The sequence below is a fragment of the Simochromis diagramma genome, unplaced genomic scaffold, assembly GCF_900408965.1.
Source record: "Simochromis diagramma unplaced genomic scaffold, fSimDia1.1 OVJJ01000810.1, whole genome shotgun sequence".
In the NCBI taxonomy this organism is placed as follows: domain Eukaryota; kingdom Metazoa; phylum Chordata; class Actinopteri; order Cichliformes; family Cichlidae; genus Simochromis; species Simochromis diagramma.
In genome coordinates this window covers 1-62,008 of record NW_024387141.1, presented here as the reverse complement: position 1 = coordinate 62,008, position 62,008 = coordinate 1, and the positions used below count along the sequence as shown (strand labels likewise).

At 40.7% G+C, this 62,008-nt stretch overlaps 3 protein-coding genes across 3 annotated transcripts; 1 reads left to right on the top strand and 2 right to left on the bottom strand.

Moving 5' to 3' along the window:
* The first annotated feature begins 9,046 nt into the window (after window positions 1-9,046).
* On the top strand, window positions 9,047-11,372 carry LOC120743511. The gene is made up of 2 exons (XM_040047139.1): window positions 9,047-10,690; window positions 10,777-11,372. The coding sequence occupies exon 1, from the start codon at window positions 9,163-9,165 to the stop codon at window positions 10,246-10,248; it is 1,086 nt and encodes a 361-aa protein (XP_039903073.1). The 5' UTR covers window positions 9,047-9,162; the 3' UTR covers window positions 10,249-10,690; window positions 10,777-11,372.
* A 14,646-nt stretch (window positions 11,373-26,018) lies between these two features.
* LOC120743509 (immunoglobulin superfamily member 1-like) lies at window positions 26,019-41,561 on the bottom strand. The gene is made up of 14 exons (XM_040047136.1): window positions 41,409-41,561; window positions 40,962-40,994; window positions 40,252-40,491; window positions 38,907-39,179; window positions 32,353-32,619; window positions 29,820-30,098; window positions 29,429-29,710; window positions 28,927-29,226; window positions 28,440-28,700; window positions 27,948-28,196; window positions 27,681-27,800; window positions 27,508-27,573; window positions 27,298-27,348; window positions 26,019-26,160 (listed from the first exon to the last, which is right to left on the bottom strand). The coding sequence occupies exons 1-14, from the start codon at window positions 41,443-41,445 to the stop codon at window positions 26,078-26,080; spliced, it is 2,541 nt and encodes an 846-aa protein (XP_039903070.1). The 5' UTR covers window positions 41,446-41,561; the 3' UTR covers window positions 26,019-26,077.
* A 5,427-nt stretch (window positions 41,562-46,988) lies between these two features.
* On the bottom strand, window positions 46,989-58,341 carry LOC120743510. The gene is made up of 12 exons (XM_040047137.1): window positions 58,338-58,341; window positions 58,176-58,241; window positions 56,422-56,688; window positions 49,739-50,017; window positions 49,472-49,582; window positions 49,355-49,370; window positions 49,174-49,265; window positions 48,996-49,046; window positions 48,855-48,911; window positions 48,678-48,740; window positions 48,359-48,391; window positions 46,989-47,926 (listed from the first exon to the last, which is right to left on the bottom strand). The coding sequence occupies exons 1-11, from the start codon at window positions 58,339-58,341 to the stop codon at window positions 48,384-48,386; spliced, it is 1,014 nt and encodes a 337-aa protein (XP_039903071.1). The 3' UTR covers window positions 46,989-47,926; window positions 48,359-48,383.
* Between the last annotated feature and the right edge of the window lie 3,667 nt (window positions 58,342-62,008).

The following is a 62,008-nucleotide window of genomic DNA, read 5'->3' as shown; positions in this document are numbered from 1 at the left end:
CCAAAATCCTATTTTCTGTAACGGTTACATATGGCAATGACAGTAACGTATTCTGAATACTTTGGATTACTTAATATATTATCATGCTTTTTACAATTACTAGGTTACTCGCCATACCAATAGCAACTAGATTTTTAAATCTTAACAGGATGGAGTGATGCCTTCACACTGACAGTTTCATGTAAGCTGGTCTACGATTCAAACTGAAGTTTCCTGTTTTCATTTCTACTTCAGTTTAAAACTCAACATCAAGAAACAATCCAGACCCTCCAAAAATCAGACACATAGCTGAGTGCACTATGACTCTGCAATGATTCATTTAAAGAGGAATATAAAGAGATAACTGTCTTAATATAAAATGAGTAACAGTAGGGTGGACATTAGGTAAGGCAGCACTTTTAGCAGCGATCTCATATATAAAACTATTCCGCACGTATATAAAACAGCTCTGCGGCTCCGAACCATGTAAAGGGACCTCTGGCTAATACGTTGGGTTCTGTGTCGGGCTTGTAGCCGAAAAATAGCTTTACTTTGTTGTCTGGGTCAACTTTGCTAGCGAGAGACAGAGAGAGGCGTTGAAACGCTGCTCCAACGGAACTTATTGTTACAGAGGAAAACACGAATACGGTGTACAGTATGAGTCTTAATAGCTTACTTACAACTGGGCTTGTCAGGCACTCTTCTTGGCTGTAGTGGTTATTATGATATTTACATGCTTCCAGCTCCCATTTCTGGTCTGTGACAACTTGTACTTTTCGACTCTCCCTTTCCTCCCTCCTCGTGCTCACAGACACTTAATGGGTGTGGACGTCCATTCTCCCTGCAGCACGGACTACACTGCCCATGAGGCTATATTATTTAGGACTATGCCTGTAACACTCTTGCCTTCATATTAGATCATTTTTTGAATAATAATTTTTTTAAATATTTCTTCACGTCACTATGCAGGCCGCAGTAGAGGTGACATCGGGCGCGAGATTGAGACACAGACATTAGAGCCAACACTGCTCATACGAAGGTGCCAGTGTTCACATTTTGAACAGACAAGAATGATGGTTTAAAAGAGGAGTGAAAGAGGCCATCTATGTCTACTGTGAATGACCATCACTGACCACAGGTGGTGGATAATGGCATCAGCTGTCAGTCACCTACAATGCAGTTTTGAGATCTCTTCCCAGGTACATCAACCCCAACTAGTATCTTTCCTCAGGTGACCTCAGTAGGTCACATGATGGGGTAAGGCAAGCTCTCACAGTGATCTCACCCCAAATCTCAGGTGAAAATTTCTGAATAAGCCAGAAATGGGAAATTCTGAGTTACCAGTCAAAATGTTTTTCTTTTTTGTGGAACTCAACTCACATTTACTGCTTGGAAAGTCTGAGCAGACACACGTACTGTGAGTTAGTAATACAAGATGGCAGCACTGAACTTTGAACAACAGTAAAACTGAAACTTTCTTCTGTGCTGCCACTCTTTTGTATTTTTGACTCACTAAATAAGCCAAACACAGAGCAGGTTTGATTAGGTTTGATTCATGAATGTGTTTTTTGAAGTACAAAAAGCTCCATAATGACCCACACCTTTTTTTACAGCTTGGCTCATGTGATGACTCACGTGATTAATTGTAGGTCTGTGACCCACTTAAAGTAAAACCCTCACTGAGGTTAAAATACCTGAGACTCTTTACTGTTTGCTTTTAGAAGTCAAAGAGCCTCTTAGATGAGAGGTGACACGTCTTCCAGAAATGTAAAGAAGTTTAGTCACTTTCCTTCCAAACCTCTTAGACCACCATGAGCTGGATGACTGAAAACCTACACAGACATTAAACCAGAAATAGAAAGGTGGCACATAGATACAGTAGTTCATACTGTTGCCTCACAGCAAGAAAGTTTCCTGTTAGAATCCACCAGCTGGGCTGTTTGTGTGAAGTTTGCATCTTCTCCCTCCACCTGTCTGGGTTCTCTCCAAAGTCATATATTATTATGTTAACTGGTGATTCAGGTGATTGCCTGCAGGTGTGAATGTGAACATGAATGGTTGTCTGTCTCTCCATAACCTGTCTAGTTGGACCTCATCTTTCACACTATGAAAGCTACTATAGGCTCCGCCCACATTAGAGTCCAAAAGGACAACACAGCAGTGAATGCTTTAAGGTGTGGTAACTTTGTGATTGGCTAATCCCCTCCATATGAGAATAAGGTGTACCTCAGTTTCTCACTTCTCATTCTCAATATACAGTCTATAATATTAGTAATAGTTAAAGCCTGCAAACACAGCATCTATCCTTATTCTGTCAAACACTTTCTTACAAAAGTTAGGATTACAGTTTGTTGCAGTATCATCTACACACACTCACAAACATGTTGATATCAAAGTGTTTTAGATTGTTTAACAGCAGGTGTGTTTCTCTTTCCCTCCACTTTTCTGTGGGAAAGGTAAAATACATTAAGATGTTACTTCATGTTTTATGTTATTTGCAGTTTATATGTTAACATAAGTGCAAAAGTTTCAGTACTTATCAATATGTTATGAGGCTTGAAGACATGAAATCTGAAAAGGTCTAAAAACTTGTGGACTCTGTGATACTTCAGAGTCCAGCAGACAGTTTGGAGTCAAACACTGACGTCATCATCACAGGTGTAGGAACCATTTCTGTAACACCAGCCAAACAGACTGTAACAGTTGGTGAAATGTTAGTATTTGACCACTAGGCGGAGCTCTTGTAATGATAATAAACTAACGCATTTTATTTTGTATGTTTTATTTTTGTGTTGAGCATGTTAACATTTTCCTTTTTTGCCTACTGGATTGGTGTAAAGTTAATTTGATACATGGAAAGTAACCAGTTAATTTTGTGAGTATAAGGTAAGGGCAGAGGTCACTTCCTGTTTTGGGAAGTAAGGTCAGAGAAGCTGCGCATGGTGACGGTCTAGCTGTGTAAAAGTCAAGCTAAGAAAGAAGAAATAAGCCCTAAGTTCCAATTACACCGGTTTGTCTACTTGCAGGCCAAAGTGGTATGTTTGTTTATATTTTGTGAATTTTATATTGTAATATGTTTTAATGCTGAAATATAATTTTCTTGTACATTTGTATTCACCAGTTCTACGGTGTACCTGTACGTTAAGAGAAGCACAGTAAACATCAGTGAAGAAGAACTCTCGTGTCTCTCGTGTATGTGTACAAGCCGGCATAGTAGAACACTCCACTGCTCCGGAGAAGGCAACGAGATGGTTGGACCGAAGCTACTAGCAAGAGACGCTACTAGCAAGAGAAGCTACTAGCAAGAGAAGTATCACATGCTCCAGCAAATGCATTGAATACGTAAAGAAGCAAGCTAACAAGTGAAAGATAGTCAAGCAAGCACAAAAGTCCGTGTCTTGGAAGTAACAAAGCACTTGTAAATTGTTATCAAGCCTCAGTTCCATTTGAAATTCAAAGTGACCTTTCATATTAAGGAGCAGCTAAAATCAAGATTTATCAAGTAAATGTTAAAGTCAAGTGAAAATACTATTAAGACAACATGGCAGATGAAAATGAAGATGCAATACAGCCCACTGAAGAAGAAAGTGCTGATGATAATTTTCAAAATGATGAAAGTAAAGTGCAGACAAATGGAGAAGAAACTCCACAGTGCTCAGTATTTACTGAAGGCACACAGTCAGAAAGCTTACGCAGAAGCCAGCGCACACGCACTCTTACTGAAAAGGGACAATCCTTACAAGAAGCCAAGTTAAATGACTTGACAAACAATTTTGAGCGAGTTTACAAGAAGTGGAAATACCACATAAACTTATTTAAAAGAATGGTGAAGAGTAAAGACATTGAGTTAATACCTGAAGCTGTAAGTGTTATAGACACTAGTATGACCGACATCTGTAACATTCATGATGAGATCAGAAAAATACAAAGTCCTGATATTGAAATGCGCAGAAGATGTGATGTGTGCATGGCTATCAGTGAAACTGCCAGAGCAAAGGCTCGGTGCCTTTTAGAAGAAGATGGTGATCCAAATAGTATACCCTGGCCTGATTCAGAGTCCGTGTATGACAGCAGTTCATCCAGCGCTTCTTCAAGGATCACATATAAGTCAAGGTCTATCTCTGGAATGTCAAAGCAATCATCTCTGGTCACACTACAACAAAGACAAGAAGCTGCAGCTGATGTAGCAGCTACAGAAGAAGTCATTAAAATAATGAAAACACAGCATCAGTGTGAGTCAAAGTCAAAGTCAAAGTCAACTTTATTGTCAATTCTGCCACATGTACAGGACATACAGAGAATAGAAACTTCGTTACTCTCAATCCCTAGATAAAATAGAAAATGAACATTTAAATATAAGAGTGATTAAAAATGCAAGTAAAATATTTTAAAGTAAAAAAAATTAAATAAAATTAAATAATATAATACAATTTTACATATAACAAGAAAGCTATACAATATACAATATAAGGGTAAATGACATTGAGTGCAAACCAGGCAGAGTAGTGCAAATAGGCAAATAGTGCAAATGGAGATTTAGTAATGTACGGTAAGAGATAGTGTAACAACAAAGTCTTATGAGGTAATGGCAGTCCAATGCTCCACAAAGTGACTGGTAACTGGTGCAGGCCAGTGAGTGAGTCAGAGAGTGTATGTGTGTGAGTGTGTGTGACAGAGTTCAGTGAGACCGTGGAGGAGAGAGGGGAGAGGGGGCAGAATCGGGAGGGAGTTAAGCTTCCTGACAGCCTGATGGATGAAGCTGTCCTTCAGCCTGCTGGTCCTGGCCTGGAGACTCCGCAGTCTCCTCCCCGACGGCAGCAGCTTGAAGAAGCTTTGCATTGGGTGCGTGGGATCAGCCGCTATGCAAAGGGCTTTTTTAGTGAGACGGGTGCTGTAAATGTCCTGGAGGGAGGGGAGAGAGACACCAATGATCCTAGGAAGAAATCAGTGAACTTGAAGTTGAGGATGCAAGGAAAAGAGCTCAATTTCTAACTGAGAGCACCTCAATAAAGACAAGGTTAGATGAAAAGAGAAAGGAAGTGGAACTTTTGAGAGAATTGCAAAAGCGTAATGCAGCACAAGCAAGATTGAAAGTGTATGCTGAAAGTGTGAATAGTGAGGATGAAGACAAATCTCCTGTTCATTCCCAAGTAAGACAAGATAGTTCCGTCCCGCAACCAAGCTTTCCAAATGTGAACTCGAAACCATTCATCCCCTCTCAAGTTAGAGCTCCGCAACAAACTGCACCTCTCCAAGCCTCTGTCCCTCAAACAGCAATTCGTAGTGCAAATGAAACGCCCTCCACTGATCTTGTAAGGATGCTCGCTGAAGCTATCACTGCAAACAGAATCCCAATCCCAGAGCCTCCAGTCTTCACAGGTGATCCACTGCAGTATAATGACTGGAAGTTGTCTTTTCAAACATTAGTTGACCGCAAGAATCTGCCAATTCAAGAAAAGCTATTCTTCCTGAGAAAGTATGTTGGAGGTTCAGCGAAGAAGGCTATTGAAGGACACTTTCTGGTTGGAACAGACACCGCTTATCATGCTGCCTGGGAGATACCTTTGTGATAGGCAAATCATATCGTGACAAGATTCAGTCATGGCCAAAAATTAACAACAAAGACACTAAAGATCTACGTGAGTTTGCAGATTTTCTAAGCAGTGTTGAGTCAGCCATACCTTATGTTCAAGGTTTACAAGTTTTGCATGACTGCGTGGAAAATCAGAGGATAGCTGCAAAGCTGCCTGATTGGGTAAGTGCACGGTGGAACAGAATGGTGACAGAGTTTCAAGATGAACACAGAATTGTTGTGATATTTTGATACCATGATAGCATTTACAGGATATTGTTTTATAGTGATATCATACATGAAACTGTTACTCAATAAGGCCCATTTACTAGTTGTTTTTCTCTTTCTCTGTGACCCAAGAATTAATGTGTAAGACTCACAGGCTGGTACCCCAAGGTCGAAAACACCACAGAGACGAGACCACTTCCTTACTCCCATCCTCCCTTCCTTATTCTTTAGAAAAGGCTCGTTAAAGGCCAGGTGGTTTGTTTCAGAATTCACTAATGAAAGAACTGTGTATTTTGCTGGGATGATCATAATTTGTAGCTGAACTGATAAACTACACAAAGGATACTTCTCTGCTCACAAGGCAGGAAGACGTTTCCTTATTTGGTCTGTACCGGTTTGAACTGGGAAAACTGACACACGAACCTTTTTCTCTCTATATAAACTGTTGTGTATCAAATAAACCTTTGAGTCGATTGGGAAGGCAACCTAAAGCAGTCTCTGTTTTCTTGTTCTCCCAAGCTGCTCCCGAGCTCGTACTAACACGCTGAATGGCATACCTGAGTGTTACTTTAAATAATTAGGAATCTTAGAAGGAAAGGACAGAACTCTGCTTATCGGTGCTCGTGCCTTGGAGGGAAAACCGGGATGGACATTTTTTTTCCTTCAAGAATGTTCCCAGATTTTAGTCATTTTGTCAAATTCCTGAATAAAGAAGCAAGAATTGCATGTAATCCTATCACTTCTCTGCCTGCAATAAAGCCAACTGAACAAGACAAGCATGCATTCAAAGACAAGCCCAAAAGAAACTACATGCTGAATGCTAAGTCACTTAGTACAAGCTCTAGTGAAAGGACAAATGTCACATGTCTCTTTTGTAAGAAACCTGGTTACACGCTTCAGAAATGTCGCAAGATAATGGACAAGTCAGTTGAAGAGAGAGTAAAGTTTGTGCAGTCTGAAAAACTGTGCTTTGGTTGCCTCAAGACTGGTCATAACTCTAAGAACTGCACTTCCAGAAGTGTGTGTGACAAATGCCAAAAGCCTCACCCAACTTGTCTACATCAAGACAGAGAGAAAAGAGACAAGGAACAAAGAAAGAATAGCCAACAACAATTTAAGGCTAACCAGGAAACAGAGGTTTCTGAAGTACAAGAGCAAGTATCTAACCAAGTTACATCCAACAGAGTTGTGCAACAAAAGTCAAAGGGTTGTACTTCCTCAGTTATCCCAGTTTATGTATCCACTGTGGATGAACCAGAAAATGAAAAGTTGGTGTATGCTTTGCTCGATACTCAAAGTGACACCACTTTCATCTTGAAAGACACAGCTCAGTCACTCAACGCCATGTTAGAGCCAGTTAAACTCAAGATTTCCACTATAACGTCCAAAACAAAAGTTGTTTCAAGCAGCAAGTTAAAGGACTTACAAGTAAGAGGCATTTACTCTGAAACGAGAATCAAACTACCAACAAGCTATACCAGAGACTACATTCCTGCTAACAGATCACATATTCCCACAAACAAAACAGCAGAGAACTGGTCACATTTGAAACATTTATCAAAGGAGATGGCTCCCAAGCTTGATTGTGAAGTTGGACTACTGATCGGATATAACTGTCCTCAAGCATGCTCCCTCTAGCGGTGGTCAGTGGTGATCGAGACCAGCCATTTGCACAGAAATCTTTGCTTGGCTGGAGCATCATTGGCTACAGTGACTCTGAAGGTGATTGTGAAGATGAAATAGGAGTAAGCCATCGTGTTATTGTTAGACAAGTCTTGCCAGCTGTAGGACCAGCGCACAAGCTCAAAACGGAAGTTCACTTTGTAAGCAGAAACAAAGTCAAAGAAATACTTACTCCAGCCGAGATACTTAATGTGCTAGAGATGGACTTTGTTGAAAAAAGTGTTGAAGAAGAGTCAATGTCACAAGAAGATCTACTGTTTCTAGCCAAAGTAAAAGAAGGCATAAAACAAAGGTAAGATGGCCACTTTGAAATGCCACTACCCTTCAGACAAGAAAGACCTGACTTGCCAAACAACAAACTTTGTGCAGAACACAGACTGAAGTGTTTAGAAAGGCGTCTCAGAAAAGACGAGCGCTACTACAAGGACTACGTGACTTTCATGCAAGACATCATAAAGAGAGGTGACGCAGAGAAAGTGCCAGAGGCTGAGCTAAATAATCAACCAGCATGGTACATTCCTCACCATGGCGTCTACCATCCGCAGAAGCCAAATAAGATCCGTGTCGTCTTTGATTGCTCTGCAAGGTTCCAGAATACATCGCTCAACGAGCATCTCCTGTCAGGACCTGACCTCACAAATACTCTTGTTGGAGTTCTGTGTCATTTCAGGAAAGGACGTGTAGCTGTCATGTGTGACGTGGAGCGCATGTTTCACCAGTTTCATGTTGCCCCAAAGGATCAAGATTACCTCCGATTCCTATGGTGGGAGGATGGTAACATGGAAAGGTCCACATCAGTGTTTCGCATGAGAGTCCACTTGTTTGGTGCAGCATCTTCACCAGGATGTGCAAACTTTGGATTCAAGCATGTCGCTGCGCAAGGTGAAAATAAGTTCAGTGAAGCCACGGTGAAGTTCATGCAACGCAACTTCTACGTGGACGACGGTTTGGTGAGTGTGGATTCAGTGCAAGAAGCTATTCAACTTGTAAAGGAAGCTAGAGAACTGTGTGCCACGGGTAAGCTGCACCTGCACAAGTTCATTAGCAACAGCAAGGAAGTGATTGCTGCTATCCCAAAGGAAGAATGTGTAGCAGGAGCAACTGATCTGGATCTGGCACTAGGAGAGCCAAAGATAGAAAGAGCCTTAGGGGTCCAATGGTGTGTAAGCTCAGACACCTTTCAATTCAGAGTGATTGTAAAGAATAACCCCTTCACTAGAAGAGGAGTGCTCTCGACAGTGGCCTCAATATTCGACCCACTTGGATTCGTCGCTCCGTTCATTTTAGTTGGTAAGAAACTCCTCCAAAGAATGTGTCAGGAAAAGCTGGACTGGGACGAGCCGCTTCCAGAAGATCTCAAGCCTCAATGGGAAGCTTGGCTCAGAGACCTCCAGAACCTGTCCTCCATAAAGATATCACGTTGTTACGTCCCATCAACATCTGACCAAGTGAAGCAGTATGAGTTACACAGCTTTTCTGATGCCAGTGTAACCGGTTATGGTGTGTGCTCATACTTGAGAACAGTGACCAAGTTTGGAGAAGTACAGTGCACTCTTGTGATGGGTAAAGCAAGAGTCGCTCTTACAAAAGCATCAATCCATCCCAACATCAAACACCCAGCCATTCTGCCAAAGAAACATCATGTGTCGCACCTGCTCATCAAACATTTTCATGAGAAGACGCATCATCAAGGCCGAGGGATGACAGTAAATGAGATACGGTCCAATGGCATATGGATAATTGGCTGCAGTACTGAAGTATCGTCATTTATATACAAATGTGTCAAATGTAGAAAGTACAGGAAAGGCAATCAAGAACAAAGGATGGGCGACCTGCCACCAGAAAGACTGGAAGCTACCCCTCCATTTACATACAGCGGTATGGACTGCTTCGGACCATTCTGTGTAAAAGAAGGGAGGAAAGACTTGAAGAGATATGGACTCTTGTTTACATGTATGTGCTCGAGAGCTATACATATAGAAGTTCTAGATGATCTCAGTGCAGACTGTTTTCTCAATGCACTCCGTTGTTTCATAGCAATACGTGGCAACGTAGGTCAGCTGCATTGTGATCAAGGCACCAATTTTATCGGTGCAAGAAACGAGCTTCTAACGCAAGCAACTCAAGAGAAAGTCAAAGAGCTGGGAATAACTTTCGTTTTCAACCCACCTGCTTCTAGCCACATGGGAGGAGTCTGGGAGAGGCAGATTCGGACAATAAGAAGTGTTCTGAAATCCATTCTTGACCAGTCAGCTTCAAGATTAGACACGTCATCATTGAGAACGTTCATGTATGAAGCTATGGCAATAGTAAACAGTCGACCACTAACTGTAGAGTCTATCAACGACCCTGTAGGACTGGAGCCGTTGACACCCAACCATATTTTGACGATGAAGTCAGCAGTGATCTCACCACCACCTGGAGAATTCGCTAAAGAAGATCTCTACCTCCAGAAAAGATGGAAACGAGTACAATATTTGGCGAATGTATTTTGGACTAGGTGGAGAAAGGAATATCTGTTAAACTTGCAACAGAGAAGCAAATGGAATAAAAACAGAAGAAATGCAAAAATAAATGACATTGTGTTATTACAAGAAGACTGTCTTCCAAGAAATCAATGGAAACTCGCCAAAGTTGTGGAAGTCACTCCAGGAGCTGACGGCAGAGTCAGAAAAGTTAAGCTTCTCATCGGTGACTCTACTAGAGACAATAAGGGGAAGCACACAACTAAGACGATTTTAGAGAGACCCATACATAAGACTATACTTTTACTTGAAGCAGAGTAAAGACTCAACATAATGTTTATTGGTTAACCTTTGCTAAGTTCATTGTTGGGTCAAATTCCTTTAGGATCACACATGCTGTTGCGATAGTGTGATGGTGGGAGTGTAACAGTTGGTGAAATGTTAGTATTTGACCACTAGGCGGAGCTCTTGTAATGATAATGTAACTAACGCATTTTATTTTGTATGTTTTATTTTTGTGTTGAGCATGTTAACATTTTCCTTTTTTGCCTACTGGATTGGTGTAAAGTTAATTTGATACATGGAAAGTAACCAGTTAATTTTGTGAGTATAAGGTAAGGGCAGAGGTCACTTCCTGTTTTGGGAAGTAAGGTCAGAGAAGCTGCGCATGGTGACGGTCTAGCTATGTAAAAGTCAAGCTAAGAAAGAAGAAATAAGCCCTAAGTTCCAATTACACCGGTTTGTCTACTTGCAGGCCAAAGTGGTATGTTTGTTTATATTTTGTGAATTTTATATTGTAATATGTTTTAATGCTGAAATATAATTTTCTTGTACATTTGTATTCACCAGTTCTACGGTGTACCTGTACGTTAAGAGAAGCACAGTAAACATCAGTGAAGAAGAACTCTCGTGTCTCTCGTGTATGTGTACAAGCCGGCATACAGACACATTAGTATCAGTAGGTATAGATGATTTACTGGCTCCTCTGCTGGTTACAAAGCAGTGATTATACTTTGGAGTTTTGTGTTATACTGTGAGGAACTGGCCTGTTTGGAAGTTGCAGTAAGAAAAACATGTCTGTATATGATTTTGTTCACAGAGCGAGTGATGGATGATTTTATTTATCTCAGAGATAAATGAACATTTACAGCACGTCCATGCAGAGACTCTTAAAGACATGAGCGTGAGAAACAAGCTTTTCACTGTTTCTCTTGATGCCCACATGCTTTATTCATTCTTTAGTCCAGCATGTGTCATCACCACAATAAAGCTACTTTTAACGTCTTTTCACACATTGTCATACCTGCACATTTCCACTGTGCTGTGTTGACTTTAAAGAAGACAAACGTTAGACTTCAGGCTGAAACCACAGGCTGCATTTCCTCTTTTCTTGGAGGCCCAGACAGAAATTTTGTGGTCTCTGATTTTCTGCAGATAAAAATAAACCAACAACAGTCTTTTCCACACATGAAGTCATCACAGTCTGCTCAGAGAAACAAAGAACAAACGGGGAGGGGGTGACGTGCACCACTAGACTCATATGTACTATCATCTACAGGTTGAGGCATCTGCCAATTAATAGTACTCTGAAACTTCCTTAATCCCACCCCAACCCAAACCCCTGAATTCATTTTAAATGAAACTCAGAATTTCAGCTTTCAGCAAATGTGAGAAACTAAAGCATATTTTAACACAGTCCCAACAGTGGTGGTCTCACAGGGGCTCCATCGAGCTCTCCATCTGTGGAGGGTACTCAACCAGCCTGGAGGAGGGCCAAGGGATGGGTCCCGTGACTGCCAGTTAGTCCTCACAAATGACTCCCCAACAGGTTGGTTTACTGTCCATGAAGGCTCTCAGCTCAACAGCTGTTAGATCACTCATTGGGTGTCTCACACATAAATGCTGGAGCTTCAAGCTGTCATCCTGGCACTCAAGCAAGTTCTGTCGTGTCTGCAAGGGCATCATGTCATTGTCAAAACAGACAGGGCAGAAATCAACCTTTTTCTTTTTATCCAGGGAGTCAACATTTTTCCATCTGTTCATCTCCCTGCAGAACAATGTCCCTCCCCTTGCATGTGACAACCTGGCAAATGCTTTTCCCTTCCCTCTATATTTCCTCCTCCAGTCATTCCTTTGCAAGGTCCAGACCGAGGAGGTGGGGTTGATCCTGGTGGCCCCACTTTGGCCCCACATGGCCTGGTTTCCAGCTGTCCAACTACTCCTGGCCAGGACTCCCTTTTCTCAAGGTCCTCCTGTCCCAGGTGAAGGGGGTCACCGTTCCATCTTTTCCCAGTAGAACCCAGTAGCGCTAGGGGTGTTTTTTGCCGGAAACCGAAAAGAACAGAAATGGGAAAATAAATGACAACTGGCCAGCTTACTTGATACAGTCTGACGTACAGATTCCAGGGAAGTTAGAAGCCAGACTTAAGAGGCACAGAGGGAGACTGAGAGGTGAGGTGCTGGGACGTGAATTGAATCTCTGTATAGACTCGGAGAAGATGATCTCCACAAGCTCCGGTAGGTGGGTGAGCAGTTACACAGACACCCCTGAAAAGGACAATACTCCGACACTAGACAACCGTCTTGCAGCTCCTTAAGAACGCTTCTGATGAAAGCGTCTGACGAGTAGCAAGTGTGCCAGGGGCTCAGTGAATTGCTGCCCCACCTACCTGCAGTGATGGGAATAACGGTGCTACAAGTAACGGTGTTACTAACAAGGTTACTTTTTTTCAGATTAATGAGTAATCTAACTAATTGCTATTTCAATCGTTACAACATAGTTACCGTTACAAACCGTTACGCAACGGCATGCGGTGCGGTTGAGGGAATCCTCTTCACCATGAAGGAGGCTTACAATGACTGTGTCATCTGCGTATTTGATGAAATGCCTATTGGCCTGTGTGCTGCGACAGTCATTAGTGTACAAAATATACAAAAGAGGAGAGAGACAACAACCTTGTGGTGAGCCAGTGGAAGAGTTCAGCTGTTTGGAAAAACAGCTGTTTATTCTCACACACTGTGATCTATCAGTTAAAAAGTCTAAGATCCAACCAACGAGATTAAAATTAAGTTTAAATTGGTTAAGAAGCTTGTCCACTAAAAGATGTGGCTGGATAGTATTAAAAGCAGAAGAAAAATCGATAAATAAAAGCCGAGCATGAGCTTTGGCACCATCAAGATGGCGATAAAGGAAGTTCAACAGAGTGACCACTGCATCATCCACACCTCTACAAGGCCTGTATGCAAATTGTAGTGGATCTATCAGCTTCTCTACTTGCTGCAGGATCTCCTTCCTGACAAGTTTTTCGAAGGACTTCATCACTAAAGATGTAAGAGCAACAGGCCTAAAATCATTTAATGATGTAGGTTTTGTGGTCTTAGCAACTGGAGAAATAATTGATTTTTTCCATACCTCTGGAACCTTCTGTTGCTGAAGAGATAAAAGAAAGATGTGATAAAAAATACCACATAATTGCTCAGCGCATGTTCTAAGCACCTGGCCACATATATTATCAGGACCTGGACTTTTATTAGTCTTACTCATTTTAAAAAGATTTCCCACCCTTCTTTCATCAAAGAACAAAACTGGGGGGCCTCTGGTGCTCTCTATTAAGGAATCAAGTGTATTCCTTGGAATATAGTTATCATTAAATCTCGAATAAAATCTGTTCAGCTCATTGGCTAACTGAAAATCTGAACTAAAACCAGGGAGACTTATCTTATTACAGTCACTGAGACAGTGACCAGTCATGTGTTTCATGCCAGCCCAAGCCACCCTTAAGTTATTGCTACCCATCTCCGCCTCTACCTTATCCTTGTATTTTATTTTAGCTTTTTTAATTTCTGATCTAATCTCCTTCCTAATTTCTCTGACTTTCAAGGTATTCCCTTCAGTAAAAGCTTTATTCCTTTCGTGAATCAGCCTCGTAAGAACTTTAGAGGACCATGGTTTGTTATTAGGGAAAGAATGCACAACCTTTGAGGGAATAATCGTGTCTCTACAAAAGGATATATATCCGCAGACAACGTCTGTGAGTTCATTAATGTCTCTACATGATTCAGTAAACACCGACCAGTCTGTACAGTCAAAGCAGCCCTGTAGGGCTAAGGAGGCATCATCACTCCAAACCTTTATGCGGTGTTTCCTCACTTTCTCTCTTCTCAATACAGTCTTATAGACTGGCAGAAGATGCACCGTGTTGTGATCCGAGGATCCGAGGGCGGGGCCAGCCACAGATGTATACGCACCTTTTATGGAGCCATAACATAAATCCAGAGTCTTATTGAAGCGAGTGGGACAGTGCACATACTGATAAAAACTGCTCAGTGTTTTCTTCAAGTCGCAGCGATTAAAGTCCCCAAGAACAATATTAGGGGCTTCAGGAGAGAGAGATTGTAGAGAGTGGATGGCATTGGAGATGGTGTCAGTCGCATTCTTAGGATTCGCTTTGGGGTGGATGTAAACGACGGTGAAGTTGATCTGTGGGAATTCCCTCAGCAGATAAGACGGCCTCAAAGACACAGAGAGGAGCTCAATGTCAGGCAGACACACTTGTCTACGAACGGTCACGTTTTTACACCATTTCTGATTTATATACAAACACACCCCTCCTCCTTGCGATTTCTGGGTAGCTCCGGGGTCTCGATCCAAACGTATGGGAACCCCGAAGCCATTTAATTCCAGAGAACAATCAGGGTCAGAATCCTTGAGCCAAGTCTCTGTGAATGCCATTAGACATGCATCCCTGTAGTCACGTAAATGTGCAACATTCAAATGCAGATCATCTAATTTACTCCTCAGAGACTGCACATTAGCCAGGATTATTGATGGTAAAGGAATACGGTTGTACCGTATTTGCTTCCGCAATCGCTGACGTAGGCGTCCCTTCTTACCCCGCTTCCTTGCTTTGACTCTGTTAAAAACAAAAGTGCCCCTGTGATTACTGGATAATCCAGAGCTGGAAAACACTGGAGGGTGAAAAGAGTCCAAAGACGGGCCTGTCCACCGAAGATCCAGAAGAAACTCCCGTGAGTATGTAATTGTGTGGGAGTAGCACTGACTCCAAACAACCGTCAGGATTGCCAATAAAAACAAGCGAAATAAAAAACCCATCTTCAACAACAGAAGTTCCACAAAGCACAAGCCGATGCTGTAGGATTTCCTCAGGCAAAAAAAAGAAAGAAAAATAAGATAAAATAAAGGAATAAAAAATAAGTTAAGACACTGACACTGACAGACAGAGACAACCTGCTGGTCGCCGCAAGAGCAGCGCCCTCCTTTCTGAATGTCCAGGGGTGTGTAAGTGTGTTCAGCTCACCACATCCTATATCAGTTGCACAGAAGTAGCTGTCTACGTAAGTCATCTGGGTGCTACGGCTTTAAGTAACTGCGCGTGCTCCTGCGGACGGCAATCACTTTCTGGAAGATGATCACTTTTTGGCACAACACCTGGAGCTAAGGGGGCAAAACAATCACATGAGTGCTGCTGTTCGACTGAGGAAGAATAAAGTAGTTGTGGTAAGCCAATCACACGACCACTTCAAGATGACAAAGCAACAGGGTGATATATACCAGTTTTTAAATTGTGTTTATAGGCCAGAGTCATGATAAACAATATGTACGTGTGTTTTTTCCTGAATAGTTTCGTCACGTTTACTGTCTAAGGACAGCGCTAGCAAACAGTTTCAGACTGACACCCAGTGACTTACAAATAGAAGGACTGGTCCCCCATTTCCTCCCATGAGTCCTGGATCTGGTTCTTCAGTGCTGTGCTTTTGAGCTGCTGGAGGTTGCTGAACTGCAATGTCTGTCCCTGAAAAACACTTTTTTTTGCTGGCCATAAAATCTGCCAGGTGGATTAATGAGCTCTGTCGGTACACAGGCAATGCTGCTGCTGGTTGCTGGACTGGAAAGTGGTGATCCTCTGGCCCAACAGTTACGAACATCTCCCACTGGGGACCTGGACAAGGTTGCAAGCCTGGTTGCCCTGTGCCATCTCTGTGCGTTGTCACAGCATGTCTTGCAAATCTGGTCGTTCAGGAAGACAGACGAGATTTTTGTGAGCTTCCACTGTGGAATTCTGGGCAGACCCCTGTCTAAGTCACAATTGTTCCACAGGGTTGTGGAGGTCATTCAGCAGGCATATGCCTCTTCAGATGCTGATCTTGGTTCTTTGGACACAGTTACACCTACATTTACAACACACAGAGATTTATTTTTCTTCTGCAACATGTTGTGATGTAAATAATAGACTCTGAAGTCAAAGTCTTTTTCCTTTATCATCACAACTCTGGGAAATATTTAACACTCAGACAAGCAGACTAATGCATTGCAATAAAAGGCAAGGCAAGGCAAGTTTATTTGTATAGCACAATTCAACAACAAGGTGATTCAAAGTGCTTTACAGAGACATTAGAAACAAGAACAAATAAAAAGCATGATTTAAAATTGATTAAAACAAGCAAATAAACTAACTAACTAATTAACAAACAAACAAACAACAGTATATAAAATCAAAACAGATAAAATCAGAACAGTAGATAAAATCAGTAGTTAAATGTAAGTTTTGAAATTTAAGCTTAAAGTGTGGATTTGGTGCTTTATTCAAATGCAGCTGAGAACAGGTGAGTCTTCAACCTGGATTTAAATAAACTGAGTGTTTCAGCTGATCTGAGGCTTTCTGGGAGTTTGTTCCAGATATTAGGAGCATAAAAGCTGAATGCAGCTTCTCCGTGTCTGGTTCTGACTCTGGGAACTGATAAAAGACCGGATCCAGATGACCTGAGGGATCTGGATGGTTCATACTGGGTCAGGAGGTCATTGATGTATTTTGGTCCTAAACCATTCAGAGCTTTATAGGCCAGCATCAGAACTTTAAAGTCTATCCTCTGACGGACAGGCAGCCAGTGTAAGGACCTCAGAGCTGGACTGATGTGGTCCACTTTTTTGGTCTTAGTGAGGACTCGAGCAGCAGAGTTCTGAATGAGCTGTAGTTGTCTGACTGATTTTTTAGGTAGACCTGTAAAGATGCTGTTACAGTAATCAAGCCTACTAAAGATGAATGCATGGACTAGTTTTTCCAGGTCCTGTTGAGACATCAGATCTTTTATCCTTGATATATTCTTGAGGTGATAGTAAGCTGACTTTGTTATTGTCTTAATGTGTTTTTCTAAGTATAGGTCTGCATCCATCACTACACCCAAATTTCTCGCCTGGTTTGTGGTTTTTAGATGTATAGATTGAAGTTCTCTGGTGACCTGTAATCGTTTTTCTTTGGCGCCAAAGACTATTACCTCAGTTTTGTTTTTGTTTAGCTGGAGAAAATTGTGGCACAACCAGTCATTGATTTCCTCAATGCATTTACCAAGAGCCTGTACAGGGCCTCGGTCTCCTGGTGACATTGTGATATATATTTGTGTGTCATCTGCATAGCTGTGATAGTTTATTTTGTTGTTGTTTATAATCTGTGCCAGTGGGAGCATGTAGATGTTAAACAGAAGGGGTCCCAAGATGGAACCTTGGGGAACTCCACATGTGATACTTGTCTGCTCAGATGTGAAGTTACCTATTGATACAAAGTATTTCCTGTTTTCTAAGTATGTTTTGAACCAGTTTAGTACAGTTCCTGAAAGACCTGTCCAGTTCTCCAGTCGTTTGAGTAATATGTTGTGGTCAACTGTATCAAATGCTGCACTGAGATCCAGTAAAACTAGGACTGACATTTTTCCACTGTCTGTATTCAGACATATGTCATTAAACACTTTGGTCAGAGCGGTTTTCAGTGCTGTGGTTCTGTCTAAAACCTGACTGGAAGGCATCGTAGCAATTATTCTGTTTTAAGAAGTAACTGAGCTGTTGAGAAACTGCTTTTTCAATGATCTTACTTAAAAACGGGAGATTTGAGATTGGCCTGTAGTTGTTCATTTGTGTCTTGTCAAGATTGTCCTTTTTCAGTATAGGTTTGATTACAGCAGTTTTTAGTGATTCTGGAAACACACCTGATAATAAAGAAAAGTTGACGATCTGTAACAGGTCTGACTCTAAAGTCTTTGAGACCTTTTTGAAAAAACTTGTTGGCAGGACATCTAAACAGCAGGAGGAGGAGTTCAGTTGACCTAAGATGTCCTCCAGGTCTTTGCTGTTAATAGGTTGAAACTGTTTCATGGTGTTTAAACAGTTTTTTGGTGGACACAGTACATATCCTGGATCTGCTGTTGATGTACCAATTGCTTGTCTAATTTTTTGGATTTTTTCAGTGAAGAATTTGGCAAAGTCATTGCAGGCCATGGTCGAATGAAGTTCAGCTGCCACTGACACAGGAGGGTTTGTTAGCCTGTCAACTGTAGAAAATAAGACCCGAGCATTATGGCTGTTTTTAGTGATGATGTCAGAGAAGTAGGACCTTCTTGCATTCCTCAGTTGTAAATTATAATTGTGAAGTTTCTCTTTATAAATGTCATAATGAACCTGGAGGTTTGTTTTTCTCCATCTGCGCTCAGCTTTCCTACACTCTTTTTTTTCATTTTTCACCAGTGTGGAGTTTCTCCATGGAGACTTTTTCCTTCCAGAGATAACCTTCACCTTAATGGGAGCAATAGTGTCCATTACATTTAACATGTTAGCATTGAAGCTATTGACGAGCTCATTGACTGACCCTCTGGGCAGGTCAGGTGTTAATGGGAAGGCCTGGTTAAAAATTGCACTACTGTGTTCAGTTATACACCGTTTTGTGATCATTGTTGTTGATATATTTGTGTGGGCTGAGATTTTACTTTCAAAGAAAACACAGTAATGATCAGACAGGCCCACATCAGACACAGTAACCTTTGAAATGCTCAGGCCTTTGGAGATCAGTAGGTCAAGAGTGTGTCCTCTATTATGTGTGGCCTCTGTTACATGCTGAGTCAGCCCAAAGTTGCCCAGAGTGTTACTCAGGTCTTTAGTCCCTTTGTCCTGAGGGTTGTCCACATGAATGTTAAAATCCCCAACAATAATTACACAGTCAAAATCAACACAGATCACAGACAGCAGTTCACTGAGGTCATTAAAAAAGTCTGTGCAGTATTTGGGAGGCCTCTAAACATTAAGAAACACAACTTTGGATGGGGCCTTCAGCTGTAAAGCCACATATTCAAAAGACTGAAAACTTCCAGGAGATAGCTGCTTACATTGAAATGATTCATTAAATAAGACAGCAACCCCTCCTCCTCTCCTGCTCGCCCTGACCTCACTGATAAAACTGTAGTTAGGAGGGGTCGTCTCGATGAGAACAGCTCCACTGTTACTTTGGTCCAACCAAGTTTCAGTTAAAAACATAAAATCAAGGCTGTGCTCAGTGATTAAATCATTAATTAAAAATGTTTTCCCAGCTAGAGATCTAATGTTTAATAAAGCCAACTTAAGTGTTTTAGAGGTATTACTTGTCCCCTCGTGTTTGAGAGCAGTCTGTGGCACACAAGGTATGTTTACTATATTTAAAGGTCTTTTAGAGTGCAGCTCTCTGTGTTTTGACCAGGCCACATGTCTCCTGTCACCTAAAAGTACAGAAATTTTAAAACCTTCTAGTAAACAGGGTCCCAGCTTCTCCTGGGAAAAGTCATCACTGCCATAATCCTCACAGCCCGGACCCTTCACACATCACGCATCAGACTGCGGAGACAGGGCATGAAGAGGAACTAAGGGGGGCGAGGCTGGGCAATGTGACTTCGATTGCTCTGTTGAGGGTGGGGCTCGATGGCGAACCTTTGGCCGCTCTGGTGGGGGGTTTATGGGGGACAAGAAGGGATTGGGACGGGGGGTAGATCTGAGCCCAGCATTGACCCGCTCCATCATCTCCTCAGTGAATTTCAGGTGTGGGGAGGAGGGAGAAAGGGAGGGGGAGGAGGGTGATGGCCTGTCAGGGGTTTGGGGGACTGGGGAAGGTCGTGGTCCCTTGTCCTGGTCGTTGGTGTTGTTGAGAGAGTTGGAGGCAAATAGGGACCCCTCTTCTTGCCTAAGATGTCTCTCCTTTCTGAGGCTCTTCCTCAGATACCATGGGTGTCTCTCCTTTCTGAGGCTCTTCCCGGGTGGGGGCAAATGGAGCTCCTCCTCAAGGTTTCTGCTGGGCTTTGTCTGTTCTTGGAGTACTGTTTGTTCCTCTTTATGAGATAACTCCTCGTTTATCTCAGCCTTGGCACCAAGCACGGATGGATGACGTATGGAATAAAACAAGTTGGAGGTGAACAGTTTCACCCCTGACTTGTTAAAATTAAATCCATTTGCTTTGAACAGATGCCTGCGTTCCCAAAAAATATTAAAGTTGTCGATAAAGTGCACTGAGTGGTCAGCACATGTTGATATAAGCCATTTATTCAGTGTAAACAACCTGCTGAATCTCTCGTCTCCTCCTCTGACCGGCGGTACAGGTCCACTGATGAATACTGCTGCATTCAGAGAGTTTACAGTATTTAATAATCCAGTAAAGTCCCGTTTCAGAACCTCCGACTGTTGTTTGGACACATCGTTTGACCCTGTATGCAGAACAATGTTTGTCACAGTTGGATATTCATCTGCAATTTGAAGAATTCTCTCCTTCAGGTTGTTGACCATATCGTTAGGAAAGCAGAGGACTTTAGTGTTCTTACCGCACATCCTTTGTACATCCTTTACGGCAGAGTCACCCACAATCAGAGTTTCAGGCCTAGCCTTTAGCTTTCCCTGTGGCCTTTCACTTTTCAACAGATTTTCAGACCTTATTTCGCTGCTTTTAGATGGATGGTTGTCCGATATAGATCCAGGGTCCTTTGATAGTGGAGCAAATCTGTTCTGCAGTTTCACATTCAGTTGTTTTGGAGGTTTGTTGTTAACCTTCCTATTCACGGTTGTCCAGTCCTGTTTCCTCCCGTATACAGGGGTAGAAGAGCTTCTCTGTCTCGTAGGAAGTGAAGGCCAGTCGGTTTCAGAGATTTCAGCTCGCTGTGCCCTGCCTGTGATACGTCCCCCCCCTTCCACGAGACATGATTTATGTCTTGGTTTTGCACCAAGACAGTCTAAGGGGGGATTATCACTTGAGGATTTATAATAATGCACAGAGTCTACTTTCTTGGTCATGTTATCTGTGCTCCTTAGCTGTGTACTAGCTTGCTCATCGCCATTGTTTTGAATCAAAGGCAAGGTTGTTTCATTTCCACACAGTCCATTTACCTCCACGTTTACTTCTAAGCGATGAATTTTTGTCTCCAGTACTGCAATCTTCTGCAGGAGGCTGTGGTAGTCATCTGTGGAGAGGGAAGGCATCTTGTTGCTAGTTAGCCTAGCGGTTAGCACCTTTCCAGGCTATTGAGGCTGCTCGGTGCCCAGACGCTGTAATCAGGCTTCAGCTGTGTCTAGGCCACAGACACACGGAGCGCTGAGGACAAGGTAACCATAAAATGTTGCTGTTTCTGTTAAGAACACTCTAGTCCTAATGATCTACAAGTGTCCAGAAGTTATCGCAGGTAAGCTCACATGGAAAAAAAGGGAAAAAATCAGCATAAAAATCAATAAAAATCAATATAAGAAGCAAAGCATTCAAGAGCAAAGAGATGAAGCGTCCACACTCACAAAGGGGAGGAGCAAGAAGAATATAACTGAAAAAATAACTGAATTGCGCCCTCTGTTGAATACCAGCTCTAAACACAACCCAGTGTTTATATTTGAGAGGTGTTTTTGTATGAGAAAGGTGGAGAATGACAAGGATCTGACTGTCTGAAGTTACACAAAGAAAAATAAATTTAGATCTGGTTTTGTGGGTAGAGAGAGTGACAGATTCTCTTGAGATTTCTTAATTCAAATATACATACACTTTTGCAGTGAAATGCTGCAAAGAGAATACATTCAGAGAATACACATATAACCAGGGACAGGGACGCTAGAAACAGTACAACAGTAAATTATTTCATTTTTCTTTTTAACAGAAATTATTAACCTATGCCCATAAATGTGAAAGAGAGATCTATATGTGCATGCAGCTAAATTTGTGCAGGTCCACCACGACAAACAGTCACGTGTTAGAGAGCACAGCTCATGGAGTGAAAACCTTGTGCGCTGTCCATGGTGCTGAAATTTTAAGGTAAATAAATTTAATATTTCACTATTTCTAGACGTGTGTAATAATGCAAGATTTAATATTAATCTGATATCAAGTAAAATACAAGACTGATACCAGTACCAATACTTTTTAATAATTAAGCTCCATCATCAGATTGCTAATTCTGACTGAATGAATTTTCATGACCTTTAAGTGTTTTCTTTTTTTCTTTGGATTATTAATTAGTTCAAACCTGGGACAGAAATAAAGACAATAATCTAGCACATCTAATAGTATTTTAACTACAGTAATCATACAGTATCGTTTTCACATTTAGCACAACAGGGTAATTATATTGAATCAAATCTGAGCCATACTATGTTTGGTATATTTGTTTCAATTCCTGTAATTGTTTTCATTTAAATGTTTCAGTGAGATAAATGTATTATATCAAGGTTTTAGCATAATTGAGACTGTAGGAGTTGGCTAAAGTAAGAATGAGCCATTTCCACTATAAATTAAAGTAATATAACTGAATTATCACTATTACCACAGTTATCTACATAGATATTCTCTGCTTACTGGGTTGCTGGATGTTCCTGGTTAGCTGAGCACGTTTGCTTACTTGTTTTACTGGCACTGCTGAGTCAGGTGACAGTAAAAAATAAAATACAAGAGAGGAGAAGCAAACTGTGGCTGCTCTGTGACACCTGAAAGCAGCAGCATTTACACAGACAGCCAGGTTGCCTCTTTGATGAAACTGCAGCAGTGCATACAGGAGAACAGCAACTGAAGTATCCAGCTCATTACACTCGTATTGATCAACATTGATACAAATGCTGGTATCAAAATTATCAATATTTGAATCAATCTGCACATGATTACTATTTATTTGAGTCCAATAAAACTTTATTAATGAAACTGTATTTTTAAAGTTTGTTAATGTAAATGCTTTGATCACTATGACATCCATCCAGGGCCTGATTATTTTCATGATAGGGTCCAAAGTCAATATCATTCCTCTGTTCTCTCTGTTTTTCAGTCATATCAACATCTTCTCACTCCTTACAATAAATTATAAATGGATTAATGTCTCCCTCTATTGGCCACCAGCTGTAAGCACAGTCCAGTAACTGGACTTGGAAGCTGTGTTCAGAGTTTGACATGGGAAATATGGGACAAGGAACTATAACTTTATATCCACACTGACACTTAAAGCCCGTCACAGGACCGACCTTGAACACTGATGTCTCTCTGATGTGGAGAATAGATGACTTCAAATGTTCGGTTAGCAAGATGTCAGGTAGCAGTGAAGTGGAAACAGAATAACTAAATGAACATATCATAAATAATGATAAGAACAGCTGTTAGGAAGCTGGAGTTCATGGAGGAAACCCACACAGATGCAAACTCCACACAGAATCACCTCCACCTGTGATTCAAGAACAGTACAGCACATATGGAGCACACACAGAAAATGATATCATTAATATGAAAATGAATTTGCCTCTAAAAAGTAAAATATGAGAACTTAAATTAAACAATAAATTTGATGGTTCTTTGATAATAAATAACATAAAATGTTCGAGTAACACATGTAGCAGTAAAGTGAACACAGAAGCACTAAATGAGCAGATCATAAATCAACAATCAGGAAAACAGCTGCTCATGAAATTCCCGCTGTGCTCTTTGTCTGAACTCCTTGTTTCCTCTCTGCTGTGTGAAGTTTGATGAGAACATGAATCAATCATAAATCTGCTGAAAGGAAGACTTGTGGCTCAAACCACAGGCTGTGTTTCCTCTTCTCTATGTGGCTCAGTCAGAAATCAGGAGCTCCTTTAATTTAAGTAGTTTAAAAGCGATTTGATTTTTACCAGCTCACTTTATTAAACAGATAATAAAGAATCTACAGTGTAATAACATAGATAAAATAGAAATAGAAAATCAAGATTTATATGTCATACACAGAGTTTTCATGGCTTTGGTGAACATGAGACTGACACTGTCAAAATAAATTAGTATTACATGAAATTACAGGCCAGACCTCCCAGAGAAAACTGGAAAAACTGCTTTACAGTAAAAAGGCTGCTGAGCATCATCAGAGCAGTTGTTACTTCCCATCATGTTGATAGCTTTAGTTCATTTTGGAGGGTTTGAAGCTGTTTTAAATGACAATGAGTGTCTTTAAATGAAAGCTCTCTTTCAGTGGATTCATGCACAACACTGAAGAGCTGTAACATGTACTCTCAGTCTGACACACAACAACAACAACACACTTTATTTATGTCACACTTTTATTAACAAAGTTGCAAAGTGCTTCACAGAAAGACATTTATAATATATTACAAATACAAGAAACAATTAAAAAGACAAAAACAGATCTGCAGTACATTAAAGTCCATTACAATTACTATCTAATGGGAGAGAAACAAGTGAAACACACTGAGCGAAGTGAGGAAATATAAACTCAGGCTATCAGGATCATTGCTTTGAATTCAAAACCTTCTCCTTGTCACTCAAAGTGACTTCAAGTATTTAAGAGACTTTAAAGAGAAACAAAACAGCTAAAGAGCTGCTTTGAAGACTTTAGAGCTGTGGCTGAATTTGGATTTTGTCACAATCTGTGGCTGCAGACTCTGTGGCTCTTTGTAAGGACCCAAATGCAGACAAAATCAAAATTTTAACATAAAAACGTTTTTCATGGCTGGAAACAAACATGAACCAAATCAGGTTAACCAAAAATAAACAAAGAACTGACTGAGAAAAAACAAACAAACTGGGAAAGCTGAAATTTAAAGTAACAGGAAACCTGGAACACTGGGAATACCTTTGAAGGATTGAGAGAACATGGAGACATAAGGATTAGCAGACGCACTGACAACAGACACTATGGCTGTATCCCAATTCAGGGTCTGCAGCCTTAAAGTACACAGCCTCAACGATCCTCAAGGGCCGCGTACTTATAGACCGCTAAGGCCGGAAGTGCGAGGCTTGTGTAATGGGACGGTCTAGCCTCCGTTGCGCTGATACTGTTGTTTGTCAATAAAGTTAGAAAAAAAAAAAGCCTCCGTTGCCCAGGTTGCCTATCAACCATGATACTAACAGCTGGAAACGTGTCACAGCTTTGTTTGACAGAAATGAAGGAGAAAATCTTTTGTTCATTTGTTTGTTTCTACATGAGCTTTGATCATTCTCTGTAAGATTAAGCTCAGCTATTGAACGGCGTATATTTTAAAGTAAAGGCTTTAAAACCGAGTTAGTACAAACGTCACTAATGTCACATAACTTTGCCGACATGTGGCCAACAGTAATGTTTTAATGTTCTTCGTTATTAAACATTTGCACATAAATAAGTGACATAATATTCAGTACTTACTTAAAGTTTACTCTTCGGCCGCCCCTCATTCGCCATTTTTTTCTGAAAATGTATCCACACCCATCACCGCGCTATGCATTTTGGGATATGTTGGGCCACGAAGTCTACACTGCCACAGCCTTAAAATTCAGGGAAATGAAGGACGCATTTCAGGGCCGCATTTCGAGCAGCCTTTGAATTGGGACAGCCTTCGGCGCGCCGCTGTGACGTAATCGGCCTTGAAATGCGGCCTTTAAGGCTGCAGACCCTGAATTGGGATACAGCCAATATATACACAAGAGGGTGATCAGTGGAAACACATTGGGAAAACAGCTCTGATGAATTAAATATAACGAGACAGGGAAGCCAAACCAAACACACTGAACACGGGATGAAATGCTGTCAAACTAAAACAGGAAGGACATGAACGCATGAGCTTGAAGCAGAAACAGGGATAAACAAACAGGGAGACAAAAGACGAAACACAAGGAGAAGACAAAACACACTGACACAACTAAGACACACGGAGGGCGAGTGAGCAGAGACATGAATGACACGACAGACTCTCACAAGCGACACAGGGATGAGACAAACACACAAGTGGAACCTCACAGACAACAAACCATAAACTGGAAATACAAGAAAACTCAGAAACATAGAAAGAACTAAACTCCTGCTTAAACTGTATAAACTTAAACTTAGACCATCTTCACACTTTCACAGAGAGACTCACAAAAGCAAAATAACCTCAGAATCTTTGGTCAACGACCCAGCACCCTGACAGATTGACATTAGTGTAGTCAGAGCTCTCCTCTGTGTCACCACGTTGCCCTGTTGAGGTGATCAAATGAAAGCATTTCAAAACAAACTCCTTCTGTTCTCTGCTTAAATGCATTTATTATCAGTGAGAATAATTACCAATGTATATTTTGCATTTAAAATCTCACATTTTGTGCTCTCACTTGTCTTGTTAATGACTTTGAGCTGAATCACATATGCAACATTGGCAGCAATGAAATAATAATCTTACTGATGTTAATGTTCCCTTCCGTGAATCTCAACATTATTATGTTGGAGGGGTTTGTGTGTCCCATGGATCCCAGGGGCTGTGTTGTTGTTGTTGGAGGAGGGGGGGGGTGCCTCCTGGTAGGGTCTCCCATGGCAAATTTTATCCGGTCCCAGGACCAGACAAAGAATAATAAAAAAAAAAACCTGAATGAAAGGAACAGTTCACTCTGCCCTTGAAAGGGTTAATGGGGTCCCGCCATGAAGCAAGGCCTGGGGAGGGTGCCTAAGAGCAAGCACCTGGTGGCCGGGCATTGGTCCATGGGGCCCGGCTGGGCATAGCCCAAAAAAAAAAGGACATGGGTCCACCCTCCTATAGGCCCACCACTCGCAGGAGGAGAGGGGAGTAGATTGGTGCTACGTCCACTGTACCGGTACGTCAAGATGAAGAGAGAACTGACCGTAAAAGTGAAGCTCTCAGTTTACATCTCTACCCTCACTTATGGTCACAAGCTCTGGGTTAGTGACCCCAAAGAACGAGATCGTGGATATAAGCAGTGGAAATAAGCTTACTTCAAAGTTTGGCTTGCTTCTCCTTTAGAGATAGCGTTAGGTGTTTGGCCATGCGGGAGGGGCACAGAGTAGAACCACATTTGAGGTGGTTCAGGCATCTGACAAGGATGCCTCCTGTGTGATGTTTTTCAGGCATGTCCCACTGTGAGGAGACCCTGGGGCAAAACAAGGAAATGCTGAAGAGATTATATCTCTCGGCTGGTGTGGGAAGCCTTGGTGTTCCCCCAGAAGAGCTGGAGGATGTGCCCTCTCTGTTTAGGATGCTGCCCCCACCACCTGGTCCCCAAGTGTAAGAAAATAGTTGGACGCATGGACTTCAATTTTAAACACGGTGATTATATAATCATCCAGCTTCCACAAGCTCAATATTAATGAAAGTTTATACTTTACCATTTTCAGAGTTTTCAGACCTTCTGATTATCTCATAGCCACAACGGTCACCTGCAGGTCAGAGAAAATCAGTCACCTCATGTCTGTGATGCCATTTTAAAAAACAAATATTATTGAAAATAACATTTATATTAAAAGCTGCAGCAGATTTAATAAGTACAGTCTTGTTGCAAACAGCAGCATAATATTATAACTGGATGAAAAACTAACCAGCAAGAAGAGAGGAGTACACTTGCTGCTGATGGTGTTGATTGAAGGTCTGCTCATTAACAGCACCTTTATTAAAAATGTAAAATAAGACTTTTGCTTTTAAATGAACCTCATGATGGATTTGTGTCTTTCAAGGATAAAGAGTTTGTGTTAAGTAAAGGGAAAGGTCTCACTGTTGGTTGTTGTGCAGCGATACAACAAGAGCAGGAGAATAATAATGAGAGAGACTCCACAAACCAGTCGAACAATCAACCACACAGGAGATGAAGAGCTGTCAGCTCCTGACACAGTTACTGTGACAACAATGATACACATCTTATGAATAAACTAAAATAATAGTCAAAATATCATAAAATTGTTATATAATGTTTTTCAAAATCTAATATTCCTTCTCAGTCATTGGTTTAGAAAAATCCATCAAATTTTTTGCTCCTGCTCACCTTTAACTGACATCCAGCTCTGTGCTGACTCTCTTCCTGAGTACTGACACTTGTAGAAACCTTCATCAGACTTTGACACTGCAGAGATCTTCAGCTCCCCTCGGGGATCATTTTGAAGAAGTTTGTCATTGTGATAGAAAAACACATTGGAAAGTATTTGTTGTGTTCTCAAACTGCAGCTCAGACTAACAGAAGCTCCCTCAGTCACAGGATGAACAGGACTCACCAGGATAGGACCATTACCATCATCTGTGACACAATCACACACAATTGTTTCAGTCACATCAGCTGGTGCACACTTTTAGAAAAAGCTGACAAACAATAATAAGAACAGATTGTACAAATGTTTTTCATCATGAAGATCTGATTTTCTATGTTTAAAAACTGCTATTTTTCTCACATGAAATGACTTCACATACAGCAAAGCTGGGACAAATGTTCATGTGATGTTTAAATCATTCAGATCCAAGTAGTAAATGTATAATAACATACTCTGTACAGTGATGTTGACTGCACTGCTGAACTCTCCTGATCCAGACTCACACCAGTACACTGCAGTATCTGACTTTGATGTGTTGATGTCACATGTGGATCCAGTCATTCTCCTACAGTCAGAGTACAGTCGGCCGTCCTCAGAGAACTTCCTCACTCTCCACTCAGTGAAGTTTCCCTCACAGGTCAGTGAGACAGAGTCAGAGGTGAAGTGTTGCACTCTGTCAGGACTCACTGTGAGAGACGCTGCTGAATGAACATCTGGAAACAACATGCAGTGAAGAGACAAAGCTCACAGATGTTAGGATTCAAAATATCACAGTGAAAATATAAGTTTGCTTTAATGTTTAAAGGTCAGTGCTAAAAGACGCAATGTTCGTATAATTTTCACCTTCAATGCTAAACACCCCGCCCCCAAAAAACCCCATCAATTTACATTTTTTTGCTGTTGCATTACTTGAAAAAAGATAGATGGAATCACACTGACCTGCAGACCAGACAAACTTTGGTTGACTGTGATCAGTGTGATACTCTGGGTCTCCTCTTCCAGCTCTGCACACATATCCTGCTGTGTGTGTCTGTCCATGAATGATGTAGGAGTCCTGTGCAGTCCCACTGCCATCAGGTAGCAGCTCATAACTGGAGGATTTCTCTGATAGATCAGGAACAGCTTTATACCAGTAGAAGCTCCATCCTGCAGACGGATGTTCAACCTCACAGTTCAGAGTTACTGAGGCTCCAGGACTCAGCCATGATGGAGACACAGTGAGGACAGGACGGGGTTCATCTGTTCAACAAAGATTTTCTCTCAATCTTTCGTCTCTTAACTCTGAATTCAATGTCACTAAAATGTTGACTCACAAATATTTATGATGAACTTTAAGAGTGAGACTATCTAAACATGTCAAATATCTCAACATGTACTAATAAAAACACATTTTTACAAACGGTTTCTATTTCCAGGTTAAATGAACTATGACTCTACTTACTGTCAGAAACTGTCAGTGTGACTGAATCACTCCACTCTGTTGTTTCATGCTGTGAACTTTTCATTCTGCCCTTACAGCGATAGTTTCCACTGTTGGATGATGAAGCAGATCTAATCCTGTATTCATTTTGATTTGGAGCTTTTATCATGCTGTTTGTTTCCCACTCATAATCCCACTCAGTGTCTCCTCCATGGATCTCACATCTGACAGTGATCGTCTCTCCTCTGTATATCTCAGACCAGTTTGGATACAGAGTCACAACAGGCCTGTTTGAGGCTGTTACTGTTCAAGAAAGTACAATAAAAACACATGAATGTCAAAAATGTTAATGCCTTTTGTTCTTCATCTTCCTCCTTAATCAGGAATTTATCTGACTTCATGTTAAACTGACCAGTTTTCCCAATCCTGACTGACTGGCTGTCCTCTGTGTAGTAAACTGGGTTTCCTCTTCCTCCTCTGCACCTGTAGAGTCCTTCCTGTGAGACACTGATTTGTCCATCTGAGTGGAAAACTGCATCTTGTGTGGTCAGGGCTTCAGAGGATTTCTCATCTCTGTACCAGTAGTATTTCCATCCAGATGATGATGATGGGCTCACAGAGCAGGTCAGGGTCACACTGCCCCCTACTGGAACAGCTGTGTTATCAGCTCTCAGTTTGGCCTTTGGTTTATCTGCAGTTCAGTTTAGAAAAAGAACAAAAGTCAATGACTGAATCAAACCAGTTGAAATAACTTGGTGGAAATATGGAAATAATAAATATCACATAACTTTAATGGTGAAGCTACAACAAACTGTACAACTATCACACAAACACAACACTAATCTTTCATATTTAATTTGCAGCATTTCTAAGTTAAAAACACACATGAGGAACAATCAGTGGATTTAATGTTTCTTAGTGGATGTGGTGGAGCAGCTGAGACAGATCCAGCATTTGTTCTGCATTTCATCTTTCATGTATTAGAGCTGCACAGCAGAGAAGTTACTCTCATATGTTTTGTTCTCTTCACTGTGAATAAAAAGCTGCTGTTCAGGTTTTTGTTGTTGGAATAAAAACTAAACATTTTACTGACCAACATGAAAGACAGTTATAAAGCTGTAAGAAAGAAGAAGTGCTTTTTCCTTATTTAGATACTCTGGATGAAAGATCTTACATGATACAGTCAGTGTGATGATATCACTCCACTCTGAGAAGAAATAGTCCCTTCTGCCCCGGCAGCTGTATCCTCCACTGTCAGACTCAGTAGCTCTGATGATTCTGTATTCATTGGATGTTGGAGGTGTGTTTAACTTGGCTGCTCTCCATTCATACGTCCACTGAGCTCCTTCACCTCCCTGAATCTCACATCTGACAGTGACTGTCTCACCGCTGTATATCTGAGTCCAGGATGGCTGCAGGGTCACAGTGGGCTTACTGGGAACTGTTCACAGAAAAATATCCAGTTACAGACAAATAGAAACATAAAAATTCTGTTGTTTAAAACATGAGAGTAACGTGAGTGAAAAACAAATCAACCTCCAACAGGCTACAGGGTTAAACCACACCTCGGGCCAGTCTGACCACTGATAACTGTTTTGATTCTGGCACAAATCCCACTTGGCAAAATAGCTACAAACAGCACAAAGACAGTGAAAACCAGGCCACAGGCAGGACTGCTTCATCAGGATGCACTGAGATATTTTCAAACACCCTGACCTGTAGCTGGTTTTTGATAGCATACTGTGCTACATGAAGAACTGTATAGCACAGCTGCACAGTAGCACAGAGGAAATAGCTCCACAGGGTTATACAGGTCACCCAGAGGATAGTCGGCCATCCTTTGCCCTCACTTGAAGACCTGCACAGCTCCCGCAGTCTCAGGAACACGAAGAAAATCCTTCAGGATCCATCTCACCCAGGTCATGCACTGTTTGAACGTCTACCTTCAGGCAGACATTTCAGAGCCATAAAGACAAAAACTAACAAACTAAGGAACAGCTTTGATCCCTCAGCCATCACCATGCTGAACACTGGACAATCAGATCCAACACAGCTCTCATATACAGTGTTTACATTGTTACAGCCCAGTCTCATGTTTACACCTGCAGGTACGGCTGGTATTTACATCAACACTGTAACACAGAAACATTTGTTTTGTTGTTTGTTATTAAAACAAAATCTGAAACTTTTCACTGCAAGGTCTCATTTTTCTTTGGAATTTGAACTTTTGTAGCTAAAACACATTTTTTAAAGGTCTGAATCGTTTTGTTGATGTTTTTTGGAGAGCACATTCTCTGTAAGGGCGAGTCCTTAATCTCACAATTTTGGACTTAAATCAAGAACAAAACTAAATAAATGTTTCTATTTTCCCACATTTCCAAGTAATCTTAATGAACAGAAAACTCATCTAAGGGTTAATAAACTCACAGCTATATGATCTCTTAGTCTGGTAGAAATAAAATAATTAAACTCACGAGTTTCTGTAACTGTGACGTCACTGCTGTCCTCTGTGTAGTAAACTGGATCTCCTCTCCCTCCTCTGCAGTGGTACAGACCTCCTTGTGAGACACTAATAACTCTGTTTGCTTCATTTCCTCTCATGAGCTGAGCTTTAGAAGAGACTGAATCACGTCTGAACCAGTCAAACTTCCAGCCAGCAGAGCCCTCCACAGAGCAGCTCAGTGTCACACTGCCCCCTGCTGGTATGACTGAACTTTGTGCTCTCAGTGTGGCTCTGGGTTTACTTGCTGTTGTAGTTACAGGAAAACATACATCATATTATCATTTAGTTCAGGGAAAATAACAATAACAAAATTAATTAATTAACAACAAAATAAATATTCAAACTTCAAATACCAGTTCAGTTTTCAATGAACACCAAAGAGTAGTAGACAAATGTAAACTTTAAAACATTAAATGTCAGCATGAATCATGGTCCAACTCACATGAAACTGTCAGTCTGAAGGCATCACTCCATCCTGTTAAGAGATAGTCACTGCTACCCCGACATCTGTAGTCTCCACTGTGGGACACTGAAACTCTGCTGGTCCTGTATTCACTGGATGTTGGAGGGCTGTTTGTGTTGGGTGCTGTCCATTCATATTTCCACACCTTTCCTTCACCTCCCTGAATCTCACATCTGAGAGTGATTGTCTCACCAGTGAATATCTGAGACCAGCTGTGCTGCAGTTTCACAGCAGCCCAAACTTTCCCTAACAAACAAATAAACACAAATATTAAACTGAAAAAAAAAAATCAACAAGGAATAAAACAAAATCATATTTATAATGTGTCACTTTCATTTAATCATTAATTTGTGTTATCTCACAACAAAATTTCACCCTCACCTTGTTTCTGGATTGTAACTGCAGCACTGTCCTCTGTGGAGAAAACTGGATCTCCTCTCCCTCCTCTGCAGTAATAGATGCCTCCTTCTGAAATACTGATCGTGTGCTCTGATGTTCCAGCTCCTATTTTCTGACCTCCAGAAAACTGTGAATCACGTCTGAACCAGTCAAACTTCCAGCCAGCAGAGCCCTCCACAGAGCAGCTCAGTGTCACACTGCCCCCTGCTGGTATGACTGAACTTTGTGCTCTCAGTGTGGCTCTGGGTTTACTTGCTGTTGTGTTTACAGGGAAAAGTTTATCAGATTGTCACTTGCTTCAGGAAGAACTTTGTTATAGAAATGATCACATTTTACACATTCAGTCATTTAGCTTCTAGCACCAAACAAAAAATATTTGCCTGCATGTGACACATTAGACCAGGGGTCGGCAGCATGCGCCTCTTTAGTCATTATAGTGCGGCTCCGCGTGGTTTGGGAAAATAAATTAGAAGTATTTAGCTGAAGTGTAATTTATTTATGTTAGCTCTTTTTTAACTTGTAGTTCTTAATTGGAAGATTATTGTGATATTGAAATATAAAAATAAAATTATATTTTATTATTTTTTCATCGCTCAAAATAAGCGTCATACCCGCTGAAACGACATGCATTTATCGAGACTTTCAACCCCAGGTAGGCCAATTATGGATCTTCGGATCCACATTATGTCAGCAGCTCCACCGTGAACTATGTTAAAAACAAACACCGCTCACGCCTCACAGATGACAGCTTACAGTCCTGCGTGAAGATGAAAGCCCCGATTTGCAGACGCTGTGCGCAGAGGTTGAGGAGCAGAAGTCCCATTGTAAACATACCACGGCAGACCCTGCGATGTTTCCATGAACACGCTTTACAGCATCTCTTTATTGACCACTTTTCACACACGGTTGCTGTACGCATACAGCCGGCTGTAGCTTTTCAGCCCACAGCCCGACACACACCAACAACAGCATAGAGAGCACAGACGTTAAGGCCGCGAGGCATGATTGCGGGTGCCGCTCAGGTGCGTCCGCCTCCCCTGCAGCAGCGCTTCAGACCACGCCCCGCCACACACATTGACCAGGTAAAATACATATTTAAGCAGAATTTTGCAAATATCTATTTTTCATCTTTTAGCAGCATAGTGCTTTTTTTCCAATTATTTTTTATAAGTCAGGTCAAGGCTCCAAAAGCCCAAAGGCGATATAAGGCTGGCAGCTCACAACAGTTTTTGTTTGCTACATGGATCATTTTAGTTCAGCTGGGTGTCTTTCCTTTTGTTATATTTCTTTAAGAGTTCAAAATGTGTTCATTACATAAATAAAATGTAAGTTTCTCTGTAGCACTTCATGGATTTCATAAGCAACACACCTTATTTGTTCACACAAAGCATAAAGGTAAAAAACAATATATACAGTGTTATCTTCATTTTAGATGTCAACAAGTATTTGCGGCTCCCAGTGTTTTCTTTTGCGTGGAAATTGCGTCCAAATGGCTCTTTGGGTGTAAAAGGTTGCTGACCCTGCATTAGACTGAGTGTCTTCATACAAAACTGCACTACAGCTTCACTATTCAAAGACGAATGCTGCACAAACAAATTACTTTTAGATGTTTTGTGTGCTCTCTGCATTTTCCTTTAATAACAGTCAAAAGTGACACTAAACTGAATGGTGTCTGTTATTGTGAGAGCACCGTGACCATCAGTCATCACTGACATGGTTCAAGTTTAGGTAGTTTTCTATAATCCTATAATTTAATTTCCAATGATGTAAACAACTGATCGACATAGAAAAACTAAAAAATCAGAGAGGCTGACAGACTCCAATAAAGCCTCCAATAAAATGAGACCACATGGGAGTCTGTTGAGTTTTATTCAACTAAAAAAAAAGATGGAGTCCAAATGTCAGTTTTGGAGGATCTCGTTTAGCGCTGCCTCTTGTCTAACATCTGATTGATTACCGTGCACAGTAAGTCAGGACAGATCGATATTAGAAAATCGCTGCTATGAACTGATGGTACTGTGGACGTGGGGCAGCCAGGTATCCCAGCATGAATTTCAACTCACAAGCAGCAATGTTAGTGCTCTACACTGTAAGTAAAGTTTTAAAATACCTTGTTTTTCTGTCTCCAAGTACGGAATTTTTTGGACTGTAAGGCACACTTAAAATCCTTTAATTTTCTCAAAAATCGACAGTGCACTTTATAATCCGGTGCGCTTTATTTATGAATTGTAGTTGTGCTTACTGACCTCGAACCGATTTTATGTGGTACGTGGTGCTCAAAAATCAGTCAAAAAATGTTTTAGTACAACTTTGGTAAAAGCTACACCGCTTGAAGGATTGTCGGAGCATCACGGCTACCACAGTCAGAATCCTCAGTAATCTGGATTAAAACTCAGCTTCAGGTCCCAAAGTCAAAAGAACACATGTGGCATCACTGAGAGTTAAAAATGGTCTAAATTCTTTCATCCTTAATAAAATGATCAGTGTTGATGCTTTGCTTGCTGTTGCTGGCCAGCTAGCTTTGCTAATTGTTAGCGGAAGGAATGTTCTGAGCTCACGATGCTACAAAGTATCCAGTCAGACAGTTAAACATGCTGTTCGTGGACACTGAAGACTGCAGCCTGTCTACAAATGGTTAAATGATCAGTTTTGAAATATAAACAAAAACTGTCTGTTATCATGTTTGAAAGTTTACTAGAATAAAAAAATAATTAACATCTGATTTGTGATTTTATTTAATAAGCAGATGACTAATTGTCCCAATTAAAGGTTAGTTTAATGAAATAAGTAACTTGAAATAATCTGGATGAAAGATCTTACATGATACAGTCAGTGTGATGATATCACTCCACTCTGAGAAGAAATAGTCCCTCCTGCCCCGGCAGCTGTATCCTCCACTGTCAGACTCAGTAGCTCTGATGATTCTGTATTCATTGGATGTTGGAGGTGTGTTTAACTTGGCTGCTCTCCATTCATACGTCCACTGAGCTCCTTCACCTCCCTGAATCTCACATCTGACAGTGACTGTCTCACCGCTGTATATCTGAGTCCAGGATGGCTGCAGGGTCACAGTGGGTTTACTGGGAACTGTTCACAGAAAAATATCCAGTTACAGACAAATAGAAACATAAATTCATTTTGAAGCCTGGTTTTCTTTTTGCTGTTGTTCAGAGGAGAAAGATTTACTGCATCCTGATGACATTTTGACTTTAAATGAAGATGGATTTAAAAATCAGTGTTTACATTTATTTACCGTGTGGTACACGTGTATGGTGGCCCACTGGTGTATCTGACTCACACAGCCTGTTCTCCACACACTCCACATTTATAAAGTGATCTACAAATCCTAACATTACAGCTAACAGCTGCATTTTCCCTTTGAAGAACCACTTACTGCTGCAGAGACAGGGAGTGAAGGTGGACAGTATATCCTTGTTTTTATGGCAACAAATTTACCTTGAAAGTGGTACAACTGTGTATAATATGATTCACAAGCAGAAAGTAAGATTTACAGATGTGTGCAGTGATTTGTGTGCAACTTTTCAGGTCTCCAGTTCACACAAACTATTGTACAAATGTGTCGACACAAACCTGAGTAACTGCTGATCATTGAGGCACAAATTTTAACGTCTGGATTGTTTTTCAGATTTCTTTCTTTAAAATTCATCGTCCATAATTCAGAGATGATAATAAATATACTTAATACAATACAAGATGTCTTAATAAGAAGAAGAGCTTTTTTACCTTTTAAGAACTTTTTAACAAAACTTTAAAGAGGAGAAAAACAGCACAGGCCTGTGCAGGCCTACTTTAAATAAAGCATCACTCTGCAGGTCTGTTTGAGTTCAGAATAAGTAAATAAAATGTAGCTGTGGTCCAATAATTGTAAAATAAGAAGAATAATCATGAAAACTATTTGTATATAATTATGTCTTCAGTCCATTTCAATGAGCGATCATCTTCTGTTGTTTTCATGCAGCCACGGGCAGCCCTGAGTATAAAATACATCAGCTCAGGGTCGAAAACATAAAGATATTTATTGCACAATAACAGCATATCTGGTGATAATACACAGCTCACAACACCTTAAATACATGTGGACCAATCACCTGACACGCACAGATCACGTCTCGTGCCCACGTGGGGTTTTGAGTCTAATTTAACTGCCAGCTTCACACAGATCCACAAATGTGAGCTGCTTTCAAGTCCCGGTGTGAAACAAATGTGTACAAATCATTGCTTGTTAATCATATCGTGCACATTTGTAACGGTTTCAATACAAATTTGTCTCCTTGTGGAAAGCAGACTTTGTCGTGTTGACGTGAGTGTCAGAACGGCAGGTTTATCTCCAGATCCACGGCTCTGACCCACGGAGACCTCTGGCTGATGCTCAGTGTTCTGAGTTTGGCTCGTAGCTGCTAACTAGCTTTCTGCTCTGGGTCAACTTATGGCAAAGTGCAGAGATGGAGAGAGGCGAGGGAAGGTTACAGCAGCACACTTTCTTCCTCTGGAGGCGGTGAACACAGTGAACAGCTGGATACTAACATGTGGCTCACAGCTGGGCCTGTCAGACTCTCTCTGGCTGCAGTAGCTGCTGCTATAAACACACTTTTCTTTTTCTCACTCTGTAAACTTCCTCCTGCAGATGTTGGGGATGTTGTGTGGGACTTTTATTTTTCATTTTTTCACCCAAAGTTTGCGGGAGCCACAGCTGAGGGGCGGAAGAGCCGCGGGTTACCGACCCTGATCTGACGTGATTTTAGCTGAGCTGTTAGCTTGGTGATGACCTCGGATAACAACATGTTCAGGATTAACCTTTATTTTTGTTTGTTTGTTTGTTTTTATGGCTCTGTGGCTTAATACACAGTCTTTCATGTCCACTTAAAGTCAGTTTAGGATAAAGAAGCATTTAGAAAGAGAGGCCAAAAATATTTAATACAAATATTAAACACAATTTAAAGACTAACAGCAGCTAATGAGCTATAAATATGCAGTTTTTCTAGTCTTTTCTGCAGTTGATGCCACAATGTTTATTTCTAGATTTGTATGAAACACATGAGAAACTTAAATAACAAAGTTTAAAACTCACAAGTCTCCGCAACTGTGACGTCACTGCTGTCCTCTGTGTAGTAAACTGGATCTCCTCTCCCTCCTCTGCAGTGGTACAGACCTCCTTGTGAGACACTAATAACTCTGTTTGCTTCATTTCCTCTCATGAGCTGAGCTTTAGAAGAGACTGAATCACGTCGGAACCAGTCAAACTTCCAGCCAGCAGAGCCCTCCACAGAGCAGCTCAGTGTCACACTGCCCCCTGCTGGTATGACTGAACTTTGTGCTCTCAGTGTGGCTCTGGGTTTACTTGCTGTTGAAGAAACAAAACCACAAAATTAAATCATCATCAAGAATACATTTCTTACAGCACTAATCACACTTTAAAGATTCACAGAGTAATTTATCTACAAACACAAAGATTAATTAGTTTCCCTGCATGTGACACATTAGACTGTTTAACAAACTAAAGATTTCACTGATTTATCATTCTCTTATCAAACTCTCATCTCTGTACGTTCCTCTTTACATTGCTGATATTTTAAGAGCCTCCATGGTGTCTCTCCTTTCTGTTTGCACAGTGAGAGAAACTGTTGTCCTGAGCTGCGTGCAGACAGCTGGATCATTGTTGGAGTTTTCCTGTTAAGACACATGTAAACATGAAAACATGAACTGGCAGCATGAATCATGGTCCAACTCACATGAAACTGTCAGTGTGAAGGCATCACTCCATCCTGTTAAGAGATAGTCACTGCTACCCCGACATCTGTAGTCTCCACTGTGGGACACTGAAACTCTGCTGATCCTGTATTCACTGGATGTTGGAGGGCTGTTTGTGTTGGGTGCTGTCCATTCATATTTCCACACCTTTCCTTCACCTCCCTGAATCTCACATCTGAGAGTGATTGTCTCACCAGTGAATATCTGAGACCAGCTGTGCTGCAGTTTCACAGCAGCCAGAACTGTTCAACAAACAAATAAACAGAAACAAATCATATGGGAGCAAAAATACAATAAATATATTAAGTCTTACTTTAATTTAAACATGAATTTGTTGCATTTCAGAAAAAACTATAAACATTCACCTTGTTCCTGAATTGTAACTGCAGCACTGTCCTCTGTGGAGAAAACTGGATCTCCTCTCCCTCCTCTGCAGTAATAGATGCCTCCTTCTGAAATACTGATAGTGTGCTCTGATGTTCCAGCTCCTATTTTCTGACCTCCAGAAAACTGTGAATCACGCCTGAACCAGTCAAACTTCCAGCCAGCAGAGCCCTCCACAGAGCAGCTCAGTGTCACACTGCCCCCTGCTGGTATGACTGAACTTTGTGCTGTCAGTGTGGCTCTGGGTTTACTTGCTGTTGATGTTACAGGAAAGACAAACATCAGACTGTCAGTTGCTTCAGGAAAAACTTTGTTATATAACAAATAAAGATTTCAACATAAAAACTCAATAGTAATTTTTAAAAAATCCAATTTATTTTTATTAATTTACAATTTATGTATTTTTTTAATTCAGTAAGTGCTTAATAGGTGACGACCCTGGATGATGGGTTAAGAAGATGGATGGAGTTCAATAATAGATCTCAGGTTTCTCAGGTAGGTCGGTCCCTGATCTCAGTGTGATCATCACACTTGTTACAAACAGGCACCAACAGCACAAGAACAAAAACTTTCTTCAAAGCAAATTTGATGAGAATCAACAACTGGCAGCAGCACACATGAGGACAGCACAGGTATCTCAGCTAACTGTTAGCCAGCTAGAGAGCCAGGAGCTAACACTGGATGTATATAACATGATGGAAACTTTATCAGAGTGAATCAAGAATCAGGTGAGACTGTTTTTATGCTCTGTCACCAAACTGTACTCCTAAATGCAGAGACAGGTGAACTATACACTGTTAGCTGATCTGAGGCCAGTTGATTGTGGTCGCTCTTATTATCAGATTTTTTGTTAATCTGTTTTTTATTTAAATGTTTGTTTTAAGGATCATGATCACATAAATATATATGCATAAAGATTGATAACCATTGGACAGTCAGCAGCATTTATCATTCATAATTCACACAGATGTTTTTCATACTGTATGCTATCCCCGACCCCAACCAGGGCTGTGATGTGATAACAGAACTCTTCTCTGTTGATGATCAGCCTTTTCTTTTTTCAGCATCTGTATTTTCCATCGTCAGACAGCAGCTCTGCTCATTCTGTATTTATTGATCATGTTTGATCAACAACTTCAAATAAATTATAAAAACAAAATAATTGTGTCATAATTCTGAGCTGCAGTGGTGGAAACTACACATGTGCAGGTACTGAAGAAACTGAGATCATCACATCTGTGTTTAATGTTTGTTACGATTTTCTCTAATTTTGTTACTAAACTAAAACAAAGAACAATGTGACTCAATGAAATGTGTCCAACTTACATGATACAGTCAGTGTGATGATGTCACTGCAGACTGAAAGAGTCATGGTGCAGCAGCTGTATCTTCCACTGTCAGACTCAGTAGCTCTGCTGATTCTGTATTCAGATGTTCGAGGTCTGATTATTGTGGCTTCTCTCCATACAAACAGTGACGGACTTCCTTCACATCTGACAGTGACTGTCTCACTGCTGTATATCTGAGGCCAGGATGGTTCGAGGATCACGGTGGGCTTATTGGGAACTGTTCACATAAACACATCAAGTTAGAGATTGATGGAAGCATCAAGTCATTTTGAAGCTGAACTGATTTTTATTGCTGCTGTTAAGAGTCAAAAGATTTACTGCATCCTGGTGACATTTGGACTTGAAAACAATAAGATGTGTTTTTATGAAACAAATTAAAGCAGTTAATTAATATTCTGAGTAAAACCACAGAGTGACTGCACAGATCTGAACTGTCAGTATGACCTTGTTACTTCCTGTGTATTTAAAAAAAACATTAAAACAAGAAAAAATCTGATAGAAATACAAATTTGTAATCAGACAAATTGAAACTGCAGGATTTAACCATTAATAAACTGATTTAAATCTTAAATAAAACGATGCACAAACAGAGAGACAGGATGCGATTTAAAACAGTGCATGAAGATATCAGAGCAAAATCATTCATATTTGATAAATATGAAGAAAGGAAAATGAACCATTTCTCACCTTCAGCATTAACGTAGAAGAGAGAACCGAGCACTAAAGTAAAGATTAAACATCATCAGGATCAAAAGGACAGAAAATCAAAATCAAGATCAACTAAAGTAGTTTTTTAAAGATTAATTTTCACATGACGCAGTTACTGCTCATCAAAATATTTCTATGCAAATTAACTATAATCTAGTAACAAGTTTCAAAAAGATGAATATATGAACTTGTACACAACAACAATGAGTCAATTGCAACAAGCAGCGATGTATCCAACACGATACTCAGACTAAACTGAACCAAGGAACCAGCCAACATTTGTCTGTAACTTTCATAAACATCACAAATATGCTTTGTTCAAACTCTCACATAAACACTTCAAACCAGTGATACACTCTAATTCTCACACATGAGAAACACTTTCATGAATCAGTGCCATTCAAACAATGTCACAAATGTACTTACACAATAACCCCGTCATGCAGAGCAAAGAGTGCCCCATCCTCACATCCAGCCCTGCTGCACTCTGATCCTCAGCTGATCTCAAACACTTTGACTTTACATCAATAATAAAAAGAGAAGCTGCATTTAATACAGATAAGAGCAGAGTGTTTCTTCTGACTGTGGCCTCTCTGTGCTTCCTTTCCTTTATACAAACCTCAAACAGCTCCTGTAGCTTTGACCACAGCAGTTGTGTGACGTGTTCACATTTCCTGTCCACTGCAAACATGCAGGCTTGCTTCTTGTGTTTGCTTCTTACCTTCTGTTGTTTCAGGTCAGGTGACATATTTACCAGCTCATAGTCATGTTTTATTATTATTTATTTTTATTCTTTTATGTGATTTGTGCAGTGTCCTGTGTGGTCATCATAAAGCTGAGATATTTTATCTCGAGTCATCTTATCAGCAAATGTTTCTGAACATCCACAGACTTTTATTGTGCGATACATGAATGCTGTCTTCCCAAAATGTGTTGTTCTCAGTTTCTGGCCACCACACTCACTCACTCTCCAGGATTATCGACAGACAATGATCTTAAAATATTTAATTTGGTTTTATCTGCTTTCAATATCATATCAAATATCACTCATTTAAAGGTGCCAGTGTTCACATTTTGAACAGAAAATACTGACGGTTTGAAAGAGGAGTGAAAAAGTACATCTATGTCCACTGTGAATGACCAGAGGTGGTGCCTTATGGCATCAGCTGTCAGTCACCTACAATGTAGTTTTGAGATCCCTTCCTTGTGCCACAAGCCCTCCATGGTGCTTTCCTCAGGTGACCTCAGTAGGTCACATGATGGGGGGAGGAAAGGTCTCAAAGTGTTTTTACCCCAAATCTCTGGTGATAGTTTTTGAATAAGACAGAAGTTGGAAATTCTGAGTTACCAGTCGAAAAGTTTTTTTGTGGAACACAACTCACATTTACCGCTTGGAAAGTCTGAGCAGACACACAGACTGTGAGTTAGCAATCCAAGATGGCAGCACTGAACCTAAAACAACAGTCAAACTGTAAACTTTTATTTGTGCTGCCACTCTTTTGTATTTTTGAATCACTAAATAAGCCAAACACAGAGCACATTAGGTTTGATTCATGAATGTGTTTTTTAAGTCCAAAAACTTATAGGTCTATAATGACCCACACCTTTTTTCACAGCTTGGCTCATGTGATGTCGTGATTAATTGTAGGTCTTTGACCCACTTAAAGTAAAACCCTCACTGAGGTTAAAATACCTGAGACTCTTTACTGTTTGCTTTTAGAAGTCAAAGAGCCTCTTAGATGAGAGGTGACACGTCTTCCAGAAAGTTAAAGAAGTTTAGTCACTTTCCTTCCAAACTTCTTAGACCACCATGAGCTGGATGACTGAGAAACTACACAGACATTAAACCAGAAATAGAAATGTGGCACATAGATACAGTAGTTCATACTGTTGCCTCACAGCAAGAAAGTTTCCTGTTAGAATCCACCAGCTGGACTGTTTGTGTGAAGTTTGCATGTTCTCCCTCCACCTGTCTGGGTTCTCTCCAAAGTCATATATTATTATGTTAACTGGTGATTCAGGTGATTGCCTGCAGGTGTGAATGTGAACATGAATGGTTGTCTGTCTCTCCATAACCTGTCTAGGTGGACCTCATCTGTCACACTATGAAAGCTACTATAGGCTCCGCCCACATTAGAGTCCAAAAGGACAACACAGCAGTGAATGCTTTAAGGTGTGGTAACTTTGTGATTGGGTAGTCCCCTCCATATGAGAATGAGGTGTACCTCAGTTTCTCACTTCTCATTCTCAATATACAGTCTATAATATTAGTAATAGTTAAAGCCTGCAAACACAGCATCTATCCTTCATTCTGTCAAACACTTTCTTACAAAGATAACCTTTGATTAAGGTTTGTTGCAGTATCATCTACACACACTCACAAACATGTCGATATCGAAGTGTTTTAGATTGTTTAACAGCAGGTGTGTTTCTCCTTCCCTCCATGTGGGAAAGGTAAAATACATTAAGATGTTACTTCATGTTTTTATGTTATTTGCAATTTATATGTAAACATACAGTGGGGCAAAAAAGTATTTAGTCAGCCACCGATTGTGCAAGTTCCCCCACCTAAAATGATGACAGAGGTCAGTAATTTGCACCAGAGGTACACTTCAACTGTGAGAGACAGAATGTGAAAAAAAAATCCATGAATTCACATGGTAGGATTTGTAAAGAATTTATTCGTAAATCAGGGTGGAAAATAAGTATTTGGTCAATAACAAAAATACAACTCAATACTTTGTAACATAACCTTTGTTGGCAATAACAGAGGTCAAATGTTTACTATAGGTCTTTACCAGGTTTGCACACACAGTAGCTGGTATTTTGGCCCATTCCTCCATGCAGATCTTCTCGAGAGCAGTGATGTTTTGGAGCTGTCGCCGAGCAACACGGACTTTCAACTCCCGCCACAGATTTTAAGAGACTCTTAAAGACATGAGCGTGAGAAACAAGCTTTTCACCGTTTCTCTTGATGCCCACATGCTTTATTTATTCTTTAGTCCAGCATGTGTCATCACCACAATAAAGCTACTTTTAACCTGTTTTCACACATTGTCATACCTGCACATTTCCACTGTGCTGTGTTGAGATTAAAGAAGACAAACGTTAGACTTCAGGCTGAAACCACAGGCTGCATTTCCTCTTTTCTTGGAGGCCCAGACAGAAATTTTGTGGTATCAGATTTTCAGCAGATAAAAATAAACCTACAACAGTCTTTTACACACATGCAGTCATCACAGTCTGCTCAGAGAAACAAAGGGGGTCAGAAAAGAATTAAAGGGTGACCTGAACCACTAGGTTCACATGTCATATGTACTCTTGTCTACACGCTGAGGCATCTGTCAATTAATATTAATCTGAAACATCATCACCCTCCTTTTTTCTTCTTTGTGTGTGTGTTTGTATTCAGATTTGTGAAGTTGTGCCCTTAATCTTCATAACATCAAAATCAATAATCAGAAACACCAGCAAAGTGCATCATGATGAGACCCAGAATCAAAACATTACAGCAAAGCTGAATACACTAGTGTATATAACACCCAGCAGTGTGGTAAACTGTGCTGAGAGAGTATCTGCACCCCATAAGACCAAGAAGCCAAGAACACCAGCATGCTGTGTGAGAAACATGCATGAAAGTCAGAACACCTCTGTCAGTGCGTTCACGTGGCTAGTGGGTCCTCTCTGTGGCTGACTGGCTGTTAACCCAGTGGGTGAGAGTTTCTCCCACTGCATCGGGCCGTATCCTTCTGCTGCACTAAAGGACAGTTTTGCAGCCATGTAGCTCTGCTCATGTCACGTGCAGCCTTCCCACATCACATAATTTCTGGGCATGACTGTGGAGTCCATCAGAGCCTCCATGTCCCTCACCCTGAATTGACAGCAGACCTTCGGGGTGTGCCTAGACCCATTTGGGCTTCACTCGTGGGGTCAGCTCCTGAGGCTGAGGGCTCTACAGTCTACAGCTCTTATATCAGTCATTGGGCGTCTCTGACATAAATATGCTGGAGCTGCAAGCTGTCATCCTGGCACTCAAGCAGTTTATGTCGTGACTGTTAGGGTACCATGTTATCATCAAGACAGAAATCATGGTCACAGTAGCCTACATCAACAGGTAAGGGGGCCGAGGGTCTCCCCTCCTCTGCATGATAGCTACCAGACTGTGGCAGTGGGCTCACCCTGTTCTACTCACTGAAAGCAGTTTATGTGCCAGGACCATTGAACGTGACAGTGGACATTACAATATGTTGAGGGGGAGCCCAATCCAAGAGGAGTGGAGACTCCATCCAGAGGTGGTCCACCAGATCTGGAGTCGCTTCAGAGGGGCAGAAGTAGACCTTTTTTTCCCCCAGAGAATCGACACATTGCCATCTGTTCTTCTCCCTGCAGACAACTTGGTGCACTCCTCACCACAGGCTCTTCTCTGTGCCTTCTCTCCATACCCCTCCTCCAGTTATTCCTTCACCAGGTCCAGACCGAGGAGTTGATCCTGGTGACCCCTCTTTGGCCACACATGCTAGTTTTCAGCTATCATGCCACTCATGACCAGGACACCCCCGGAGCTCCCTGTTCTGAGGGACCTCCTGTTCCAGGTGAGGGGGTCACTGTTCCATCTTTTCCCAGTAGGGCTCAGGGTGACAGCCTGTACCCTGAGAGGGAGAGGCTCCATGCCTGGCCTGATCTAAAAGTGAGAATGCTGCAGGAGTTTTGTGTGCTATCCACCAGGACTGCCTACTGCTTCCTTCGGGGGCTGTTTGCCTCCTGGTGTGCGGCCCACCAGCTGGACCCCCACCAGACCACAGTTAACATGATTCTTTGTGAGCTGCACACTCTGTCGGTCCAAAGGCAATGATGAAGGTGACACAGGGGTTATCCTCCGGCCTATCCCTGGGTTGCTGCTGACGACCCCATCTGAATCTCACCTGTCCAAGTCAGTTGAGTTATGAATATTCTTCACAGGGGACCTGCACAAGGAGGCAGCTGGGAGCCAGGTTGCCCTGTGCCATCTCTGTGCTTTGGCACAGAACTTCTTGCTTATCCGGCCGTTCAGGAAGTCAGACCAGCCGTTTGTGAGCTTCCACTATGGAATTCTGGTCAGACCCTTGTCTAAGTCTCGATTGTCCCACAGGGTTGTGGAGGCCATTCAGCAGGCGTATGCCTCTTCGGATGTTCCCCTCCCTTCCAGAGTGCGGACCCACTGTGTCACATATTAAAATTTTAATCACTTTCAGCCAATAATCAATATACATATATTTTTAAATTAAAATTATTAACCTATCACAGAGAGAGCTATGTGTGCATGCAGCTAAATTTGTCCACCACTACAAACAGTCACGTGTTAGAGAGCACAGCTCATGCAGTGAAAACCTTGTGTGCTGTCCATGGTGCTGAAATAATATCAGTTTAATGAATTTAATATCACTTCTTATTAGTCATGTGCAATACTGCAAGATTTGGTATCAATCTGATACCAAGTAAATACCAGGCCTATATCGCTGATACTGATACCAGTACCAATACTTTTTAATAATTACCATCATCAGTGTTGCTAATTCTGAATGAATTTTCATCACCTTTAAGACAGCCAGGTTGCTTCTTAGATGAAACTGCAGCAGTGCGTACAGGAAAGAAACAGAAAGTAAAGTATCTAGTTCATTACACTCGTAAGGAAAAAGAACGTGTTGGTTGACCAGGAGGACTGGGAGACCATGACAGATATAATAAATTATAAATGGATTATGTCTCCCTCTATTGGCCACCAGCTGTAAACACAGTCCAGTGATTGTACTTGGAAGCTGTGTTCAGAGTCTGACATGAGAAATATGGGAGAGGAACTATATCGGTATGTCCACACTGAAAGCTGAGGATTTTCTGGGGGAAAAAAGGGCAAAAGCTGTCACTTACAGTATGATTTCTGACACTTTTACAGCCAAGATAATGATACCTGGTAAAGGGTCTTTTAAAGGACCTTTGAACAATGATATCTGCTGTTTTCTGTCTGTACCGTTCGGCACTGTATTTTTGTCTGATATTTTTCTAAAGGAGAGTTTTCATCAGTTGTCACAGTGTGGTATTTTTCCTAGTACAGGTAGATCATATAAAATGTGCAGTCCACACAGAGAACAAGTGCAGTGCTACAGGGGCACACCTGACACTTTTGTATCCCTTCAACTAAGGAAATATTTTATATTTATATTTGACAATGTCAGCATGTAGCTGTCAAGAGAACACCACTGTGCTGTTATTGTCTGCATTTCTTGTTGCCTCTTTGCTAAAACAAGTCATTTACTGAACATAACATTTTTCTCTTCATCCACAGGCTGCATTTCCTCTTTTCTGGGAGCTCAGACAGAAATCATGAGTCATTTTCAGCAGTTTAATAAATTGGATATAGCAGACAGTTAGAAAAGACATTTTTATACACATATAAGCATAACGGGTCACTCAGAGGAACAAAGACGTTTTGTTGTGATATTATGTTGATTAGTTTTTAAAGCACCAAAATTATTTTACACACATCAAACTGTACACAGCATAAAAGACACAAACATCACCTACAGAAAACAATTTGATCACACACAAAATGTTCTCTGTCATGGCCTCAGTGATGACATGAATAACATTGTAAAATCTGAACTTTGACAATAAGTTTTTGTTTTCTTATAAATCAGCAGTATAATGCATCATAAGACAGTGTAATATTTCATTCCTGTTTTTTCTCAGAACAAATAATCAACTAATTTTATTACATGTACACGGGGATTTTCACAGTTCAGCATCAATCATCAAAATCTGCTGGGGCAGTCCCAACAGCACACAGAGGTCAACAACCTTTGTCTTCTCAAAACTAGGCGCCTGCTAATGTCTCTCTATCTGCTGTCTCCCTTTCTCGTGTCCTTGCTGCCCATTTCTTCGCACACTGTGTTCTCCTTTCTGTCGCCTCTGCTTCTCACCTCTGACTTATTCTCCCAATTCTGTGTGTCTGCTCTATGTGTGAGTGTTTAGCAGCTTGACCTATGGCCTACTTAAATGAATAACGAATATAATGCTTTACTATCGTTAATACAACTAAATCCCTAATATTAAAATAATCTATTCTTACACTTTAAAGATAACATGTAAAATTCAGCAGGAAGTGAGTGAACATCTTATAGAAATAAAACAAAGAGACTGAAACAAACTCACAGAACCAAATCATGAAATTGTGTCCTGATGGAAACAATGTCCCACACCATCCAGCCTCCACTTATTACAACAGAAATAAACACAATAGGATTTTAATACAAAGATGAACCTTATAATCAGTCTTCCAGTGTTGATATTGAACCAAGAGCATGTCATTGTTTACACTGACGTTGCTCATGTTGTTCGTGAGTCTTGAGTTTTGTTGAAATAATCTTTTTATGGACCTGAAACAAAATCAGAACAAATACGAGTTCAAAAGTGAAAAACAAAGAAATAATGGTGCCAAAGATGTGATGATGCTTTCTGACACGTTCATGCTTTAATCACACAGAACTGATCTCATCTGTTTTATTCAGACATCACAACAGCAGCAGAACACAACTAAAGCCAATCGTATAAAAAGTGATTCAGCTCATCAGCTCCACAAACTTTAGCAATGATGTCACACATTTAACTGCACATGTAATCTGATTACTAATGATTCAGTGTGTGTAGAGTTCACATTTGTACCTGAGGCTGATTCAGGATTCACATTATTGTAGTCAGAGCTCTCCTCTGTGCCATCATGTCTGCCTGATGTGATGATGGATTATTGTGTTTAATAACATGGAGACTGTCTTCCTCTAAAATTACACAAGTTACAAAAACAATCGACCAATTATTACATTTCATGTTTCTTGTACTCACTCCTCTTATCAAGACCTTCAAGCTGAAATCCAGATGTGACGTTGTTGTATTCATCTGCTGAAATAATGAAGTTTGATCAGCCAGAATAAATATTTACATTTCTTACAGCTCTGCTATTATCAAAGTTTATACTGTTTGTACCACTTCCAGTGTTTCCAGAGCCTCTGATTGATTCATAGACTGAAAGATCACCTACAAGTCATTGAAAATAAGAAAGAAGGAAGAAAAATATTATTTATTTTTGTTTTTGTCACTGTTTGCTGGAAAACTGAGTGTTGAAAACTGTATTAAAGAGAAAAGTAATAATTTCTGGTCTCACCATGAAGAAGAGAGGAGTAAACCTGAGCTTCATTCTGGTTGGATCTTTGTTGTGAAGCAGAGCTTTGATTGGTGCTCTGAGACTGAGTGAGACTGAAACAAATAATGAAAATTTAATGAGGAATAATTCAAAGTTAGCTTCATTTGAAGTTATATAAATGAAACTAAACTGCTGCACCAACCTGTTACAACAGGGTTCTGTAAAAAGCACAAAGATTATTACATCAGTTTGTTTAAAAGTGTCACAGCATCAAAATAAATTATTTTTCCTTTAAAAAGTCAAACAGAAAGTCTCTCACCCTTTATCTGTTTATAGCAACACATCAGCAGCAGCACGGCAATAATTCCACTAACAAGTCCGACGATGAACGGAACGATAAATGAACTTCTTTCACATCCAAAACCTGAAACTAGAAAATGTCAGATTTTGGATCTGAAATCTTAATATAAAGAAACAAAAACTGATGTTTACATTGAGATTTTACCATGAGATATAATGCTGTTTGACCTTCATAGTAATCCTCAATCATCAATCTATTCAACATTGTTGCTGAATACAAACTCACCAGTTGTGTTAATCTGAACTTCTTGGCTGTCCTCTGTGTAGTAAACTGGGTTTCCTCTTCCTCCTCTGCACCTGTAGAGTCCTTCCTGTGAGACACTGATTTGTCCATTTGAGTGGAAAACTGCATCTTGTGTGTTCAGGGCTTCAGAGGATTTCTCATCTCTGTACCAGTAGTATTTCCATCCAGATGATGATGATGGGTTCACAGAGCAGGTCAGGGTCACACTGCCCCCTACTGGAACAGCTGTGTTATCAGCTCTCAGTTTGGCCTTTGGTTTATCTGCAGTTCAGTTTAGAAAAAGAACAAACAAATAAATGACTGAATCTAAATAATTTAAAAATCTAGATGGAAATGGTGAACATGACCAAATCTTGATGACAAGATAAAATAAACTATAAACTCATTTTTATCAACACTGTGAAAGTTTTATACTTTCTTTGCAGTGTTTAAAAAGTAATTTGTCATGGTCTGGTGACTCCGTGTTTATGAATGAACAAATGAATGAAGCCCATATTTGTCACTTCCAGTTGCCTGCAGTGAAAATGGACCCTTCCCACCTTACATATATTATACAAACATCACATTACAGGTCAGAATAGGTAGCATTTAAGAAAGGCAATGAAAATACACAACATCGGGGACAGAAGGAGAAAAAAAGGACTAGACTCAGACTGCGTTCCACTAGGAGAGCAGTTTGTGTGTGTCTGTGTCAGTTACACGCATATGTCAACAATCAAGAATCAAGAAAGCCTTTATTTGTCACATGCAGGTTGCCCTGCAGTGAAATGGACAGCATTATGGAAAAACACTGAAATGTACAACACAATGGGCAAGTCGAGGAGGGGAAAAAAGAGACCTCTACTCATGCTGGGCTCCTATGGGAGGACAGAAAACAAAAAAACCTCCTCTGCACAAAGAGCACATAAATGTCCACATCACGACATCATGAAGCACGTGACAAGCAACAGGGGTGGGTAAGGAGTGAGAAGTAAGCCGATGCAGACACAGCCATCCTTGCAGCTATTCATCCAGCGCTGGGCCCAGACCCGCCATCCGACTCGGCCTTGGAGATAAGCGTATGAGGGCGTTTGGAACAAAGAGTCTAAACACAGTTTGTCATCAGGGGAGAAATTGTTTGTTATGTTCAGCTCCAGCCTTGAGACCACAACTGGGACCGATGTGGTAGCAGCATGAAATAATGGTGGTGTTCTTGCTTTAGTATGAACCACTGCATGTCAATTTTACAGTCAATCTAATGTCCATCACTGGTTCCTCACCATTCTCGTTGGAGAGCCGTGAGCCTCTCCACGATGTTATCAAGCTACACCGAGATGTTATCCAGTTTGCTCATAGAGCATAAGTGTTCACGACAGCTGTGAGCCTCTCCAAGATGTTGTCAGATGTTGTCAGAGTCTCAGCACTCACAGCAGCTGCAAGCTTCTCCAAGATGTCATCCGTGCTGCGTCTAATGAGCCCATTCTCGCTCCATCATTCCAATCAACATAGCGGGAAGCCTTGTGGGGATTTGAACAGCTGTTCCCGCTTTCTTTATTCTTCGATAAGCCAGGGCCAGGCCAGGGCCAGGCCAGGGCCAGGCCAGGGCCAGGCCAGGGCCAGGCCAGGGCCAGGCCAGGGCCAGGCCAGGGCCAGGCCAGGGCCAGGCCAGGGCCAGGCCAGGGCCAGGCCAGGGCCAGGCCAGGGCCAGGGCCAGCCAGGGCCAGGCCAGGGCCAGGCCAGGGCCAAGCCAGGGCCAGGCCAGGGCCAAGCCAGGGCCAGGCCAGGGCCAAGCCAGGGCCAGGCCAGGGCCAAGCCAGGGCCAGGCCAGGGCCAAGCCAGGGCCGATCAGCAAGAAGGCTGTTATCATGGTTCCAAAAAGATAGATGTCTTCAATGGGCTCTCTGGAACCCAGGCTTATCGTCGAGAAGAGGGTGTCAATTGCATTCAGGGACCAATTGATCAAATCCATAGTTTTAGGTTTTAGAGAACAGACTGTGAGACTCTTCCAGGGTAGAGGGAGAGAATAGACAGAGACATGAGAAAGCCAAGGAGGAAAGATAAGGGAGAAAGTGCGACCGCCTTCGTCAAGAGCCAGAGAACAAGAAAAAAAATGTATATGTGTGTGTGTGTGTGTGTGTGTGTGTGTGTGTGTGTGTGTGTGTGTGTGTGTGTGTGTGTGTGTGTATGCGTGTGTATCTCATGTTCAGCTGAGAGAAAGTGTCACCATGCCCGGTTAAGCTCAGCAGTCTCCAGTGGACCCAGGTGGCCTTGAAGGAGGGACAAAGAGTTCCAACAACAGTGTTGTTATCAGGGAAGAATTTTTGTTGTTCCAGTCAGCTGATGCCACGGGGAAAGCCGCATGAGTGAAGATGGTCAAGATCTTGCCCATATTACGTTCAATAAACACAGTCTGAGTACTCACAGGCCTGCCCATCGTCTATCATCTCGGCTCTCCCGGGCCAAGGCTTCTCATCGAGAATTTTGTCACGAACCAGTTGATCAAATCCACAATTCTTTAGGTTGTAGAGAACAAGACTGAGAGACTCTCTGGGGGTGAGAGATAGACGAGACTAGATAAAAGATATGAGAAGCTAAGCAGGAAACATAAGGGAGGGAGAAAAATGTGATCGCCTCCGTCAGAGCCAAACGAGAAATGTTTTGATTCTTTAAGGTTCTGTTATTTATTGTTTTTTCATGGTTTCACCTTTTGTATTTCTAGTTCCTTTTGTTATTCGTTAGGACTTTTGTATTAAATCCAGTCATGTTTGTGTGTTTTATTTTAACAAATGGCAGTGTTTTAAAAGATGAGAGGCCACAATGACTTATTCTTTCTTATAAATTGTAGATTTGCTGCTATTTATTATTATTGTTGTTGTTGTTGTTGTTGTTGTTGTTGTTAATAACTCTGATTATTTGTGTCATTATTGTCCTCAGGTGATGGAGCAGCAGGTCAGCATTGGCGTCTCTATACCAGCTGAAGGTTCATGACACAAAGTGGTGACAAACTGTCTACAATGAGGCTACTATCAGCTGCAGCTCTTTGTCTGACTAACAATGTAACATGCTTTGTAGACCATTGAATTCATCCTGTGCTGACCATTATGACATTTGTCAAATGGAGATCACACAACAAACATGACTTACTTGATGCTGACAATGTGAAGGCTTCACTCCACTCTGTTGAAGAATATGAGTCATCTCTGCGTCGACTCTTACACATGTAGTCTCCACTGCTGGACTCAGAAACTCTGAATGTCACATCATTATTGTGTGTCCACTGTGTGGCTGTCCTGGGTCCTCTCCATTCATACTCCCACTCAGTGGTTTCACCTCCTTCCTGCACCTCACATGTCAGAGTGATCGTCTCACCTCTGAATATCTGAGGCCAGTTGGGTTGTTGTTTTACAACAACTTTATTGAAAACTGTTTACACATATTAACAGTTGAGATACAAATAGAAACATGAAATCAACACAGAAAACTTCACATTGTATGTTTGATAATCATGAGTGAATGTATATTTCAAACTAAATGACTGAACTCACAGGTTTTCTCAATGGTGACATCATCACTTCTATAAGTGTAGTAAACTGGGTTTCCTCTTGTTCCTCTGCAGCGGTAGATTCCTCCTTCAGATACTCTGATATCTCTGTTTTGTTGATCTCTGATTTGACCTTCAGAGGTTGTTTGGGTTCGTCTGAACCACTCATATTTCCATCCATCAGAGCTCTGCACAGAGCAGGTCAGTGTCACACTGCCCCCTACTGGTATGATTGTTGTTCCTGCTGTCAGTGTGGCCCTGGGTTTATCTGCTGTTATAAAAAAGGAGGAAATTATATAAATATGCAGATGATTCATTAAAAATGCATAAAAACAATCAATCATACCTAAACAGATCTGAAGATTTTCAGTCAGTGACTCTGGGTAAATGGATTTGCTCTACTTATATATTGTATTTAGCCACTTAGAGCCTGTTTGTCTGAGGTATCAAACTGTGGCATTGTTTAGACACAACATTGAAGGATGAACCAAACACTGAAGACTGGAGAATGTGATTCATTAGACTCAACATAAAATATTTGTTTTCCGTCCGCCTGAGTGCTTCCTGAGAGGAAAACTTTGTAATGAGAAAGATTACTGTGGTAATGTGTCTGTAATGAACTGAGGCCATTTTCTGCTCTCTGGTTCGGCTTCTATGACCTGCATCCACATGTAAGACGTGCATTAGAAGACATTTATTTATATTTCACAGAGAATCCATCCTCTGTTATTTGGTTTTGTCATTATTTTTATACCCAAGTCATACATATGTATCTAGTTATTTTGTGTATTTATTTATTTTATATTTGAAAGCTTTCATTTTCTTTGTGACCTTCCCACACGTGTCACTTCCTGTAGTTTTGAAGGAGGCCCTGCTGGGGAGAGATGAGATTATGCTACAGGGAGTGCAGAATTATTAGGCAAGTTGTATTTTTGAGGAATAATTTTATTATTGAACAACAACCATGTTCTCAATGAACCCAAAAAAACTCATTAATATCAAAGCTGAATGTTTTTGGAAGTAGTTTTTAGTTTGTTTTTAGTTTCAGCTATTTTAGGGGGATATCTGTGTGTGCAGGTGACTATTACTGTGCATAATTATTAGGCAACTTAACAAAAAACAAATATATACCCATTTCAATTATTTATTTTTACCAGTGAAACCAATATAACATCTCCACATTCACAAATATACATTTCTGACATTCAAAAACAAAACAAAAACAAATCAGCGACCAATATAGCCACCTTTCTTTGCAAGGACACTCAAAAGCCTGCCATCCATGGATTCTGTCAGTGTTTTGATCTGTTCACCATCAACATTGCGTGCAGCAGCAACCACAGCCTCCCAGACACTGTTCAGAGAGGTGTACTGTTTTCCCTCCTTGTAAATCTCACATTTGATGATGGACCACAGGTTCTCAATGGGGTTCAGATCAGGTGAACAAGGTGGCCATGTCATTAGTTTTTCTTCTTTTATACCCTTTCTTGCCAGCCACGCTGTGGAGTACTTGGACGCGTGTGATGGAGCATTGTCCTGCATGGAAATCATGTTTTTCTTGAAGGATGCAGACTTCTTCCTGTACCACTGCTTGAAGAAGGTGTCTTCCAGAAACTGGCAGTAGGACTGGGAGTTGAGCTTGACTCCATCCTCAACCCGAAAAGGCCCCACAAGCTCATCTTTGATGATACCAGCCCAAACCAGTACTCCACCTCCACCTTGCTGGCGTCTGAGTCGGACTGGAGCTCTCTGCCCTTTACCAATCCAGCCACGGGCCCATCCATCTGGCCCATCAAGACTCACTCTCATTTCATCAGTCCATAAAACCTTAGAAAAACCAGTCTTGAGATATTTCTTGGCCCAGTCTTGACGTTTCAGCTTGTGTGTCTTGTTCAGTGGTGGTCGTCTTTCAGCCTTTCTTACCTTGGCCATGTCTCTGAGTATTGCACACCTTGTGCTTTTGGGCACTCCAGTGATGTTGCAGCTCTGAAATATGGCCAAACTGGTGGCAAGTGGCATCTTGGCAGCTGCACGCTTGACTTTTCTCAGTTCATGGGCAGTTATTTTGCGCCTTGGTTTTTCCACACGCTTCTTGCGACCCTGTTGACTATTTTGAATGAAACGCTTGATTGTTCGATGATCATGCTTCAGAAGCTTTGCGATTTTGAGACTGCTGCATCCCTCTGCAAGATATCTCACTATTTTTGACTTTTCTGAGCCTGTCAAGTCCTTCTTTTGACCCATTTTGCCAAAGGAAAGGATGTTGCCTAATAATTATGCACACCTGATATAGGGTGTTGATGTCATTAGACCACACCCCTTCTCATTACAGAGATGCACATCACCTAATATGCTTAATTGGTAGTAGGCTTTCGAGCCTATACAGCTTGGAGTAAGACAACATGCATGAAGAGGATGATGTGGACAAAATACTCATTTGCCTAATAATTCTGCACTCCCTGTAATGATCCTGTTACAGAGGTTAAGCACAGTAAAAGTGCTAAAATGGTTCAAATCTTGGTTGCTGTATTCAAAGACACTGCTTCTTTTAAAGCTGTGCGTGTAGAAGCCCAATCACATGAAGTTGCTGAACTGAATTGATTTTTATTTAAACAGTGTTGGAGAATAAACTCAGCAGGCAAAGCAACAGCTGACTCATCTCCTCGTTGACACAACACAGTTTGCAGCAACAGTGTGAGGCCAGACCAGCTACACACAGTGAAATGAAATGGCTTCTTTCTTTGGCTTTGATCCCCCAAATTTCATAAACTGTGTCCTGGTGGTTTTAATGTGACCTCACTGAAAGACAAACAGACTGAAGAACTGCTGGTGTCACTGCTGTGATTGTGCTTTCTGCTCTCAGTGTGGCTCTGACTCTGACTGGCACCAAACACAAGGTTATAATCTCACACAGGCGATCTGTCTTAGCTCAAAACTACACAACAGACGCACCTGATTTGTTATTTTTTCCTTAAAACTATCATCTCTGTACATTCCCCTTTAAATGAATCATTGTGGAGTCACAGTGCACTCAGCTGTGTGTCTGTTTTGCACAGTGAGTTTCTTGGAGGGTCTGAATTGTTTCTTGATGTTGAGTTTAAAACACAAAACAGGAAACTTCAGTTTGAATCGTAAACCAACTCACATGAAACTGTCAGTCTGAAGGCATCACTCCATCCTGTGAAGAGATAGTCACTGCTACCCCGACATCTGTAGTCTCCACTGTGGGACACTGAAACTCTGCTGATCCTGTATTCACTGGATGTTGGAGGGCTGTTTGTGTTGGGTGCTGTCCATTCATATTTCCACACCTTTCCTTCACCTCCCTGAATCTCACATCTGAGAGTGATTGTCTCACCAGTGAATATCTGAGACCAGCTGTGCTGCAGTTTCACATCAGTCCTGTTGGAAACTTTCCACAGCAACATTTCTCAGTTAGGACACAAAAGGAATGAATAAACATTTTATAATCCCTGTGGCTGAAACTCCTCCTGCTGGCTGATCTAAGAAAAGGTTGATTAACCAGAGTGAGAAGTTTGCAGTTCGAAATCCTAACAGAATAAAATCAGATGCAGAAATCTGGAACAAATGTTTTATGTTCACCTTTCTGTTCAGATCAATAACTTTAAAACAGCTGAATTCATTTTAAGCATTTATCCTCTGATTCATATATATATAAAAGGATGGAGTGGTTTCCAGTAACAAGGAATGGTGAGCAACCACTGCATCATCAAAAACATCATTCACTGTTATTTCCATCTACATATAAAATAATGTTGAGCTATGTGTGCACGTGTGGTTTGTGGATCGGCTGGGAGAGAGGAGTCTGGAGGACTGAGGATGTTACAAATTGAATGTTTGGGTCAATTTTGAACACTTTTTTTAATGTGTGTGTGTGTGTGTGTGTGTGTGTGTTGTGTGTGTGTTGTGTGTGTGTGTGTGTGTGTGTGTGTGTGTGTGTGTGTGTGTGTGTGTGTGCATGTTCATATTTAGTATGTTAATCAAAATTTAACACCAAAGGGCCGTAGTCCGTGAGAAACATAACAAAACTCTGTTTGTATTTTTATTCCAGAACCAGTATATCATTAATAATTCAAAAACATTGGTACCAGTTCAGCTCAGTAGGTGAGCAGTCTGGCCAGGTTCGAGTCCCAGCACGCACCTCTTTCCTTCATTTCTATTCTCTCACTCGGCTTTCCTGTCTACCTACATTGTCTCTATCCAATAAAAGCTAAAAGGCCTGAAAAGATCATCTTTAAAAAGTTAGGAGCATTCATGGTTCACACATTTCATGTGTAATTATTGCTTCACAGGTCATGATGATGTCGATGACTGTAGCCGTGCTTCTAGGTCACACGTATGTCTACAGAGTCACAATGGGAGGTGTTTGGACGCTGCATACATGCATCATCCGTTATTATAGCTTTGATTTGCACAGAGGAGGAGCTCCAGGTCACTGAAAGTCGAGCAGGTGAGAATTTCTGTTCACTCGCTCTGGGCGGTCAGACTCCCACAGAGAAGAATGTCTAAGTCTCAGTTTTTACCATTTAAACATGTATGAATAAAATTAAATGCAGACTTCTGGTGAAGCCTGCATCTCCCAGCCGTCATTGTTACCTTTCTGTTGTAAGGACAAGTCACAAAGTCTGTCCCACTCAGTGTTCAGTTATGATTTTCAAATACAAATAAATATAATATTAAATGGTTTTTTTAGTGACACAAAAACATGCTTAGGAATGACTGAGCCATACATTTATTTTCTAACTGGTTATATACTATTATTATTATTATTATTATTATTATTATTATTATTACATCATAAAATTATAACAGTTTTATTAGCCCTTATCAAATGCTTGACAGGTCCATAATTACTTCAGATTAAATGTTTAAACTCACCAGTTTCCTGAATGATGACTGGATCACTTTGTGCTATGAGTGAAGTTTTTGTCTGTTCTCCATCCTCTGCATTGGTATTTTCCTCCTTTAGAGATCCTGATCACTTTATCTGATCCAACAGCTTCTGTGGACTTCACTGCAGGTGAGGTTTCTCTGACCCACTCATATTTAAGTCAGCAGAGTGTTTCACATCACAGGTCAGTGTCACACTGCCCCCTGCTGGTATGGTTTTGCTGTGTGCTGTTACAGTGATCTTCACTCCATGTCCCTGTAATTAAGAAATAACAATGAAATGAAAAAAAAAGTGAAAGTATTTACTGTAAATGAAGTAAAAAAAAATATCACAAAAAACTGAAAGTAGTGGAGCTACATATTAGTGAGCTTGTAATTTCAATTGTTCCATCAAAACATCAAACATGGATGTAGAAAACCTGGAGTGTGTCATGATCGCGGGTCTCTGACTTTGTGTTTCTGAGTTTTAGAGGTGTAATTCTTTGTTTCTTTGTGTTTGTTCTTTTGTTTATTGATCTAATTTATTCTTGAGTATTTTATGGCACCTTTAGTTCTTCTTATAATTTAGTCTTTAAGTTTAATTTTTTCCTTCAGTGTTGCCAGTCTCACCCTCCTGTGCATTTAGGTCCTCATCTTTCATCACATGACAGGATGAAGAAGTTTGATGTTTTCTTTTCTGCAGTTCAGGTCAATAACTTTAATCAGCTGTATCAGGTTCAATGATTTATCCACTAATTAAATATAAAACACAGAACTAAATTTTTAAAGACAATCAAAGGTCACAAACTCTGCATTAAGAGGTTCCACATATTTAGAAATGGAGAAACTTTGGATAATTCAAGCTGTTTTATTCCAGATTAAAATTTTAAACTCACCAGTTTCCCGAATGGTGACAGAGTCACTTTCTTGTGGGCCTGAATTTGTCCCTTTTATACGTCCTCTGCAGCTGTAGATGCCAGCTTTAGAGGTCACCAGTTCTCTCTTTGATCACCAGCTACTGCGGTCTTCTGATTAGAGTTTAAATGGGGTTCTCTGAACCAGTCGTATTGAAAGTCAGCAGAGTTCTTCACATCACAGGTCAGTGTCACACTGCCCCCTGCTGGTATAGTTAATCTGTCTGCTGTCAGAGTGGCCTTCACTCCAAGGTCTGTAATTTAGAAAAATATCAAAAGAATAAAATTGTTGCTCTGAATGTTTGATGCAAACTTAAATAATGTGAATCATCTTTTGCAGCCATACAATTCAACACACTGAACATCTACAGAGACTTTGGAGTGACGTGTTAGACAGCTTCTAATCAAAACACCAATGAGGGATGAAGGAAACAAACTCTATGCTGAGCTCAGAGCAGCATTTGGTTACCATGTTCATGTTGGTTTTTCCTTTAATGTGTCATCTGTGTGGAGCTTTTGATAATTAGCATTTTATAGCTCCAAGAGGTAATACAATACAATACAATACAGTTTTATTTATATTGTACATTTAAAAACCCGAAGGCACACCAAAGTGCTTCACAGTAATATGGAGAATCAACATAAGTCAATAACAGGGTACAGATTGGGCACCAGCACAGACAGAATAGAGGCACTAACAGACCAGAGGAGTTAGATAAATACAAAATCCACTAAGAAGACAAAAACAGCAACAAAATTAATAATAAAAAAAAAATAAATAAATAAATTTAATAAAATTTAATAAAAAAATTTATAATCCAAAAATTAATCCAAAAATCCCACTGTATGAAACAACCATACAATCCAACAGCAAAACTCAGTGAGATAAACTGCACTACACACACTGTGATATATTCTGATCAGATAAACATGAAAATAAAATCCACATGTATGAAACCACAGCTCTTCAGTAAATATACAGTTTGTATCGTGGGTGTGTGTTTGAGTGCTCACACACTTAACATGGTTATATTAACATTTCACCAATAATCTCAATGAAATGTTTGGTTTATGATACAAAATATAACACAGACGAGCAAAACAGGAGAAGCTAAATACTAGTTAAGATCAACACGTATGATAAAATGGAAGAAAAAACAGTTTCTCACCTTCAGTGTTTCCATGTCTGACTGTACTGAGCCTAAGTAATGAATGAAACATCATCAGACATTATACAACTGACAAATCACAATAAATATAAACTGAGGCGTTTTAAATCTTCACATGGCACAGTTATCATCAAATTTATGTTTCTATTAGCTGTGAAACAGGCTGGAAACAAGAAAAAATCTACTCTGCTGTGTTGAAGCTGTCAGGTAAACAGGTTAAAGCAGTCATACACTGTAACTGTCACCAGTGAGAAACTTTTCCTTCATCACTGCCATTCAAACAGTAAAGGTGTGTATTGTACTCACAGAATAACCCCAGCAACAGAGCAAAGAGTGCCCCATCCTCACGTCCAGCCCTGCACTGATCTGCATCTAATCTCAAAGTGTTCGACTTTGCATTGATAATAATGCAAACAAAGAGAAGCTGCACTTAATGTAGATAGACCAGAGTTTATATTCAGCTCCTCCTTCTATCACCTCTCTGTGCTTCCTTCCTTTTACACCAACCTCAAACAGCTCCTGTAGCTTTGACCACAGCAGTTGTGTGACGTGTTCATGTTCAAACTTTTCTTGTTTTGTGATACACAAGTGTCTTTCAACCCTATTTAACAAAGTTTTTGCTTTTTTTTCTCAGTTAGTTTCTGTTTAAATTTATTTTATTTACTTTGCTTTACATATCCAAGAAACTCTGTTTTTGGAAAAAAAAATATGAAAAAAAGTTTTTAAAAAAGTACTGAAGTACCTTTCTTGTACTTAAAGTGCAAAAACTGAACAAAAACATACAGAAATGTAAGCTTGTTGTTAAACCTTCTCAAATTTTGGTTTTCAGTCATCAGTTTTGAATAATTTAACTTTGGTTTGATTTACAGATTTATTACATTGTTTGATGAAGAATGATGATGTTGATCTTACTGAAAGGTTCAGCTTCTCCATCACAGACCAAACTCCTCCTGGATGGAGCAGCTAATGTAACTGCAGCATCCAGCAGACAGATAAATATGAGTGAAGCATAAAGGTTTGGTTACAAAACCATCATGTGTTACAAGTTAAGATTTTGAGGGTAGAAATAGAAATTATTTTTATTTAATTCACACATAGATGCACTTTACAGCACATCCATACAGAGACTGAAAGGCAGCTGCTTTTCAGTGTGAGAAAAGCTGTTCACATTTTCCCACAAAGATTTTATTTCTTTATTGTCTCATCACCACAATGATGCTACTTTTGTCTGTTTTCACACACGCCATGCATACTTTAATGTAGCATTGATAACTATTACTATTATTTCAGTACAGGCAGGTCACATAAACATGTGTCATGCACACAAAGATCAAAGTGAAATTTCACCGTGCTCTTTGTCTGAATTCCTTGTTAACTTTCTGCTGTGAGCTGATAACATAAAACAAGACACCTGCTAAGCTGAAGACTTTAGGCTGAAACCACAGGCTGCATTTCCTCCTTTCATGGTGATACAGCCACAAACCATGAGGTCAGCCAGTAGATAAATATAAACCTTGTGACAGAAGAGACAAGGACCAAGGATCACACACCACACACACACACACACACACACATACAGATGCATTGTAGCTGCTCGGAAGGACTAAAATGTTCTTCTGTATTGTCACTTTTGCAGTTTGATGTGTTATTATTGTTTGGTATTGCTGCTTGAATGAAACAGTCACTTTACTGGTGTGAATTTATTGGAGTTTTATTTCAGCATTTTAAAAGTTTTAAATAAATTAAAAGATAAAACTTC

Coding starts and splice junctions, on each gene's coding strand:
- LOC120743511 (XM_040047139.1), top strand. CDS start 9,163: ATGACAGTAAATGAGATACGGTCCAATGGCATATGGATAATTGGCTGC.
- LOC120743509 (XM_040047136.1), bottom strand. CDS start 41,445: ATGGGGCACTCTTTGCTCTGCATGACGGGGTTATTGT. Junction 28,701..28,926: donor AAAGTTTGTCTGGTCTGCAG/GTCAGTGTGATT, acceptor TGTTGTTTCCAG/ATGTTCATTCAGCAGCGTCT. Junction 28,197..28,439: donor AGTCAACATCACTGTACAGA/GTATGTTATTAT, acceptor ATTGTGTCACAG/ATGATGGTAATGGTCCTATC.
- LOC120743510 (XM_040047137.1), bottom strand. Junction 49,583..49,738: donor AGTTCAGATTAACACAACTG/GTGAGTTTGTAT, acceptor GACATTTTCTAG/TTTCAGGTTTTGGATGTGAA. Junction 48,912..48,995: donor CTCTGGAAACACTGGAAGTG/GTACAAACAGTA, acceptor TCATTATTTCAG/CAGATGAATACAACAACGTC.